This window comes from Eubalaena glacialis, chromosome X (genome assembly GCF_028564815.1).
Source record: "Eubalaena glacialis isolate mEubGla1 chromosome X, mEubGla1.1.hap2.+ XY, whole genome shotgun sequence".
NCBI classification, from domain to species: Eukaryota; Metazoa; Chordata; class Mammalia; order Artiodactyla; family Balaenidae; genus Eubalaena; species Eubalaena glacialis.
Genome location: NC_083736.1, coordinates 132407005 through 132479093, shown reverse-complemented (window position 1 = coordinate 132479093; position 72089 = coordinate 132407005). Strand labels below are relative to the sequence as shown.

Below are 72089 nucleotides of genomic sequence, written 5' to 3'. Positions count from 1 at the left end.
ATAGCTCAAGCTCCAAACCCCTCCCATATATACCTTCCTTTTCCCTCCTCAGAGTAACCACTCCCCCAAAGTTAGTGTGTATATTTCCCATGAATGTTCTTATCCTGGTCTCTATATGTATGTATTTATAGGTAATACATAATATTGTTCTGAGTGATTTTTAATTTGCATGGCTAGCATCAAACTGACCACTTCTAGGTTTCTATCCTAGGAAAACTTTCCTACATGTGCACAAGGAGACATGTACATTACAATATATTCATTGTAGTACTGTTTGCAATAGCAAAAAAGAAAGTGAATACAACCTAATCATCCATCAGTATGGGAAGGGATAAATAAAACTGTGCTTTATTCATACACTGGAATATTATACTGCAGTTAAAATAAATGGACTAGATCTATATGTATCAACACAAATAAATCTCAAAAACAGTGTTGAGTGAACAGAGCGAGCTGCAAAAAGATAATCGTACAGGATGATACCATCTACTTATCCATTTAACTCATATGTAACTCTAATTTTTCTGATGTCTGTTTCATCACATTTAAAACACAGATGACAAAATAGTATTTCACAGTTATTTCATTTAAATATCTTTTCCAGGGGCTTCCCTGGTGGTGCAGTGGTTAAGAATCCGCCTGCCAACACAGGGGACACAGGTTTGAGCCCTGGTCCAGGAAGATCCCACATGCCGTGGAGCAACTAAGCCCATGCGCCACAACTACTGAGCCTGCGCTCTAGAGCCCGCAAGCCACAACTACTGAGCCCATGAGCCACAAGTACTGAGCCCGTGCACCACAACTACTGAAGCCCGCAGACCTAGAGCCTGTGCTTCGCAACAAGAGAAGCCACCCCAATGAGAAGCCCGCGCACCACAACGAAGAGTAGCCCCTGCTCGCCGCAACTAGAGAAAGCCCACGCGCAGCAACGAAGACCCAACAGAGCCAAAAATAAATAAATAAATAAATAAATAAATAAATAAATAAATAAACCTATTACAAAAAAAAGAAAAAAAGAAAAGTAAATAAATAAATATCTTTTCCAGTTTGCAGAACACTTCCATATATACAGTCTCATTAATAAAGGCAAAAGGGAACGTAAAGTTATTAATGTCAAAAAGTGCTTCTTCAGCTTTTGGAATCCTGAGAATTTTTAGTAAGACTTGGTTAGCTTGAGCAAGCTACTTGGGTGGGTTGCACTCTTATCCATAGGACCATCCTGCCTAATATGTGAAACCCATTAATCACCATAAGCCTCTGACCTTGGTCAAGCCTCCTAATCAGCCACCCCTTGAAGCAAATAAGAAGAGTAGGAAGTCAGTCCTAGGAAGGGCTTCTCATGGTGCTGTCTCTGCAGCTATCTCACTCTATAAAATAACCTGAATGTTTCTACAAGACTCCTCAGAGGAAAGCACAACATAAGTTGCTTGTTTAAACTTCCAAAATTCCTCTAGAATATAAAGCGATTCAGCTTTCATCACGTAGTAGGCCCTTAGGAAGATAGTCCTAATATACAGTTCTTCCCAACTCTCTTTTCTCATCATGGAGAAGCCAAATAACTTGAAGGCAGGAATTATAACTCTATCTTTGCATCCTGCATGGCACGGTTTTTGTACTTGAAAGCTGCTCAACAAATGTGGAAGGCAGTACAGAGCAGGAGAATTCATGCAATCTGAAGTCACACTAAACAGGCCTGCTTCAAGCCACAGATTTACCACTTATTCGGTCATGGATCTGCCAACTGACCTTGGGTTCGGGTTACTTGATTATTTGTCAGATTCAGCAAATAATAATCCAGGATACCCAGTTAAATTTGGGGGACATACTTATATAAAAATTTATTCATTGTTTATCTGAAATTAACATTTAGCTGGGCATTCTGTATTTTATCTGGTGATCTTACTTGGAGCAAATTACTTGTCTGTGTTTCAGGCAGTTTTCCCTGGAGAAACGGCCCACAGGGAAGCAGCATTCCCTATTCAGAGTCATACCATGGATGAGGCCAGAGCCCTGGCTTCTCCAGGGGATGGGTTCAGAGCTACTTGACACTTAGTGCCCTAAAATCTACTTAGGACAGCCTTTCCCAGTGAAGAACAGTCCCTCCCACAGTACTAATGGTGTCTTATTTGAGAAACACTGTACCAGATGTCTGTGGGATAAGGGTAGCTGTGCTTATTTTAGTGTTGAGTTGGGTATTTTATACTGGATGGAAATTGTTCTCTTCCCCTTCACTTTGACCATGTATGGTCCTGTGCCACACACGAGACTGGAATGCTGAAATTATGAGATAACAAGTTAAAGAATGAGTAGAAATCACTCCAATTCTGTTGACATCACTCCAATGACAGGCAACAAATTCCCATCAGTCAGAACTCAAGGTTTTCTGAGAGAAACTACCTTTTTAACTAGGAATTTGTTTAGATAAAACAGTGGACAAATGCAGGTTATTTCTCTTCCTTCTTCTTCTTATTTTTTTCCAATTTATTTCCCTATCTAGACCCCGAGCATTATAGGAATACACAGAATGTACTATAGTCTCACCCCACAATAAGGGAAGATAAGGAGTATCTTGTGTTATATCTGCACTGAAGCAGTTGATTATTCAATAACCAGAATAATAACCAGACAGACTTTTGGTCTTGCATCCTTGTCTGGGCATCTCAGCTTATACCAAAAATGTCCCTTCCCCTCCTAAACGTGCTATTACTCTCAATATTGCCGTTCCTGAGTCTGGTCATACATTTGGCCAAAATAGAGGGACTAAAGGGATAATAAGAGTAAAATAGAAAAGAGGTCTCAGTTCCACAAGTAATTTTCTGAGGTTCTCTTCAATGTCATGTAAGGTAGTGGAAGCTTTAGCATCAGATAAATGGTTTGAATTTTGGCTCTACCACTTACTAGCTCTGTCACCTTGGAAAATTATTTAGCCTTTTTGTGCCTGTTTCCTCATCTGTAAAACAGGGTAGTAACACAGACCTCAAAGTGTTATCATAAGTATTAGAAAAATAAATATATGTAAAGCACTTAGCACAACGTTAGGCAGAGAACAAGTGCTCAGTAAACAGCTATTAGGGAGGAACACTCCCCAACTCATTCTACGAGGCCACCATCACCCTGATACCAAAACCAGGCAAAGATGTCACAAAGAAAGAAAACTACAGGCCAATATCACTGATGAACATAGATGCAAAAATCCTCAACAAAATACTAGCAAACAGAATCCAACAGCACATTAAAAGGATCATACACCATGATCAAGTGGGGTTTATTCCAGGAATGCAAGGATTCTTCAATATACGCAAATCAATCAACGTGATACATCATATTAACAAATTGAAGGAGAAAAACCATATGATCATCTCAATAGATGCAGAGAAAGCTTTCGACAAAATTCAACACCCATTTATGATAAAAGTCCTGCAGAAAGTAGGCATAGAGGGAACTTTCCTCAACATAATAAAGGCCGTATATGACAAACCCACAGCCAACATTGTCCTCAATGGTGAAAAACTGAAACCATTTCCACTAAGATCAGGAACAAGACAAGGTTGCCCACTCTCACCACTATTATTCAACATAGTTTTGGAAGTGTTAGCCACAGCAATCAGAGACGAAAAAGAAATAAAAGGAATCCAAATCGGAAAAGAAGAAGTAAAGCTGTCACTGTTTGCAGATGACATGATACTATACATAGAGAATCCAAAAGATGCTACCAGAAAACTACTAGAGCTAATCAATGAATTTGGTAAAGTAGCAGGATACAAAATTAATGCACAGAAATCTCTTGCATTCCTGTATACTAATGATGAAAAATCTGAAAGTGAAATTAAGAAAACACTCCCGTTTACCATTGCAACAAAAAGAATAAAATACCTAGGAATAAACCTACCTAAGGAGACAAAAGACCTGTATGCAGAAAATTATAGGACACTGATGAAAGAAATTAAAGATGATACAAATAGATGGAGAGATATACCATGTTCTTGGATTGGAAGAATCAACATTGTGAAAATGACTCTGCTACCCAAAGCAATCTACAGATTCAATGCAATCCCTATCAAACTACCACTGGCATTTTTCACAGAACTAGAACAAAAAATTTCACAATTTGTATGGAAACACAAAAGACCCCGAATAGCCAAAGCAATCTTGAGAACGAAAAATGGAGCTGGAGGAATCAGGCTCCCTGACTTCAGACTATATTACAAAGCTACAGTAATCAAGACAGTTTGGTACTGGCACAAAAACAGAAATATAGATCAATGGAACAGGATAGAAAGCCCAGAGATAAGCCCACGCACATATGGTCACCTTATCTTTGATAAAGGAGGCAAGCATATACAGTGGAGAAAAGACAGCCTCTTCAATAAGTGGTGCTGGGAAAATTGGACAGGTACATGTAAAAGTATGAAATTAGAACACTCCCTAACACCATACACAAAAATAAGCTCAAAATGGATTAAAGACCTAAGTGTAAGGCCAGACACTATCAAACTCTTAGAGGAAAACATAGGCAGAACACTGTATGACATAAGTCACAGCAAGATCCTTTTTGACCCAGGTCCTAGAGAAATGGAAATAAAAACACAAATAAACAAATGGGACCTAATGAAACTTAAAAGCTTTTGCACAGCAAAGGAAACCATAAACAAGACCAAAAGACAACCCTCAGAATGGGAGAAAATATTTGCAAATGAAGCAACGGACAAAGGATTAATCTCCAAGATTTACAAGCAGCTCATGCAGCTCAATAACAAAAAAACAAACAACCCAATCCAAAAATGGGCAGAAGACCTAAATAGACATTTCTCCAAAGAAGAGATACAGATTGCCAACAGACACATGAAAGAATGCTCAACATCATTAATCATCAGAGAAATGCAAATCAAAACTACAATGAGGTATCATCTCACACCGGTCAGAATGGCCATCATCAAAAAATCTAGAAACAATAAATGCTGGAGAGGGTGTGGAGAAAAGGGAACACTCTTGCACTGTTGGTGGGAATGTAAATTGATACAGCCACTATGGAGAACAGTATGGAGGTTCCTTAAAAAACTAAAAATAGAACTACCATATGACCCAGCAATCCCACTACTGGGCATATACCCTGAGAAAACCATAATTCAGAAAGAGTCATGTACCAAAATATTCATTGCAGCTCTGTTTACAATAGCCAGGACATGGAAGCAACCTAGGTGTCCATCATCGGATGAATGGATAAAGAAGATGTGGCACATATATACAATGGAATATTACTCAGCCATAAAAAGAAATGAAATGGAGGTGTTTGTAATGAGGTGGATGGAGTTAGAGTCTGTCATACAGAGTGAAGTAAGTCAGAAAGAGAAAAACAAATACAGTATGCTAACACATATATATGGAATCTAAGGGAAAAAAAAAAAAAAAAAAGAGGTCATGAAGAACCTAGTGGCAAGATGGGAATAAAGACACAGACCTACTAGAGAATGGACTTGAGGATATGGGGAGGGGGAGGGGTGAGATGTGACAGGGTGAGAGAGTGTCATGGACATATATACACTACCAAATGTAAAATAGATAACTAGTGGGAAGCAGCCGCATAGCACAGGGAGATCAGCTTGGTGCTTTGTGACCACCTAGAGGGGTGGGATAGGGAGGGTGGGAGGGAGGGAGATGCAAGAGGGAAGAGATATGGCAACATATGTATATGTGTAACTGATTCACTTTGTTGTAAAGCAGAAGCTAGCACACCATTGTAAAGCAATTATACTTCAATAAAGATGTTTAAAAAAAAAAAAAAAAAAAAAAAACAGCTATTATTACTGTGATGCTTTCAGAAAAGCATCACCTCTGACTCCAAGCAAACAAGCAAACACAAGCACAGGCAGGCTGGAGTTGGCCATGAATAACCCATGTCTAGACAACCAGGAGAATGGCCAGCCTATCTCCTAGCTCAGGAAAGCCTTCTAGGAAGCGTCCTCGCGTGCGTGCGCGTGTGCACGCACACACACACACACACACACTCGTGCACCAAGCAAAATGATGGGATAGCAGTTCACATAACTCAGAATCAGTCACACACATACTTAAAGAAAAGATTTTTCATAAGCAAATTATTATTTGTGAAACATGTGATTCACAAATTCTTAATTGAAGGCATTCGGCTCAGATGCTAGCGCCAATAACAAATGCCATTTTGGGAACAGAGCCAGCTACAGAATGTCTTCTATAAAAGGGAAAAATTAATCTCCATTTTAGCCTGTCTGGAAAGAGTATCTCACTCAGCGTTACAAGCAGATGGCAATATCTCCATGTTTTGTGAATCTCAGGGCTTTCCCTAGCCAGTTAAATCCAGCTGCTTAGCATTTTTGGTTCGTGATTTTACTTGACAGCATCCTTTGACACTCAATATCCATTCCTACCCTCTTCCATGTACCTGCCTGTATACCACAGGGATGGAAAAACTAAAAACTCTATTTCCCTGGCTCTCTTGCAGCTAGGATCCTGGATGTGAATTCCATTTTACCAATGAGATGCTCTTGCACAAGATTTGGAAGGCCGGAGTGAGGCAAGGTCCATCTTCCTGCTGCTATTGTCACTGTTGGTCAAGTGTCACTGGTCAGCCCTGAGCTCTGTGTGGAGGTAGTGGAGGCAGCAGCAGTGGTAACAGGGGCTGGAGCAGCAGCTTCCTAGCCTCTGGGTCCCTTCCTACCCTCTGGAGATCACAGAGCTGCCTCCTGATCTCCGATCTTCTAATCCTTCCAAGGATTTTATAACTGAACCCTGACACAATTCCCTTAGTGCTTTAAAAACCTTTCCATCAAAATACTTTAACAGGGGCTTCCCTGGTGGCACAGTGGTTAAGAGTCCACCTGCCAATGCAGGGAACATGGGTTCGAGCCCTGGTCCGGGAAGATCCCACATGCCACAGAGCAACTAAGCCCATGCGCCACAACTACTGAGCCTGTGCTCTAGAGCCCACAAGCCACAACTACAGATCCCACGTGCCACAACTACTGAGCCTGTGTGCCACAACTACTGAGCCCGTGTGCCACAACTACTGAGCCCACGTGCCACAACTACTAAGCCCACGTGCCTAGAGCCTGTGCTCCGCAACAAGAGAAGCCACCGCAATGAGAAGCCCGCACACCACAACAAAGAGTAGTCCCCGCTCGCCGCAACTAAAGAAAGCCCACGTGCAGCAACGAATACCCAACGCAGCCAAAAATAAATAAATAACTAAATAAAAACTTTAACAGTAGTGAGGCATGAACTCTACCTCCTCGGGGTCTGGGAAATAGCCCCAAATGAGCCCTTGCACGTATTAAATGTCTAAGGCTCATATTTTATTTCAGAAATTAATGCAAAATTCGAATTATGCTTCATAATTCATCTGTTTTAATAGGAAAAACATTACTTATCTTTGAATAAAACATATGCTAGAGGAAAATGTGCTATGTTTATTGTGTACCATAGATCAGTGGTTCTCAAACCAGGATTTGCACCAGAATATGCACAGAGCACCAGTAATTACAGGTTCTCAAGCCCAATGCCAGATCTTCAGAAAGAGAATCTGAAGATGCATGGTAGACCATGGAACCTGAACTTCTAAAAGCCTCCCCCCAGTTGATTCTGATATGCAGCCAGATTTGAAAATGATTTGTTTGGATCATCAGGAAAATATGTATCTGGACTATATTCCCTCAGTTTCCCCAAAGAGATTTTTTCAGTGATTAGAGTTATGATCTGACATTTTGGCTGCATTTTTAAGAGGACATGTGAAGAAAATATTCAGTCAGAAGTTTCTGTCTCTTTGGTAAACATATAATAAAAAACATTGTCCAATATGTCACTCAGTGTTGCTTATATAAGACACCATACAATAAATTTCTTTTAATATTCTTCCTTCAGTATAAACACAGACAATAGAGCCAACCTAGTTACCTTTTTTTGCTTGGGAACCAGAAACCTCAGAGCTAAACTCTGTGCTTTGTTTAGTAGAAACGCCATTCCATACTCCTGTTACAGTTACCTCATTCCTTCTAAATGGTTATCTCATTTCTTCTAAACAATTTGCCTTTTTTAGTTTATACATTTATTTTTATTGTTCCACTTCAGGTCTTTTAATATTGTAAACAGCTTCAAGTGTAGAAAGGATATAATTTATAGGTTAACTAATTGGTTTTCTTTGGCTTTGGTCTGTTCAAGATGAGTGACAATTGATTATACTGAGCAACAATTATATTCAGCATTATGAACGTCTCAGAGGATTGTGCCAACATACGCTCCCTCCACATCATTATTTATTTAGATTACTTTCTCATAAAAAATCCAGGCAATAGAAAAATATATAAAGTAGAAAATATAAGTCCCCTTGCACTGCAATACTACTCTCTCCCTCACAACATAAACCACTTTAAGCAAATTAGTGAATGATCTCCTAGATCTTATTTTCTGAACATATAAAAGCAAATATATATTTCAAACTGGGATCATACTTTACATATTGTTCTGCAACTTGCTCTGTTTCTCTTACAATTCAGTTTGGACACCTTCCCATGTCAATATCTATGAATCTATGTCATAATTTTGAACAGCTACATACAGTCCATCATATGGATGTGTCATGATTTATTTCACCTGTTCTTTACCTAAGACAAGCTCTTCTACCCAACAACATGGCACGACACAGTGTTTCCATTGGGAATACAAGAAGGGAGAAGTTAAAAGTTCCTTTCTAAAAACATGACCATTTTGCTATTTCGTCTCTCACTTGCAGTCGCATTGCTAACTACTGATAGCTCATAGTCCCTCAATAAGGAATTCTCCAAAACTAACGAAGTTGAGAGAGTGAAAAATGGTGAGAACTCAGTAAATGATACTTTAAGCCAACTACACACTGCCAATGCATCTTAAATGAGCATTTTATTTTCCCTTGGTAGATTCTAACACGTGACCCTTTTTAAAAAATCCATACCACCCAGATAGCCAGATCAAGGTGCTTAGCAGGGATTTTCTTTTATAATCAAGTCAATATACAAGCTCTTAAGACACCTATCTACCAGGTTGTTTTCGATTGCACAGAAAACAAAGCCTGCTCTTTGGTTAGTGAATCAAAAAGGGAAGAGTGTTGTACGGCTTGGCTCTCACATTGCAAGCTGCTGACACTGCAATTTGTAGAAACCTAGTCCTTATCCAAACCAGGAACTCTTGGAGGAAAACAAGAGGCACAGGTGACACTCACAGGAGACTAGAAGCTGTCTGTAATCACAAGAATCTAAAAAAATGAACCTAAAAAATGAACTCTTTTGATATATGTTTATAGAGAAAGTTTTATATGGCTAGCATCTCCATTGACCAATAAACTACCTTTCTCTGGGGAGTAAAAAATAAGCAGAGGCAAATGACTGATTCTGTTTGGTAAGGAATTGCTTTACGTGACCCCAAACATTTTGCAAAATACTTTTTATCTTGGCGAGTGGGTTGGGGACTGATAACTGACTACTCTGAGACATGGTGAAAGTTGTGGATATGCTCATCAGAAAAATCCTCATTTACACAACATTTTAGATACATTTCAGAAGTTTCGTGGATCAAATTTAACAAAATGGTATTTATTTCAACAAAAGCAATCCATAGACTGATACAGCCAAATGGCATTTTGTCGTGTTCACACTTTTGTATAACTTTTCATATAAATGTATTCACAGAGCAAAAGCAATCCTTTGTTGGATCCTCACATCCTGCTTTTCAGATCAGAAAATAAGGTCACCTTATAAAAGGCTGCAAAGAAGCACATTCTAAGAGCGTTCCTCTACTGCCATCTTGTGGGTTTTTGTTGAGTAACAGGAAAAGGCTACAAGGGTTTTTTTCCCCCGTTCTAATTTTCAACACCCATATACTCCTCACCTATGTTCGCCAACCGTTACAATCTTGCTACACCCACTCCATCTGTCTACACACCCACACATCCATTTTTCCAAATCATAGAAAAGTAGGCTACTTTCATCATGACACTTCACCATGAAATATTTCAGTATGCGTTTCCCAAGAGTAAGATCTCCCTATTTAACTACAACACCAGCACACCTAAAAAAAATTCACCATAAATTCAATATCAAGCATCCAGTAGATACTAAAATTTCTTCTATTGTCCCCAAAATGTCCTTTATGGATTCCACTTTTCCAATCCAGGATCCACTCAAGATTCACTCAGAGCATTTGGCTGTTGTGTCTCCTTAGTCTCCTGCAATCCAGAGCCATCCCCCTGACTCCCCCTGTTCTTCATGACATCAAATCCTTTGAAGAATCCAGGTCAATTGTCCTTCATCATGCTGCACATTGTAGAATTGTCTATTTCCTTGTAATGAGATTCAGGTCAAACATTTCCAGTAAGAATGTCACATAAATGACATTGTGTACCTACCACTGAGTCATACTAAAAGCATACAGTGTCACATCAAACCACTACTGGCACTGCCAAGCTTGACCACTTGGTTACAGTGGTGACCACTGGACTTTTCCCTTGTAAGAGCATATTTTTCCCTTTATTAAAAGTAATCTATGGAGTGATCATTTCAGACTTGTTCCCAATAACATTTTACCCAGTCATATTTGCATCAACTGATCATTCTTACCCAAACCATTTATTACTTTGGGGGTTATAAAACAGCACTTTTCTAATTATATTATTCTTTCTACATTTAGTAGCTGGCATTCTTCTGTAAAAATAAAAACAAAAAGAGTTTTCCTCTTTTTTTCTCCTCTCCTCTCCTTTCCTTTTCTTTTAAATATTACCATGGATTTATGAATTTTTCTTAACTCAATGTATTACAAACCATTACCATCGTTATTGTTTTTGATGTTCAAATTATTCCAGACTTAGCCATTGGGTGCCCCTTTGAGTTGGCTCCTGTGTCCTTATGACATGTTCCCATCATTCTTTGGTCATTTTCTTACTTTCTGGTACAGCAAGATACCCAGGCTTATCTTGTACTTGTACTTTACTTGAAATCAGCCATTTCTTCAAGGAAATCTGATTCATCTTAGTGAGAAATGATGTATAGAAACAAAGATCTGAGTGCTAGATGTGTTCACTGTTATTGGAGAGTTATTGCTCCTATATCGTTTTGAGCAATGTACAGAGATAAAGGGAAACACACATACACATTATAATCATGAGTTCAGAAGACTTCTTCTAACTACGATGGAGTAGCTTTGTAGCAGACCAATAATCTAACAAGAGAAACTAGTAAATTCATGTTCTCAAAAATACCTTTTGTGAAGGAATTAGAGGGCTACTGAGGCAGTCAGGACTTGAGAGACAAGATCCAGAAAGAAGGGATGCTCATTAAGGTGAGCCTTACTTTCTGCACACTACTTTTCCCTCAGGATATTTTTGGCATGGAGCATGAGACAGAGAAGCCAGCAGATTAGCTTTAGGTCACCTCATGGGGTGAGGAGACTAAAAATGAAGTTTGGAGCTGCCAAGGCAGCTGAATGTTGACAGACCAAGATCCCAGAGAACTAGGAGGACACAGAATAGAATCCAACACTTGGAACCAGTTTTCTTTTAGAAGCATTAACAGACCAAGTTGTGCAGAGAATGAGGCTAAGAATTCAGGTAGAAAGCATCAGCAAAGCAGAGCAAGTTTGTGACAGGCTCACAGTGCTGGGAAGAGCAAAACTGGAGTTTATGACCTACCAGGTAGGAGGAACCCTAGCAACCAATCTTGATTCTTAGTTGGAATTCCTAGAGGGCTACACCCTACAAGCGGGGGTTAACCAGAGCTAAACCTGGACATATAAAGATTGCAAACTAGCCTTGAGACAGAAGAGTCCCTAGTTGAATTAAGGTGATCTAATCCTCTGCTGCCTGCCAGAGGAAAAGAGTAGTCCTCTCTGGAGGAAGATAACATGATCAGGAGCCTCTACGATTTCTCATACATAATGTTGAGCATTCAATCAAAATTTACTGGCATACAAATACACAAGACAAGAGAAAAAGAGACAGGATAGAAACAGAAACACAGGTGATATTGGAGTTACCACACACAGACTTTGAAATAACTGATGAATAGGTTCAAGAAAATATATGGCAACAGAGAGATTTTCACCATATAAGTAAGTGGAAAATATAATAAAAAGTCAAAGGTAAAGTCTGGAACAGAAAATAAAATGGTTAAAATTAAGAACTCAGCATATGGGTTTAACAGCAGATTGGGCAAAACTGAAAACATGATTAGTGCACTAGAAGATACGTCGGTAGATAATAGCTAGAAAAAAGAATGGAGAGCAAAAAGGATGGGAATTCCTGAAAAAATGTAAGAGACATTTGAGATATGGTAGGAAAGTCTAATGCAAGTGTAGTTGGCAGACCCAGAAAGAAAAAAGTGAGAGAATGGGTCAGAATCAGCTCTAGAGGAAGTGGACAAATTTCTTGAGAAACACAACTCAATAAATCTGACAGAAGAAGAAAGAGTCCTATATCTATGAAAGACATAAAACCTGTTATTAAAAACCTCCCAACAAAGTAAGACTATAGGCCTAAATGGCTTCACTGATAAAGCCTTTCAAACACTTGAAGAAGAAATAACATTGATCTTACACAAATACTTCCAGAGATCAGAAAAAAAAGGGAATACTCGCCATCTTATTTTATGAAGCCATCATAACCACAACTTGAAAAAAACATTCTAAGAAATGAAAAGTACATAACATGGTAAAAGGGGCAGGAAGAAACTTTGGAAGGTGATGGATATGTCCATGGTATTGATGGTGGTGATGGTTTCTGGGTACATATTTATCCCCAAATCATCAAGTTTTATACATTAAATATGTACAGCTTTTCACATGTCAATCATAACTCAATAAAATGGTTTAAAAAAAGAAATAAAAATTGTGTGTGTAAATGAAAAGTGTGTGTGTAAATCTAATCCAGTGATATTTAACAATGATAATACATCTCAACCAAGTGGAGTTTATGGGAAAATCAATCAGTATAATTTACTATATTAGCAGGAAGAGAAGGTAGAAAATTATATGATCACTTCAATAGATGCAGGAGAGGCATTTGATAACACTGAACTCCTACTTGTGGTTTAAAAAAAAAAAAACTCTTAGCAAACTTGGAGGAAAAGGGAAATTCCTTAACCTGAATAAATAGTAACTACCCAAAAAAATCACATTGTTAAATTATTTTTAAAATTTCCCCTGAGATCAGGAAAAAGACAAGGATGTCTGCTGACAACACTTCCATTTAACACTGTACTAGAGGTCCTAGACAGTGTAATCAAGCAAGAAAAAGATATACAAGGCATAAGGATTAGAAATGAAGAAATAAAAACTATCATTTGCAGATGACATGATCACATACATAAGAAATCCAAAAGAATCTACAATGTGAATTAATAAGTGTATTTAACAATGTTGATATAAGATCAAAATATAAAAATCAATTTAATTTTTATAGATCAGGACAAGTAAAGTAGAAAATAGATATTTTAAAAATTTACATTACCAACTAAAAGCCATAAAATACCTAGAAATAAGTCTAACAAAAGATGTATAAGATCGTTACACTGAAAACTAGAAAACACTGTTGAAAGCAATTAAAGAAAACCTAAGTATGCAAACATAGGAAAATACTACGTTCATAGGTTAGAGTCTCAATATTGTTAATATGTCAATTGATTTATGGAGTCAATGAAATCCCAATAAAAACTGCAGCAGGTTTGTGATGAAAACTGACAAGCTGATATGGAAATTTGTATGGAAATGCAAAAGACCAAGAATAGCTAAAGCAACCTTAAAGAACAAAGCTGGAGGGCCTAAACAACCAGATATTGAGACCTACTATATAGCTATAAGACAGTGTCATATGAGGGGAAGGATAAACAGATCAATGGAGCAAAACAAAAAGTATAGGAACAAACCACAATTATATGATCACCTGATTTTTATATCCTAAGGATATATCCTTCTGAGATTGTTCAGAGTCAAATTTATTTGACTTAATTTTTTCCTCTGTGATTATTGTTATCATTCTAAATCATTTGTTTTTGTATGTATTCAACTTAAGGTTTTTCTTAAATCCCTTTTGACTTTACCTTTTGGATCTGTAAAATATTTACAGAGTTCAAAAGTCAAAACTATATTAAAAGAGTGGAAATAAAATAGCACACTCCTTAATAACCACAGGATCAAAGAAGAAATCACAAACAAAATTATAAAATACTTTGAGATGAATGAAAATGTAAATACAACTTAACAAAACTCACAGGATACAGCTAAAACCCAATGTTTAGATGGAAATGCATAGTTGTGAAGACCTATATTAAAAGAAAAAAGATTTCAAATCAATAACCTAATCTTCCACCTTAAGAAACAAGAGAAGGAAGTGCAAATTAAACCCAAAGCAGTCAAAAGGAAGGAAATACACATTAGAGCAGAAATGAATAAAATAGAAAGTTGAAAAATAGAGATCAACGACACCATAAAAGTTGGTTCTTGAAACAGATCAACAAAATTGACAAATTTTTAACTACATTGACCAAGCAAAAAAGAGAGAACTCAAATGATTAAGAAATGAAAGAGAGAACATTACTACCAATCTTACAGAAATAAAAAAGGATACAGAAATAAAAACAATACTATGAACAGTTATATGCCAATAACTTAGACAACTTAGATGAAAGGGTTGAATTCCAAGAGAGGAACAAATTAGTGAAACTCAAGAAGATATAACAAAATCTAAACAGACCTTTTAAAAGTAGAGATTCGATCAGTAGTTTTAAAACTATCCCCAAAGAAAAGCCCAGGTCCAGACGGCTTCACTGGGTTTTACAATCTCTTTCAAACGACATAAGAAGAGGGAACACTTTCCAACTCATTCTGAGGCCATTTTACTCTGGTACCAAAATCAGACATAGACATTACAGTAAAGAAAACTAAGCCAATATCCATTATGAATATAGACACAAAAATCTTCAACAAAATACCAAACCCAGCATCACCAAGTGGGACTTACCTCAAGAATGAAAGGTTGGTTCAGCATATGAAAATCAATCAATGTAATACACTATATCAGTAAAGTCAAGGAAAAAAACCACATGATCATCTCAATAAACACAGAAAAAGCATTTGACAAAATCTATCTAACACCCTGTCAACAACAACAAACTAGGATTGAAAGGAATCTTCCTCAACCTGACAAAGGGCATCTAGGAAAACTACAAAACTAATATCATACTTAAAGATGAAAGACTGGATACTTCTCCTAAAGATCAGGAACATATGTTTTCATATCTCTTGAGTATATACCTAGTATATATCTGGAATTGCTGGGTCATATGGTGCTACTATGTTTAACATGTTGAAGAACTATCAAACTAGCAATGTATGAAGGTTCCAACTTCTCCAAATCCTCACCAACATCTGTTATTTCCTTTCCTTTTGACTGTAGCCATACTAGTGGCTGTGAAGCTATATTACATTCTGGTTTTGAGTTGCATTATCCCTAATGGTTGTTGAGGTTGACCATCTTCTTATGTGTTTAGGTCAATTCTATATCCATTAAATACATTATGTCTTAATTCAACATAATCTGCATTAACTGTGCATTTGTCAATGAACTTCAAATGGGAAAAAAATGATCTCTTTTTTTTCCAATTATTAAATACATTACCTTAAAAAATACTTTTCTTGATCTCAGTAAACCCCCTCCACCTACCAACTACTGCTTGATTTCTTTGTTCTTCTCTGAAGCAAAATCTCTCAAAAGAGTTGCCTATATCTGCTGTCTCTAATTCCTCTACTTAGTCTTTTTTAAACTCATTCCAAGTAGGCTTTCACTCCTTCCACTCCATCACACCGCTCTCATCAAGGTCTACCATGACCTCCATATTGATAACCCTTCAAGTCTAAGCTCTCATCTTACTGACCTATCAGCAGAATTTGACCATGGATCACACCTTTCTCCTTTCCTCCCCTGACTTCCTGAACACCAAACACTTTGGGTTTCCCTCCTACCTCACTTGATACTCCCAGTCTTCTTTGTTGGTTCTCCTCTTTTTCCCTACATCAGTTTTGGCATAGCCCAGGGATTAGTCTTTGGTCCTCTTCTTTAACTATCTTATTCATTCTATCCATGGCTTTAAATACATGGCTTTAAATTCCCAAATTTTTATCTCCAGCTCTGAATTCCTGACTCAGATGTCCAGCAACCTATTCGACATCTCCACTTGAATATCTAATAATCATCTCAAACTCAACATGGCTAATTCCTGATCATCTGCTCTAACTTGCTCCTCCTACAGCCTTCCCTATATCAGTATTGATAGTAACTCCGTCCTTCCAGTTTTTCCTGGATTACTCTTTCTCTTACACCTCACATCCAATCTGTTGGGAAATCCTGTCAACACTTCCTTCAAAGTATCCCCAGAATCAGACCTTCTTAACACCACTTCTCACCTTGCTTCCACACTGATTTGAGCTACCTACATTGCTGCAACAGGTTCATAACTGGTGTCCCTGCTTCTCCTCTTGCCATTTTACAGTCTATTATCAACACAACAACCTAAGCGATTCTATTAAAACACAAGCTAGATCCCATCCCTCCTCTGCTCAAAACCTCACACCAGCTCCCATCTCATGCAGAATGAAAGCCCAAGTCCTCACCATGGCCTACTAGGCCCTATCCGTCTTCTGGCCCCGACCACCACTCTCATCTCCTCGCCTTATACCTCTCCCTTTGCTCTCTGAATCAGCCACACAGGCCTCTTTGCTGTTCTGCAAACATGCCAGGTGCATTCCTGCCCTGGGGTCTCTGCTCTAGCTGTCCCCTCTGCTGGAATGCACTTCCCTTAGATATCAGCTCAGCCAATTCCTTTACATCCTTCATATCTTTCCTCAAATCTTCCCTACTCAATGAATTCTACCCTGACTATTCAGTAGTGCAACCTGTGCCTCCCCTCGACGCCACTCTGAACTCCTCTCCTTCTTTTACTTTTTCTCTTTTACTCTTTTTCCACAGTATTTATGACATTTCAACATGCCACATAATTTATTTATTTATTATGCCTACTGTTTCTTCTGTCTTACCCCCCTCCTCACCAGAATGTAAGCTTCTTGATGGCAGGGCTCTTTATTGTGTCCCATAATGTATCCCAAGCACCCAGAACAGTGCCTGGAATATAGTAGGTGCTCAATAAATATATATTGAGTGAATGAACAAATCTGCTCTAGTTCTTCCAGAAAAAGTCACTGCCACTGCTGTTCTTGTCCTTGAGAAAATTCTATGCTCAGGATGCTGTCTTCCAGTGCTCTCAACCTGGAGCTTCCATTCAGTCCTCATTGCACTTAATGCTATGTACCAATGAGAAATAAAGATGCTCTTCTCTCCATAGGACTCCATCCTAGTCTATGGGGCCAGTCAGAGGAACACAGGCACTCTGTTCACTCATTCATCACCAAGATTCTTCCTCCAGGGGTCAGACATAAACCAAAATCCCCCAGGAGCTAGACACAAACCAAACTAGGCCCCATGCCCTAGGTAACAAACCTATGAAAACGGATGTCTAGATATGTCAGAATCTTAGTTTTTACTCAGATATAAACGTCTGCTACATATAAAATGAAGTGATTGGATGAGAATGTTTGGTCTTTTCTAGTTCTCAATGTTCTTATTGTATTTAAACTTAGCTTAAACAGTTAAGGTCAATTTTCTAATGTACTAATTATTTTAACGCTCATTTCAAATATGATCCTCTACTTTAAAAAACTGTGAGTCAAATTGCCTAAAAACTGTTCTGTGAGCTATTTTATCATGGACATGCATCCCATATCTGTCTATACTAGGTGAAGGACTTGACATTCTGACTGATTCAATTCATTAGGTGATTTTTTCACCCTCCAGCGAATCAACTGGTCATTTGACTGAACTGTCTAAATAAAACAGTTGTAGAAGAATGTTTTAGAAGGCCATTTCTCTAACTGAAGCAAGACGCTGTGGCCTATACAAAAGTGAAAATGAATAAGGCTCCTAAGGCTATATTTAGCTTTCTATCATCTAACGCATAATTTGGCAAGGCACACAGGTGTCAGTCAGCCCAAATCTCTTCTCCCAGCCTTGGTACTCAACTAAGACAAAGTAGACAGGATATCTGGGGGTCATGTTGGCTTTTCCTGGGAGAGGCTAGTCTACATGACCTATTTTTTGTTGTTGCTGTTTCTCTATTTTTTTATAATTCTGAATTTCTGGGGAGTTGCAAAGAGAACAAAGGGGGACCTACATATCCTTCACCCAGTTTTCCCCAATGGTTACGTCTCACATAGCTATAGTACAATACCTGAAACTAACATAATATGTAAATCAACTATACTTCAATAAAAACAAACCCAGGAAATTGACATTGGTACAATGTGTGTGTATAGTGCAATGTCATTTTATCACATGTGTGGGTTCATTGTTACCATCACTGCCATCTGGATGTGGAACTATTCCATCACCACAAAGATCTCCCTAGTGTTACTCCTTTACAGTTACACCCACCCTCCTCCTCTCTACATAACCTATTTTTAACTATTTTTTTTTTAACTATTTAAGGAATATACTTCCTCAGGCAGGATTTCCCTATTTTGATGCACGTTTATATCTAAAAATTCCAAGAACAGACCTCCATCATTTTCATGACCAAGAAATCCCTGACAACTCATCAAAGCTCTGTTTTGAGCCTGGGCTCACAGATATCAGTTTCCTTAATTAACATAAAAAATCTGAGATAGCACTCCCTCTTGCGAGAACACCAGAATCACAACTAGCTGCTGGACAATCATCGACAGGAAGACACTGGAACTCACCAAAGAAGATACCCCACATCCAAAGGCAAAGGAGAAGCCACAATGAGACGGTAGGAGGGGCGCAATCAGAGGAAAATCAAATCCCATAACTGGTGGGTGGGTGACTCACAGGCTGGCGAACACTTATACCACAGAAGTCCACCCACTGGAGTGAAGGTTCTGAGCACCATGTCAGGCTTCCCAACCTGGGGGTCCGGCAACGGGAGGAGGAATTCATAGAGAATCAGACTTTGAAGCCTAGTGGGAATTGATTGCAGGACTCCGACAGGACTGGGGGAAACAGAGACCCCACTCTTGGAGGGCGCACACAAAATAGTGTGCGCATCGGGACCCAGAGGAAGGAACAGTGACCCCGGGGGAGACTGAACCAGACCTACCTGCTAGTGTTGGAAGGTCTCCTGCAGAGGCAGGGGGTGGCTCTGTTTCACCGTGGGGACAAGGACACTGGCAGCAGAAGTTCTGGGAAGTACTCCTGGGCGTGAGCCCTCCCAGAGTCTGCCATTAGCCCCACCAAAGAGCCCAGGTAGGCTCCAGTGTTGGGTTGCCTCAGGCAAAACAACCAACAGGGAGGGAACCCAGCCCCACCCATCAACAGTCAAATGGATTAAAGTTTTACTGAGCTCTGACCACCACAGCAACAGTCAGCTCTACCCACCACCAGAGCCTCCCATCAAGTCTCTTAGGTAGCTTCAAACACCAGAGGGCAGCCAGCAGAAGAAAGAAAAACTACAATCCTGCAGCCTGTGGAACAAAAACCACATTCACAGAAACATAGGCAAGATGAAAAGGCAGAGGGCTATATACCAGATGAAGGAACAAGATAAAACCCCAGAAAAACAACTAAATGAAGTGGAGATAGGCAACCTTCCAGAAAAAGAATTCAGAATAATGATAGTGAAGATGATCCAGGACCTCAGAATAAGAATGGAGGCAAAGATCGAGAAGATGCAAGAAATGTTTAACAAAGACCTAGAAGAATTAAAGAACAAACAAACAGAGATGAACAATACAATAACTGAAATGAAGACTACACTAGAAGGAATCAATAGCAGAATAACTGAGGCAGAAGAACGGATAAGTGACCTGGAAGACAGAATGGTGGAATTCACTGCTGTGGAACAGACTGAAGAAAAAAGAATGAAAAGAAATGAAGACAGCCTAAGAGACCTCTGGGACAACATTAAACGCAACAACATTCGCATTATAGGGGTCCCAGAAGGAGGAGAGAGAGAGAAAGGACCAGAGAAAATACTTGAAGAGATTATAGTCGAAAACTTCCCTAACACGGGAAAGGAAATAACCACCCAAGTCCAGGAAGTGCAGAGAGTCCCATACAGGATAAACCCAAGGAGAAACACGCCGAGACACGTAGTAATCAAATTGGCAAAAATTAAAGACAAAGAAAAATTATTGAAAGCAGCAAGGGAAAAACGACAAATAACATACAAGGGAACTCCCATAAGGTTAACAGCTGATTTCTCAGCAGAAACTCTACAAGCCAGAAGGGGGTGGCATGATATACTTAAAGTGATGAAAGGGAAGAACCTACAACCAAGATTACTCTACCCGGCAAGGATCTCATTTAGATTTGATGGAGAAATCAAAAGCTTTACAGACAAGCAAAAGCTAAGAGAATTCAGCACCACCAAACCAGCTCTACAACAAATGCTAAAGGAACTTCTCTAAGTGGGGAACACAAGAGAAGAAAAGGACCTACAAAAACAAACCCAAAACAATTAAGAAAATGGTCATAGGAACATACATATTGATAATTACCTTAAACGTGAATGGATTAAATGCTCCAACCAAAAGACACAGGCTTGCTGAATGGATACAAAAACAAGACCCATATATATGCTGTCTACAAGAGACCCACTTCAGACCTAGGGACACATACAGACTGAAAGTGAGGGGATGGAAAAAGGTATTCCATGCAAATGGAAATCAAAAGAAAGCTGGAGTAGCTATACTCATATCAGATAAAATAGACTTTAAAATAAAGAATGTTACAAGAGACAAGGAAGGACACTACATAATGATCAAGGGATCAATCCAAGAAGAAGATATAACAATTATAAATATATATGCACCCAACATAGGAGCACCTCAATACATAAGGCAACTGCTAACAGCTATAAAAGAGGAAATCGACAGTAACACAGTAATAGTGGGGGACTTTAACACCTCACTTACACCAATGGACAGATCATCCAAAATGAAAATAAATAAGGAAACAGAAGCTTTAAATGACACAATAGACCAGATAGATTTGATTGATATTTATAGGACATTCCATCCAAAAACAGCAGATTACACTTTCTTCTCAAGTGCGCACGGAACATTCTCCAGGATAGATCACATCTTGGGTCACAAATCAAGCCTCAGTAAATTTAAGAAAATTGAAATCATATCAAGCATCTTTTCTGACCACAACGCTATGAGATTAGAAATGAACTACAGGGAAAAAAACGTGAAAAGCACAAACACATGGAGGCTAAACAATACGTTACTAAATAACCAAGAGATCACTGAAGAAATCAAAGAGGAAATCAAAAAATACCTAGAGACAAATGACAATGAAAACACGACGATCCAAAACCTATGGGATGCAGCAAAAGCAGTTCTAAGAGGGAAGTTTATAGCTATACAAGCCTACCTAAAGAAACAAGAAAAATCTCAAGTAAGCAATCTAACCTTACACCTAAAGGAACTAGAGAAAGAAGAACAAACAAAACCCAAAGTTAGCAGAAGGAAAGAAATCATAAAGATCAGAGCAGAAATAAATGAAATAGAAACAAAGAAAACAATAGCAAAGATCAATAAAACTAAAAGCTGGTTCTTTGAGAAGATAAACAAAATTGATAAGCCATTAGCCAGACTCATCAAGAAAAAGAAGGAGAGGACTCAAATCAATAAAATTAGAAATGAAAAAGGAGAAGTTACAACAGACACCGCGGAAATACAAAGCATCCTAAGAGACTACTACAAGCAACTCTATGCCAATAAAATGGACAACCTGGAAGAAGTGGACAAATTCTTAGAAAGGTATAACCTTCCAAGACTGAACCAGGAAGAAACAGAAAATATGAACAGACCAATCACAAGAAATGAAATTGAAACTGTGATTAAAAATCTTCCAACAAACAAAAGTCCAGGACCAGATGGCTTCACAGGTGAATTGTATCAAACATTTAGAGAAGAACTAACACCCATCCTTCTCAAACTCTTCCAAAAAGTTGCAGAGGAAGGAACACTCCCAAACTCATTCTATGAGGCCACCATCACCCTGATACCAAAACCAGACAAAGATACTACAAAAAAAGAAAATTACAGACCAATATCACTGATGAACATAGATGCAAAAATCCTCAACAAAATACTAGCAAACAGAATCCAACAACACATTAAACGGATCATACACCACGATCAAGTGGGATTTACCCCAGGGATGCAAGGATTCTTCAATATACGCAAATCAATCAATGTGATACACCATATTAACAAATTGAAGAATAAAAACCGTATGATCATCTCAATAGATGCAGAAAAAGCTTTTGACAAAATTCAATACCCATTTATGAGAAAAACTCTCCAGAAAGTGGGCATAGAGGGAATCTACCTCAACATAATAAAGGCCATATACGACAAACCCACAGCAAACATCATTCTCAATGGTGAAAAACATTTCCTCTAAGATCAGGAACAAGACAAGGATGTCCACTCTCACCACTATTATTCAACATAGTTTTGGAAGTCCTAGCCACAGCAATCAGAGAAGAAAAAGAAATAAAAGGAATACAAATTGGAAAAGAAGAAGTAAAACTGTCACTGTTTGCAGATGACATGATACTATACATAGAGAATCCTAAAAATGCCACCAGAAAACTACTAGAGCTAACCAATGAATTTGGTAAAGTTGCAGGATACAAAATTAATGCACAGAAATCTCTTGCATTCCTATACACTAATGATGAAAAATCTGAAAGAGAAATTATGGGAACACTCCCATTTACCATTGCAACAAAAAGAATAAAATACCTAGGAATAAACCTACCTAGGGAAACAAAAGACCTGTATGCAGAAAACTATAAGACACTGATGAAAGAAATTAAAGATGATACCAACAGATGGAGAGATATACCATGTTCTTGGATTGGAAGAATCAATATTGTGAAAATGACTATACTACCCAAAGCAATCTACAGATTCAATGCAATCCCTATCAAATTACCGATGGCATTTTTTATGGAACTAGAACAAATCATCTTAAAATTTGTATGGAGACACAAAAGACCCCGAATAGCCAAAGCAGTCTTGAGGGAAAAACACGGAGCTGGAGGAATCAGACTCCCTGACTTCAGACTATACTACAAAGCTACAGTAATCAAGACAATATGGTACTGGCACAAAAACAGAAACATAGATCAATGGAACAAGATAGAAAGCCCAGAGATAAACCCACGCACCTATGGTCAACTAATCTATGACAAAGGAGGCAAAGATATACAATAGAGAAAAGACAGTCTCTTCAATAAGTGGTGCTGGGAAAACTGGACAGCTACATGTAAAAGAATGAAATTAGAACACTCCCTAACACCATACACAAAAATAAACTCAAAGTGGATTCGAGACCTAAATGTAAGACCGGACACTATAAAACTCTTAGAGGAAAACATAGGAAGAACACTCTTTGACATAAATCACAGCAAGATCTTTTTTGATCCACCTCCTAGAGTAATGGAAATAAAAACAGAAATAAACAAATGGGACCTAATGAAACTTCAAAGCTTTTGCACAGCAAAGGGAACCACAAACAAGACGAAAAGACAACCCTCAGAATGGGAGAAAATATTTGCAAACGAATCAACGGACAAAGGATTAATCTCCAAAATATATAAACAGCTCATGCAGCTCAATACTAAAGAAACAAACACCCCAATCCAAAAATGGGCAGAAGACCTAAGTAGACATTTCTCCAAAGAAGACATACAGATGGTCAAGAAGCACATGAAAAGATGCTCAACATCACTAATTATTAGAGAAATGCAAATCAAAACTACAATGAGGTAGCACCTCACACCAGTTAGAATGGGCATCATCAGACAATCTACAAACAACAAATGCTGGAGAGGGTGTGGAGAAAAGGGAACCCTCTTGCATGTTGGTGGGAATGTAAGTTGATACAGCCACTATGGAGAACAGTATGGAGGTTCCTTAAAAAATTAAAAATAGATTTACCATGTGATCCAGCAATCCAACTACTGGGCGTATACCCAGAGAAATCGATAATTCAAAAAGACACATGCACCCCAATGTTCATTGCAGCACTATTTACAATAGCCAGGTCATGGAAGCAACCTAAATGCCCATCGACAGACGAATGGATAAAGAAGTTGTGGTACATATATACAATGGAATATTACTCAGCCATAAAAAGGAACGAAATTGAGTCATTTTTTGAGACGTGGATGGATGTAGAGACTGTCATACAGAGTGAAGTAAGTCAGAAAGAGAAAAACAAATACCGTATATTAACGCATGTATGTGGAACCTAGAAAAATGGTACAGATGAGCCGGTTTGCAGGGCAGAAGTTGAGTCACAGATGTAGAGAACAGACATATGGACACCAAGGGGGGAAAACTGCGGTGGGGTGGGGATGGTGGTGTGCTGAATTGGGCAATTGGGATTGACATGTATACACTGATGTGTATAAAACTGATGACTAATAAGAATCTGCAGTATAAAAAAACAAACAAAACTAATACTAAACTTTCATTGGGTTATTTGTATGGAAATATGTTAATATAAATGTTTCAGACATTACATGAAATTTCTAAAAATCTTATATGTTCTGGTATAATGTTATAAGTCATAATTCTAGTTATTACTTTAAAATGTATATCTCAGAAATAACTAAATTTCCTTGTCAATTGCAAAAAAAAATTTCATAGAAATAAACACACACACATGCACACACACACACACACACACACAACTGGGGAAATCTAAGATTGGTAATTTTATCAATGTGAATATCCTGGTTGTGATAACTGTACCATAGTTTTGATGTTACCACTGGGGGAAGCTGAGTAAAGAGGGGATATATCTGTATTATTTTTTCAAGTCCATATGAATCTACAATTATCTCAAAATAAAAATGTTAACAACAACAACAACAACAACAAAAATCTGAGATATATCAGAGCCTTTCTAGGGATATTTAACATTCAAATACATTTTAGTTAACTTATTCTATTCTTGCCCTGGTTAAAGCATGGATTTTTTAAAATCCCCTTGGTAAGTGATTGTTTAAAATGCCTGCTCCAGTGATCTAATTACATGCTCAATAAGACAATGTAATCTGGATCCAGGGCTCTGAGGAATAACATTTGATCACTTTCTCTCTCCAATGAGAGGAGTCACACTGTGAAAAAACAAAAAGAGCTACGGGTTACAAGTGTTTAAAATACAAACCGTCTCACTACAATGGAAGCATTCCCCGTGTTACCTCTCCCAATCTTCACCATTTTTCTTCTCCTACCCTACCATCCTTCCCCCTTTCCAGCTGCTCATCCTATAAGATTTCTTTTCCCTCCATCCAGAGTAATCTCCTCTGAGATTGAAGTCAATTCTATCTGCAGAAGTTCTGCTAGCTATCTCAAAAATTTTCAAAGATACGAATACATGACATATTTTTACAGTAAAAATAGTACCCAACTATAGAGTTGTGTAGTCTGCTTTTTTCACTCTGCACATGAACATTTTCTCATGTCATTAAACATTTCATTATTCTTAAAGGCTTAATAAGGAAAATTCTGGCAAAAGTACACATTGAGCTGATGTGGATCCATACCTTATGCTAAAGTTATCTAGAAATGCTGGATAAACTGTAATACCCAAACAAATTTAAATACATAGCCTAGCTATGTATTTAAATACATGAGGGAAATACATGAGGGGTCATGAGGGAAGAAAGAAATCAGAGCCAGAACTACGGTGCCTATCTCAGGTTTAGCATGGAAAGTCCTGCATCCAGGGAAATCCCTCAGTCCTGGGCAACCTGGACAGTGGCCATCCTTGCCCAGAGCAATAAGTAAGAGGAAGCTGACATACAATGGATCTGTAGGCATATCAGGCCTGATAAGGACTCTAGGGGCTAGATCCAGTACTCCTAAGACTCTCTTATTAGTCCCAATTATTTGTAGATTTTCTTGAATTGTCTATGTAAATGATAATATTTGTATGCAAATAACGGTGGTTGCCTTTTAGTCATTACAAGTAATTTGTTTCTATTATATGATTCTTTGGCTAGGCCCTCTAGTATTATGTTAAATAGCAGCTGTGATATCAGGCATCATTGCCCTGTTCTTGACCTCAAAGGGAATGCCTCTAAACTTTCTCCACTAAGTATGTTTATTTTAGTTTACTTTCATAAGGTTAGGGGAGTTCCCTTCTATTCCTAGTTTGCTAAGATTTTTTAAAATCATAAATGGGTGTTGATATTTATCAACTGCTTTCTTCTTTACCTTTTCAGAAAATCATAACATTTTTCTCCTTCAGCCCATTAATGTGATTCTATTCCTCTGCATTCCAGCACTGAAACATCCTTGCACTCCTGGAACAAAGCCTACTTAATACATTGTTGGATTCAGTACACACACACACACTTGTGGGATTTTTGTATCCATGTCCTGAAGTTAAACTGGCCTCTAATATTCTTACCTTGCACTATCTTCTTCTGGCTGTGTTATCTACAACACACTAGCTTCATAAAAGCGATAGACAGCTTTTTCTGTTATTCTTTTTTAAAAATAATTTATTTATTTATTTTTTGGCTGCGTTGTGTCTTCGTTGCTGTGCGCGGGCTTTCTTTAGTTGCGGCAAGCAGGGGCTACTCTTCGTTGCAGTGTGCAGGCTTCTCATTGTGGTGGCTTCTCTTGTTGCGGAGCACGGGTTCCAGGTGCGCGGGCTTCAGTAGTTGTGGCACACAGGCTTTGTTGCTCTGCAGCATGTGGGATCTTCCCGGACCAGGGCTTGAACCCATGTCCCCTGCATTGGCAGGCGGATGTTTAACCACTGTGCCACCAGGGGAGCCCCTGTTATTCTACTTTCTGAAACAATTTGTGTAAGATTAGAGGTATCTGTTCTTAAAATTTCAGTAATATTCACCTAAAAAATTGGGGTCTGACCTGGGGGGCAATGAAGGAAATGTAAAGAGTGCAACTAGAAGCCTTTAGCCTAACCACTCTGGCCTCTGCAGGCCCTGGGCATCTCCCACATTTCCCTTCATATACTGATTCTGCCCAAAGGCCTTTGAAAGGTTTTTAGTTGACACTGAGTTCCATTAACTTCCCTATCACTTTTTTGGCACTGACAGGGGTGAAGGTGGGGGAGGGATCCATATACTATAACTTGGTTTGCCATATGTCACAACTATTCCCCAAGGTGTACCTGGGTGTGCAACCTGTGCAGTCACACAAGGCCCAACTCCTAGAACAGCCCTGTGCTTGGCTTAATGCTCTGTCATCACCATCTTGAAATTCTTAGTAATTTTGAACATGGAGCCCTGCATTTGCATTTTGCACTAGGCCCCACACATGCTATAGCCAGTCCTGCTATTCCTGGATACCTTTTGAGTTTCACCTCTCCTACCCTGAAATTATAACCCATGTACAGCTACGTTTTCTTAGCAAGTCTCTGAGATCTGGGGCAGGCAGCAGCTAACTTGGATGGTCCACATATTACAGCTAATATGTAAGGCTCTAAATTCAGCCTGGCAATTCCACAGTAGGTATTATCAGTTTCCCAGTCCTCCTAAGGGAAAGTTGTGCATCATTTAGACCATAAATAGACAAGAAATAGTCACAAAATGCCATAATGAATAAAATGTGCCTTTATTACACTGAAGAGAAGCCCTTATTTTATGGAGAGCTTCCATTGTCTGTGACGGTGACATTCAAGAGAGATCTTGTCCTCATTTTCCAAGTGACTGAACTTTACATCTATACAGATTCTTCATTTTTTATTTTTTGGTTGTGCTGCACAGCATGCAGGATCTTAGTTCCCCGACCAGGGATCGAACCTGTGCCCCCTGCAGTGGAAGTGCAGAGTCAACCACTGGACCGCCAGGGAAGTCCCTCTAACCAGATTCTTTACCAACTTCTGGTTGGCCAGGGATTCAGGTTTAAGATCTTTGACCGTTTGGTGATTTTTGGTTTAAACTCAATGCCCATGGAGTTTGGGAGAATGTCTATCACCTCTGGTTTTAAAGCAGTCACGCTAATCAGTTTCAGTTCAGGCTCTGCATCAGAGGTACTTCTCACTTAACTAGCATCTTTTCATTTGGAACAGATATGGTAATGGTTGAGGGAAATGACTCTGTGACTGTTAAGGTTTGCATGTTAGTGACATGCTTATGATCCATCTCTTTGTAGGGTTTGATCATCTGTGTCAGACACGACTTAGTAGTGCATTAGGCACTGGGGTTGGAGACAGCACTATGAACCTTATTTCCTTCCCACTCTTGTGAGGGTCCCTTTGGCTTTTAATGTTTAATAATAACAACCCTCAACTGCTTCAACTCTTCATCTCTGCTTCAGCATTTATCTTTAATTGTTCGGCTGCCACTCTACGCTCACATTCTTTCCCCTCCCATTACCCGCTTAGTGGTACTCTCTGTCAGTGTACCCTGCAACTCAGCTTCTAATTTGTTAAACAGAGAACAGTTGCAGATGTTCCTCTCTACTGCTTTCGGAGTACTGTTTGTTTCAGACTATGCTTATCTTCTGCATAGACTGCAGCAGCTTTTGCTAAAATCTCAATCTTATATTCTAAAGTATTTGTTTCCTTATGGAGTTGTCTTATTACTTATTTCTACCCAGAGAATTTTTTTGGTTGTTCTTTTTCATTTAGTTTCCCCTGAAGGCAGTTCTTAAAATTTAGAGAAGCAGTATTAGATTCTTGGGGAATAGCCTTAAAAGCAACCACTTGTTTTACTGAACTCTGGTGATCATTCGTTGTACGGTTTGACTTTTTTTTTCTAAGATTTCGGTTCACCTTGGAAGTACCTGTTCATCATAGCAAAAATGAAGAACACCACAAAAACATGTTTCTAATCCGATCATCCAATAGGTATTTTATTTGTTGCACACTATGTGCCAGACACTGTCCTAGGCACTTGGGATGCATCACTGAACAAAACACATAAAAATCCCTGCCCTCCACAAAAACAGAAACATAGATCAATGGAACAGGATAGAAAGCCCAGAGATAAACCCATGCACATATGGTCACCTTATCTTTGATAAAGGAGGCAAGCATATACAGTGGAGAAAAGACAGCCTCTTCAATAAGTGGTGCTGGGAAAACTGGACAGGTACATGTAAAAGTATGAAATTAGAACACTCCCTAACACCATACACAGAAATAAACTCAAAATGGGTTAAAGACCTAAATGTAAGGCCAGACACTATCAAACTCTTAGAGGAAAACATAGGCAGAACACTCTATGACATAAATCACAGCAAGATCCTTTTTGATCCAGCTCCTAGAGAAATGGAAATAAAAACAAAAATAAACAAATGGGACCTAATGAAACTTAAAAGCTTTTGCACAGCAAAGGAACCCATAAACAAGACCAAAAGACAACCCTCAGAAGGGGAGAAAATATTTGCAAATGAAGCAACTGACAAAGGATTAATCTCCAAAATTTACAAGCAGCTCATGCAGCTCAATAACAAAAAAACAAACAACCCAATCCAAAAATGGGCAGAAGACCTAAATAGACATTTCTCCAAAGAAGATATACAGATTGCCAACAAACACATGAAAGAATGCTCAACATCATTCATCATTAGAGAAATGCAAATCAGAACTACAATGAGGTATCACCTCATACCATCAGAATGGCCATCATCAAAAAATCTACAAACAATAAATGCTGGAGAGGGTGTGGCGAAAAGGGAACCCTCTTGCACTGTTGGTGGGAATGTAAATTGATACAGCCACTATGGAGAACAGTATGGAGGTTCCTTAAAATACTAAAAATAGAACTACCGTACGACCCAGCAATCCCACTACTGGGCATATACCCTGAGAAAACCATAATTCAGAAAGAGTCATGTACCAAAATGTTCATTGCAGCTCTATTTACAATAGCCAGGACATGGAAGCAACCTAAGTGTCCATCATCGGATGAATGGATAAAGAAGATGTGGCACATATATACAATGGAATATTACTCAGCCATAAAAAGAAATGAAATTGAGTTATTTGTAGTGAGGTGGATGGAGTTAGAGTCTGTCATACAGAGTGAAGTAAGTCAGAAAGAGAAAAACAAATACAGTATGCTAACACATATATATGGAATCTAAGGGGGAAAAAAAAGGTCATGAAGAACCTAGTGGCAAGATGGGAATAAAGACAGAGACCTACTAGAGAATGGACTTGAGGATATGGGGAGGGGGAAGGGTAAGATGTGACAAAGTGAGAGAGTGGCATGGACATATATACACTACCAAACGTAAAATAGCTAGCTAGTGGGAAGCAGCCACATAGCACAGGGAGATCAGCTCTGTGCTTTGTGACCACCTAGAGGGGTGGGATAGGGAGGGTGGGAGGGAGGGAGATGCAAGAGGGAAGAGATATGGGAACATATGTATATGTATAACTGATTCACTTTGTTATAAAGCAGAAACTAACACACCACTGTAAAGCAGTTATACTCCAATAAAGATGTTAAAAAAAAAATCCCTGCCCTCAGAGAGTTTATATTCTGGCAGGAGAAGGCAAATAATAAACAATAAGCATAATAAATGACTAAATTATACAGCATATTCACAGGTGATAAATGCTATGGAAAAAACAGAGCAGGGCAAGGTGGAGATCAGGAGGGCAAGTTGAAACTTCCCTACCTCCCCAGCCTTTATACTCAATATTCCATCTACTCTCCTATCTTGAAAAAATTATTCTCCCCATTCTGTACTACCAATGAATCACTGTACCATTATTTCTCTGATTCCTTTCACAGTCAAATTTCTTCAACAAGTTGTCTACACTCTCTGCTTTCTCTTTCTCACTTCCCAGTTACTCTGCAACTCAAAGTTATCTAGTTTCTGCTCCTACTTCTTCACTGAAACTGCTATTGCCAAAGTCACCCTTCACTTCCATGTTACCAAATCCAGTGGAAATTAATCCAAATTTTGATACTTTTGAGCACTCCTTCCTCCTTGAAACGTGCCACCCTCTTGGATTTCATTATATTGCTCTCTCCTGCTTACCCTCCTACTTCTCAGTCTCCACTGACAGCTACACTACTTCTGACCATCCTTTAAATGCTTGTGATGCTTGTGTTCCTCTGGATTCTATTCCAGTCCCTTCTTTTTTTTCTTATTCTTTCTGGTTGGAATCAATCATTCACTGTGATTTCAATTACCATCTATATACTGATGACTCTAAACTCTTATATCCAACCAGACCTTTCTCCTGAGCTCCAGAACCATATATCTAACTGCCTACTAGTCATATCTACCTGGATGGCCCATAGGCACTTAAAACAGCCCATCCAAAAATGACTCATCTCCCCCTGCCAAACCTGCCCTTCTTCTCACTGTTCCAGCTCAGCACCATCTTTCCAGTTGACCCATCATTTAGAAACCTGAAATTAATACTCTCTTTTCAGCACCCTAATTTCTTCCTCCACACACACTGATCACCTAGTCCTATTGATGCTACATGCTAAACAGCTCTCAAATCTACTTCTATCCACAAGTGCCACTACTCTAGCCGAGGATACCATATTTTCTCATCTACATTAATACAACAGTCTCATAACTGGTTGCCTTGACCCCAGTGTTGCTCACTCCCAATTCTCCACACAATAGTCAGAGTGACCTCTAAGGATTAGATCTACCCATACCATTCCTTTGCTTGAAACCCCTCATTGGTTCCCGCCAACCACAGGATAAAACCCAACCCTTTAATGTGGGTTATAAATTCTTCTGATTTAACATCTAAGTCAAAGTTGCTGCCATCCTGAACTATCTGCAGTGCTCCAAATACTCCATGCATTTGGGCCTTCTTACCTGAAACACTCCTTCCACCACACAGTGATTCCATGGCGAATGCTTGTTCATCCCTCTTACCTTTCATTTTATGTCTCTTCCTGAAGTCTGGGCTAGTGTCCCTGCCATCTGCTCCCACAGAACTTGGTACTCCTCCCATCACAGCCCTGTCATTACTTCTTTACCCGATTTCTTCCCCAGCTGTATGGTGAGCTCCGTGACGGAAAGGCTAAGTCTATCTTGCTCATGATTATATCCCCAGTACATAGCCTAGCAGGGGTTAAATCAATGTTTGTTGAATGAATGAGCAATAAACCCAGGTAAACTTGAGCCCTACACATTTCAAAGAGGAAAGTAAATCATAAAAAAAGACATAAATTTTTTAAAAAATCAATTTTACGTACGTCACAGAACACAACTGTTTTCTTCAAAAAGTAAATATAAGATAATAACAGTGTTCAGCTCTGGGTAGCGGATTATGGTTGAGTTTTTTTCCTTTCTTCTACATAGCCTTTTTACCAAATTGTCTATAATGAGTGTGTCTTACTTTTATGGTGGAAAAAATAATGTTATAAATTATAAACTACAAAGAACCCTACCACAAAATATTTTTACCTCTTTTCCTCAAAACAAAGAGTGCCATATACAGTGAAATATGATCACTGGGTTTTTTATGCCACTTTGCTTGAAGGTGAATAACAACATGAAATCTCTGCTTTATTTAACACCAAGAGAAGTATATATATGTTGATAACATAACCCAAGTTGCAAAAATCACATCACTATCTAGGACCTGAAATGCAAGCAGTGCTTTTCATATGGTTTTTTAAATTCTGTGGAAGCTATTTTTTTTTAATCAGTCATCAATTTTATACACATCATTGTATACATGTCAATCCCAATCTCCCAATTCAGCACACAACCATCCCCACCCCACCGCAGTTTTCCCCCCTTGGTGTCCATACGTTTGTTCTCTACATCTGTGTCTCAACTTCTGCCCTGCAAACCGGTTCACCTGTACCATTTTTCTAGGTTCCACATACATGCGTTAATATACGGTATTTGTTTTTCTCTTTCTGACTTACTTCACTCTGTATGACAGTCTCTACATCCATCCACGTCTCAAAAAATGACTCAATTTCGTTCCTTTTTATGGCTGAGTAATATTCCATTGTATATATGTACCACAACTTCTTTATCCATTCGTCTGTCGATGGGCATTTAGGTTGCTTCCATGACCTGGCTATTGTAAATAGTGCTGCAATGAACATTGGGGTGCATGTGTCTTTTTGAATTATCGATTTCTCTGGGTATACGCCCAGTAGTTGGATTGCTGGATCACATGGTAAATCTATTTTTAATTTTTTAAGGAACCTCCATACTGTTCTCCATAGTGGCTGTATCAACTTACATTCCCACCAACATGCAAGAGGGTTCCCTTTTCTCCACACCCTCTCCAGCATTTGTTGTTTGTAGATTGTCTGATGATGCCCATTCTAACTGGTGTGAGGTGCTACCTCATTGTAGTTTTGATTTGCATTTCTCTAATAATTAGTGATGTTGAGCATCTTTTCATGTGCTTCTTGACCATCTGTATGTCTTCTTTGGAGAAATGTCTACTTAGGTCTTCTGCCCATTTTTGGATTGGGGTGTTTGTTTCTTTAGTATTGAGCTGCATGAGCTGTTTATATATTTTGGAGATTAATCCTTTGTCCGTTGATTCGTTTGCAAATATTTTCTCCCATTCTGAGGGTTGTCTTTTCGTCTTGTTTGTGGTTCCCTTTGCTGTGCAAAAGCTTTGAAGTTTCATTAGGTCCCATTTGTTTATTTCTGTTTTTATTTCCATTACTCTAGGAGGTGGATCAAAAAAGATCTTGCTGTGATTTATGTCAAAGAGTGTTCTTCCTATGTTTTCCTCTAAGAGTTTTATAGTGTCCGGTCTTACATTTAGGTCTCGAATCCACTTTGAGTTTATTTTTGTGTATGGTGTTAGGGAGTGTTCTAATTTCATTCTTTTACATGTAGCTGTCCAGTTTTCCCAGCACCACTTATTGAAGAGACTGTCTTTTCTCCATTGTATATCTTTGCCTCCTTTGTCATAGATTAGTTGACCATAGGTGCGTGGGTTTATCTCTGGGCTTTCTATCTTGTTCCATTGATCTATGTTTCTGTTTTTGTGCCAGTACCATATTGTCTTGATTACTGTAGCTTTGTAGTATAGTCTGAAGTCAGGGAGTCTGATTCCTCCAGCTCCGTGTTTTTCCCTCAAGACTGCTTTGGCTATTCGGGGTCTTTTGTGTCTCCATACAAATTTTAAGATGATTTGTTCTAGTTCCATAAAAAATGCCATCGGTAATTTGATAGGGATTGCACTGAATCTGTAGATTGCTTTGGGTAGTATAGTCATTTTCACAATATTGATTCTTCCAATCCAAGAACATGGTATATCTCTCCATCTGTTGGTATCATCTTTAATTTCTTTCATCAGTGTCTTATAGTTTTCTGCATACAGGTCTTTTGTTTCCCTAGGTAGGTTTATTCCTAGGTATTTTATTCTTTTTGTTGCAATGGTAAATGGGAGTGTTCCCATAATTTCTCTTTCAGATTTTTCATCATTAGTGTATAGGAATGCAAGAGATTTCTGTGCATTAATTTTGTATCCTGCAACTTTACCAAATTCATTGGTTAGCTCTAGTAGTTTTCTGGTGGCATTTTTAGGATTCTCTATGTATAGTATCATGTCATCTGCAAACAGTGACAGTTTTACTTCTTCTTTTCCAATTTGTATTCCTTTTATTTCTTTTTCTTCTCTGATTGCTGTGGCTAGGACTTCCAAAACTATGTTGAATAATAGTGGTGAGAGTGGACATCCTTGTCTTGTTCCTGATCTTAGAGGAAATGTTTTTCACCATTGAGAATGATGTTTGCTGTGGGTTTGTCGTATATGGCCTTTATTATGTTGAGGTAGATTCCCTCTATGCCCACTTTCTGGAGAGTTTTTCTCATAAATGGGTATTGAATTTTGTCAAAAGCTTTTTCTGCATCTATTGAGATGATCATACGGTTTTTATTCTTCAATTTGTTAATATGGTGTATCACATTGATTGATTTGCGTATATTGAAGAATCCTTGCATCCCTGGGGTAAATCCCACTTGATCGTGGTGTATGATCCGTTTAATGTGTTGTTGGATTCTGTTTGCTAGTATTTTGTTGAGGATTTTTGCATCTATGTTCATCAGTGATATTGGTCTGTAATTTTCTTTTTTTGTAGTATCTTTGTCTGGTTTTGGTATCAGGGTGATGGTGGCCTCATAGAATGAGTTTGGGAGTGTTCCTTCCTCTGCAACTTTTTGGAAGAGTTTGAGAAGGATGGGTGTTAGTTCTTCTCTAAATGTTTGATACAATTCACCTGTGAAGCCATCTGGTCCTGGACTTTTGTTTGTTGGAAGATTTTTAATCACAGTTTCAATTTCATTTCTTGTGATTGGTCTGTTCATATTTTCTGTTTCTTCCTGGTTCAGTCTTGGAAGGTTATACCTTTCTAAGAATTTGTCCACTTCTTCCAGGTTGTCCATTTTATTGGCATAGAGTTGCTTGTAGTAGTCTCTTAGGATGCTTTGTATTTCCGCGGTGTCTGTTGTAACTTCTCCTTTTTCATTTCTAATTTTATTGATTTGAGTCCTCTCCTTCTTTTTCTTGATGAGTCTGGCTAATGGCTTATCAATTTTGTTTATCTTCTCAAAGAACCAGCTTTTAGTTTTATTGATCTTTGCTATTGTTTTCTTTGTTTCTATTTCATTTATTTCTGCTCTGATCTTTATGATTTCTTTCCTTCTGCTAACTTTGGGTTTTGTTTGTTCTTCTTTCTCTAGTTCCTTTAGGTGTAAGGTTAGATTGCTTACTTGAGATTTTTCTTGTTTCTTTAGGTAGGCTTGTATAGCTATAAACTTCCCTCTTAGAACTGCTTTTGCTGCATCCCATAGGTTTTGGATCGTCGTGTTTTCATTGTCATTTGTCTCTAGGGATTTTTTGATTTCCTCTTTGATTTCTTCAGTGATCTCTTGGTTATTTAGTAACGTATTGTTTAGCCTCCATGTGTTTGTGCTTTTCACGTTTTTTTCCCTGTAGTTCATTTCTAATCTCATAGCGTTGTGGTCAGAAAAGATGCTTGATATGATTTCAATTTTCTTAAATTTACTGAGGCTTGATTTGTGACCCAAGATGTGATCTATCCTGGAGAATGTTCCGTGCGCACTTGAGAAGAAAGTGTAATCTGCTGTTTTTGGATGGAATGTCCTATAAATATCAATCAAATCTATCTGGTCTATTGTGTCATTTAAAGCTTCTGTTTCCTTATTTATTTTCATTTTGGATGATCTGTCCATTGGTGTAAGTGAGGTGTTAAAGTCCCCCACTATTACTGTGTTACTGTCGATTTCCTCTTTTATAGCTGTTAGCAGTTGCCTTATGTATTGAGGTGCTCCTATGTTGGGTGCATATATATTTATAATTGTTATATCTTCTTCTTGGATTGATCCCTTGATCATTATGTAGTGTCCTTCCTTGTCTCTTGTAACATTCTTTATTTTAAAGTCTATTTTATCTGATATGAGTATAGCTACTCCAGCTTTCTTTTGATTTCCATTTGCATGGAATACCTTTTTCCATCCCCTCACTTTCAGTCTGTATGTGTCCCTAGGTCTGAAGTGGGTCTCTTGTAGACAGCATATATATGGGTCTTGTTTTTGTATCCATTCAGCAAGCCTGTGTCTTTTGGTTGGAGCATTTAATCCATTCATGTTTAAGGTAATTATCAATATGTATGTTCCTATGACCATTTTCTTAATTGTTTTGGGTTTGTTTTTGTAGGTCCTTTTCTTCTCTTGTGTTCCCCACTTAGAGAAGTTCCTTTAGCATTTGTTGTAGAGCTGGTTTGGTGGTGCTGAATTCTCTTAGCTTTTGCTTGTCTGTAAAGCTTTTGATTTCTCCATCAAATCTAAATGAGATCCTTGCCGGGTAGAGTAATCTTGGTTGTAGGTTCTTCCCTTTCATCACTTTAAGTATATCATGCCACCCCCTTCTGGCTTGTAGAGTTTCTGCTGAGAAATCAGCTGTTAACCTTATGGGAGTTCCCTTGTATGTTATTTGTCGTTTTTCCCTTGCTGCTTTCAATAATTTTTCTTTGTCTTTAATTTTTGCCAATTTGATTACTACGTGTCTCGGCGTGTTTCTCCTTGGGTTTATCCTGTATGGGACTCTCTGCACTTCCTGGACTTGGGTGGCTATTTCCTTTCCCGTGTTAGGGAAGTTTTCGACTATAATCTCTTCAAGTATTTTCTCTGGTCCTTTCTCTCTCTCTCCTCCTTCTGGGACCCCTATAATGCGAATGTTGTTGCGTTTAATGTTGTCCCAGAGGTCTCTTAGGCTGTCTTCATTTCTTTTCATTCTTTTTTCTTTAGTCTGTTCCACAGCAGTGAATTCCACCATTCTGTCTTCCAGGTCACTTATCCGTTCTTCTGCCTCAGTTATTCTGCTATTGATTCCTTCTAGTGTAGTCTTCATTTCAGTTATTGTATTGTTCATCTCTGTTTGTTTGTTCTTTAATTCTTCTAGGTCTTTGTTAAACATTTCTTGCATCTTCTCGATCTTTGCCTCCATTCTTATTCTGAGGTCCTGGATCATCTTCACTATCATTATTCTGAATTCTTTTTCTGGAAGGTTGCCTATCTCCACTTCATTTAGTTGTTTTTCTGGGGTTTTATCTTGTTCCTTCATCTGGTATATAGCCCTCTGCCTTTTCATCTTGCCTATGTTTCTGTGAATGTGGTTTTTGTTCCACAGGCTGCAGGATTGTAGTTTTTCTTTCTTCTGCTGGCTGCCCTCTGGTGTTTGAGGCTACCTAAGAGACTTGATGGGAGGCTCTGGTGGTGGGTAGAGCTGACTGTTGCTGTGGTGGTCAGAGCTCAGTAAAACTTTAATCCATTTGACTGTTGATGGGTGGGGCTGGGTTCCCTCCCTGTTGGTTGTTTTGCCTGAGGCAACCCAACACTGGAGCCTACCTGGGCTCTTTGGTGGGGCTAATGACAGACTCTGGGAGGGCTCACGCCCAGGAGTACTTCCCAGAACTTCTGCTGCCAGTGTCCTTGTCCCCACGGTGAAACAGAGCCACCCCCTGCCTCTGCAGGAGACCCTCCAACACTAGCAGGTAGGTCTGGTTCAGTCTCCCCCAGGGTCACTGCTCCTTCCTCTGGGTCCCGATGCGCACACTATTTTGTGTGCGCCCTCCAAGAGTGGGGTCTCTGTTTCCCCCAGTCCTGTCGGAGTCCTGCAATCAATTCCCACTAGGCTTCAAAGTCTGATTCTCTATGAATTCCTCCTCCCGTTGCCGGACCCCCAGGTTGGGAAGCCTGACATGGTGCTCAGAACCTTCACTCCAGTGGGTGGACTTCTGTGGTATAAGTGTTCGCCAGCCTGTGAGTCACCCACCCACCAGTTATGGGATTTGATTTTCCTCTGATTGCGCCCCTCCTACCGTCTCATTGTGGCTTCTCCTTTGTCTTTGGATGTGGGGTATCTTCTTTGGTGAGTTCCAGTGTCTTCCTGTCGATGATTGTCCAGCAGCTAGTTGTGATTCTGGTGTTCTCGCAAGAGGGAGTGAGAGCACGTCCTTCTACTCTGCCATCTTGGTTAATCTCCCCTGGAAGCTATTTTTAATAAGAATTCGGATTCTGGTTTGATGCATAAAAACTGAATTAATCTTTATTTTATATTTAGAAATAAACACAACAAAAATAAGAACTAATTTTTATCCTTCTAAAACACTCCATCAGGTTTGGATGACTGGGACAGTCTCCTCTGCTCTGAAAGACGTGTCCTTCTCAATGGGAAAATAATGCTACAGGAGAAAAGTAAAGTAGAGTTAAACAACTTGAAAACTAGTATACACACATCACACTTTGTTACAGAAGGAACTGACTGTGACAAAGTTCTCAAATTCTATATATTGAATGCTATGATCAACTTAGTTATTTTCAGTTTGCCAATGTATCATCTTATTACAGTGAGGCATACAGACAAAATACACTATAGCAAATACCATTACAATGACAATTTCTGAATAACAAAGTTAACTTCCATGCCTCAGAGAATGACCCACAGAAATCAAGTTTTGTTAGTCTAGTTATAATGTCATATGTGTGCATACACGCATGTGTGTGCATATATTGGGTTGGCCAAAAGTTTCGTTTGTTTTTTTCCATAAGATGGCTCTAGTAGCACTTAGTTGTGTTTAACTTCATTCGAAACCATTTTGTTAGATTGTGACAGCTGTCATATCAGCATGCATTTTAAAAAAACTTATCAAAACTGATGAATTTTTGTGTAGCCATTTTAATACTGAAGATGGAAGAAAAAAGCAACATTTTCTGCATATTATGCTTTATTATTTCAAGAAAGGTAAAAAAGCAACTGAAACGCAAAAAAAAAAAAAAAAGATTTGTGCAGTGTATGGAGAAGGTACTGTGACTGATGGAAGGTGTCAAAAGTGGTCTGCGAAGTTTCGTGCTGGAGATTTCTCGCTGGACGATGCTCCATGGTAGGGTAGACCAGTTGAAGTTGATAGCGATCAAATCGAGACATTAATTGAGAACAATCAACATTATACCACGTGGGAGATAGCCGACATACTCAACATATCCAAATCAAGTGTTGAAAATCATTTGTACCAGCTTGGTTATGTGAATCCCTTTGATGTTTGGGTTCCACATAAGTTAAGTGGAAAAAACCCTTCTTGACCGTATTTCCACATGTGATTCTCTACTTAAACATAACAAAAACGTTCCAGTTTTTAAAACAAATTGTGACAGGTGATGAAATGTGGATACTGCACAATAATGTGGAACGGAAGAGATCGTGGGGCAAGTGAAATGAACAACCACCAACCACACCAAAGGCCAGTCTTCATCCAAAGAAGGTGATGTTGTGTATATGGTGGGATTGGAAGGGAGTCCTCTATTATGAGCTCCTTCCGGAAAACCAAACGATTAATTCCAACAAGTACTGCTCCCAATTAGACCAACTGAAAGCAGCACTCGACACAAAGGGTCTGGAATTAGTCAACAGAAAACGCATAATCTTCCATCAGGATAACGCCAAGACCGCATGTTTCTTTGATGACGAGGCAAAAACTGTTAGAGCTTGGCTGGGAAGTTCTGATTCATCCACCATATTCACCAGACATTGCACCTTTGGATTTCCATTCATTTCGGTCTTTACAAAATTCTCTTAATGGAAAAAATTTCAATTCTATGGAGGACTGTAAAAGGCACCTAGTGACCTATGAGCTTCAGGAGCTAATAGAGTGCTACAGTGACACTCCAACTGTCAGAATGAGAGTAGCCGAGTAGCAGAATTTTGAGTGTCAGGTTATACTTGGGCGGGGCGGGTTGGGGGGTACAACTGCCCAAGAAAAGAGGAGTCCTGAAAATACACTGGTGGGGGAGATACTCGTAGAGGGGTACACTGAGCTAATCCTCCCAGCTCTTTAGGAGTGCTGGAATGTGTTTTAAAAGGCGGAAGGAAAGAGTCCTAATTTTAGGAAGTAGTCCACAGATTCATGCTCTCATATTATAGATAAAGCTGCATAAGTTTACAAGTCCACATAGCTATACCTACCAAAAAAACAAGAAAAGCAGCTATTCTGAGACCTTTTCTGAAGATCACTCAGACGTTTTAGGTTAAAAAAGAAGCATGTTCAGGATGTTTTAAGCTGTGTAACACACCTGAAGTTGTCACCAGGGTAGGGACAGGGTGCTACTGTTATGTTAACTTTTCCGTAAACTTACTGGTTTATTATTTCTTAGTGGAAACTTTTTTTCCTTAAAATAAAAATAACTTTTCTTTGCTCAAAAAGATAAAAAGTTTGGGGAAGATGGAATTATGAAGTTGCCTGAAAAATGGCAGAAGGTAGTGGAACAAAAGGGTGAATACGTTGTTCAATAAAGTTCTTGGTGAAAATGAAAAATGTGTCTTTTACTTAAAAACCGAAGGCACTTTTTGGCCAACCCCCAATATATGTGCATGCGTGTACTGCATTAAAGTTATACAAAGTAATATATAGGTATGTGTAATAATATACATGTATTATTATTATATATACTTATGTATTACCTTATATAAATAATACATCAATTACATACACATGTATAATACCTTGTATAAGGATTTTCTTTTGTTTCCTCTGAGATAAGTCACTTTTCCTATTCATCTAGTCCAAATCTCCATTTTGTAGCTTCATGAACTGAGCCCAGGAAAGTTAAGGGACTTGCCCAAACTCCCACCGTAAATAACAGGAGAACTGGGACTAAAGCCAGAGTCTCCTGACGCTCAGTTTAATGGTCTGTTATTCCACTCCTCTCCTTCTCCATAACTGAGGCTAGAAATCAACACCTTAAATTTGAGTAATGTACTGCAATTTTCAAAGCATTTTCACATATGCTTAAGCTACACACACACACACACACACACACATACACACACACACACTCTCAGCTGATGGTATCAAGGCTAAGTTACTTGCCCATGGAAATGCCACTACTTAATGGCCTGAGTCTCCTGACTCCCAATCTAGTACCCTATTCCTTGAAGTAGACTTCTTTTCTCACAAACCATTTTATTCTTACTGGGCCCTTGGTAATTACTTTGGGAGGAGGAGACCCAGGCCAAGGCTAGGGGATCTGTAAGTCTGCGCAAGTGAAATGAGGCCCAGGTAGTCCCCTGGTGTGTGATTCTGGGATCCCCTCTCTGAACCTCTTCTAATACTGGATTGTGTACGTTTGGGGAGCAGGTAGCTGAAACTACACCTAGGATCCAGGATTTGATCTCAGATTTGTCAGACTCCTGAGGCTATGCTCCTTCCCCCGGATATGCCATGTGGTCAACACACATGGAGGACCATGGTCATTATTATTTAGCAAGGGTGTCTATCATGGAGCTTCAGAGTCAGGGCAGGCAGATTCCATTTCTTTGTTTCCCTGAAGGGCTGAACTATGTATACCAAATAATACGGCACCCAAACAACCTAGCACATTTCTTGTCCACCTTCCTCCCATCCAAATATCCCTAGTGATAATATTTGTTTCAGAAGCTGACACTCCTGTGGTCCAAACATTTGTGGGATAAAAAAAATAGGCATCAATTGAACCAAGATGATGATAACAAGGATCAAGTATTAAATACTTCAACTTTATATCCTATTGTCATTACCTTTGGTCTCCTGCTCCTTTTCATCACCTAATCCTTCCTCATCCGTTGCTTTCCCTAACGTTTCAGCATTCCTCTTTAGTTTCCTTCTTCGGTTCTTCAAACCCTTTAAAATTCTGTTGACTTTCCTTCGTAAAGGATTGGCCCATGTGCTGCAATATTAAAAGTTCAAAGTGAAACCTTACTTCTCAACAGTGACAGAACAATAACAATCGTGGGTTATAAGGAAAAGGCTATTTGCTCACATAACTCTTTACACATTCCCACCTAATTGTTTAATTCCAGATTTAATAACTCTGATAGAAAGTATTACACTTGGCTCACTCATATTTATCATTGTAACCATAATTATTATTCTATATAGCATTATTTTGATCATTGGATCCTCTGCAACAGGAATGCCGTCCTACTTCCCTCTGCTGACATCAATGTTACCCACCCTTCAAGATCCAGCTTATATATTATTTGTCTAGATAGCCTTCTCTTTCACTCTTAGCCTATAGGGATCCCTCTCTCTTATGAACTTCAAAACTAAATAGTAGTAGTTCACATTACATGATCATCTACAGTTTTACAATTTCGCACTCACACTCATTATTGCTATCATTGGGTATTCAATCCTGTTCTTCCTTGCATTTGTGTGGACAGTGGATGGAGGTGGGTACTTGAGAGCCTCTCACAGGCCAAGAACTTGGCCAGGTGCTTTACATATTTTATCTTATTTAATCCTCACGACAGCCCTATAAGGTGCAAATGATTAAACTGGGGCTTAAAGAGGTAAGATAACTCATCCAAGGTCATACATAGCTAGTAAATGGAGGTGTTACTAGTATTTGAACCTATGTCTGTCTGACTCAAGTACAGGCATTTTCTATTAGACAACACTGCAGCATTAGCAAATAATGACTAATAACGGCAGGTATGATAGAATTCCTGCATGCCAAGGCCTGTGTATAAGTACTTCATGTGCATGATCTTATTTAGTTAATGAGGCAGGTACTATTTCTATCATTTCCATTTTTCATACAGGGAAATTGAGGCACTGAGAAGGAAGGTAATTTGCCCAAGGTCACCAGACTACTCAGTACTGGAGGCAGGATTCAAATCCAGACCTGCTTAAATCTAAAGCACAATCTTTTACCCACTACGATATTGTAGTCTATTTTGTCTATTGTTGTCTTATTTTTCCCCTCAGAGCTTGGAAATAACTTCAGGCTAGAGCTTTACCTTGTAACTTCATATATCCCACAGAGCCTGGTAACCCAGTGAGGACTCAGGAAATGTTAGTTGATATTTATGTTTACAGAGCTTTCACTTTCTAAATACCTAAAAACAATCCAAGGAAAAGAAACAGGAATGCCCAAAGCAGAGGTAAGGATGGAAACCCAAAAGAGAAAGAAAAGAGAGAAATATTTGCATATAAGATTATGAAGAGGTAATGACAGATACATATTCCTAATCCTCAGCTCAATGCTAGATAGCGTACAGAAGAGGATACCTGGCCCTGACAGTGCTACTTAGCTATACAGAGCAGCTTCTGTGGGGTTCTGTGCATGTGGGGCCCAAAGATAGAAAATCCTGACTTTGACATGATGATTCTGAAGGTAATACTCACTTTTCTCCCCTAAAACTACATTACTGGGTTGTCACTGAGCTCCATTAGCTAAGGCAGATATAGAGCAAATAAACACCTTTTTCTCAATTGATCATAAAAAGTCTCCAGGCATAAATGAAACAGTGGGTGAAGGCCAAAAATACATTTATATGATTTACCTATGGTCTATTTACATTGCAGTGCTGTTAACTGCAGTCTCAAACAAAAAACAAAAAAAACCTGAAACAACTACATAGTTCTCAGTCCCCTGGGGCTACATGTGTTTCAGAATGCAGAATATTTTGGATTTTAGAAAGGTAATATGACATGATATACTGCATATTACATGACACTCTCATGGGGTCTGGGGCAGCATCTCATGATCAAACAGTAATATTTCTACAACAAAATATATGAATATTCACTCTAAGCATTAAATAATGACTAGAAAGTGTCTCAGGTCAGGTCAGATCAGGTTTTGCTGCCAAATGAGTTAGGAAAAAAGTTTTAGGTTTGCAGAACTTCTTGAATTTCAGAATTTTAGATAAGAAATTAGGGACTTATACTTTTTTCCAATGCTGTGACTTCAATATATCTTACTTCACATAATTAAAATGACTATGTTTTCTTTACCCACAGATTTTATTTTAAATTTAATGGTGTACATTTCCCCTTAATTAACAAAGAAAAGTGCAACACAGCCTTATTATTTTAAAACTCATTGCACTGGTTTAGGTTGCAGAGGACTTAATATTAGGTTCCACCTTCTAACATTACTGAGATCCAAAGTTACATTTTCTACCCAATATCTAATGAGAATGCTCAAGGGGGAAAGTAGGGGTGAGATTATTTGTTCAGTGTCCTAGAGGTGATTTTCTTCTTTTCATATAAAATGTCATATATTGTCACCAGCATACTCACACTTGAAATATACAGATCAACTTATCCAGTACTCATTCACTCACTGACACATCTGCTCATTTATGAAATTAACGCTATTCTAAATAGCGAGACATAAAGATGAGTAAGACATGGGACCTGCCCTCAAAGGAGCTTAAAACTTAGAAGGGAAGGCAGATATATAGGCTGATAATTATATCACATTGAGATAATCCAAGTAGAGGTAAGCAGAGGTTGGTAGAAGACAAACAGGAAGAAGCCTGACCCGATCTGGGCAGTAGGTTTGGGGTAAGCTTCCTAGAGGAGGTGACATCTAATATGAGGCCTGCATTCTGGGTGGAGTGAGCCAGATAAAGAAGAGTGGAGATGGGGAGATATATGAGAGCATTTCTATCAGTGGGTAGGTACACTGTGTGAAAAGCTCAGAGTGGCAAGGCAGCAAGTTGTTTGTAAGCATCAGGTAGAATAGTGTGGCTGGAAACACTAAGTAGGCCCACTGGGAATTTCTAGTGATACATATCTATACAGTTGTGAGACTTTTTTTTTCCTCTAGGAATTCCCAGAAGCCTAGATGTAGAAGCAGAGAAGTGGTGTGGATTCAATTTCAATGAAGCAAAGGAGCTGGAAAGACTGTATTAATGTAACAGGCAATAGGATCCAGGGTAGATAAAGAAATCAGATGATGTTAAAAAGGTAGAAGACCAGGGGAAAAGAGAGCGTTAAAGAGTCTGAAGGTCTCAATGAAAACAGGGGTAGCAAAAGTAAAGAAAGGAAAAACCTAGAAAACAAGGCACCCCCCTGCTCCATGGTCAAAGAGCAGGATTTTGAAGTTTAAGATTTCAGAGACTCACAGGTTCAATTTTTGATGAATGACAAGGTTCAGCATATGGGCACAAAAATGGGTGGCCAATGCAGAGTGCAGGCAAGAGTCCTCAGAATTGAGTACATCAGGGAAGTCTAAGGCTATGGGCTTAGATGGCTCATAACATGGACAGCGAGGCTATCCAGGAAGATGATCAGATGGAGAACACAACGCCTATCAAGTGCCTAAACCAAGTAGGAGCTCAATAAAGATACGCAGAAAGAATGAATGAATAAACGGTTGAACTGGACAATCTAGTGCAATTCCAAATGGGCTGTGTACCAGATTCATTTGGGGTGCTTTAAAAATATAAATTTCAGGACCAAACCTCAGACTTACAAAATCGGAATCTCTTGGGTAAAGCCCAGCAATCTGTATTATTAAATATTCCTAAGGTTACTTCCACAGAAGCCATCTACAGTCCACAGTTTGAGAAACACTGATCTAGTGGGTTGATTTTTCCATGTTTCTTAATAAACTATAATTCATTAATATAAATATAAATTATTTAAGATAGTTAAAGAACATAACACCACTTTTATAGCTAGGAAAGCTTATAAGCTTAACTTATCATTTGCAATATCACAAAATAGTCATAAAATCCACAGAAATGACTAACTAGATTATTCCAATAATTATTTACTGATTTGCTTACCACATGGTCTAGAGATCAGTGGTTCTCAAACTGGAGTGTACATGAGAATCACTTGTTGGGCTTGTTAAAACACAAATTGCTGGACTTTAAACCCAGAGTTTCTGATTCAGTAGGTCTGGGGCGGGGCCTGAGAACATGCGTTTCTTACATGTTCCAAAGGGATGATGATGATATCTGTGCAGAAACCCCATTTGGGTATCCCCAGTTCTAGACTCAAAGAAGTATGAAGCTTGGCCCCAGTGTCCTCACAGAGGTTACAATTTAGCGAGAGAAAGAAAACAAACAATAGGAAACAAAGGATAATTACATGTTAGATTATGTGGATAAGAATACCAGCACAGAAAGAGGTTTTAAGACAAGACAAAACACTGGAATCTGGAGCAGTTGCAGAACACTTCATGGAAGAGTTGGGGCAGCTGCAATTTGAAGGTAAGAAAGAATTCAAACAAGTGAAGAGGATGAAGAAGAACAATCCCAAGATCTAGGAAGAACATGGGCAAAAGAACAGAGGCAAGAATAAAGCCTGGGGTATGCCAAGAAAAGTAAAGAGAGTTCCCTGGCTGGAGCAAAAGATACATGGAGTATTATAAGAAATATTACTGGAGTTACAGAATGAGTCCAATATAGATGAAAGCCACAGCCCTTTGAGTGGACTTGAAGCAACAAGATGCTGCTGTTTTTATCTAATTTTATTCCTATTTCCTATAGTAAAAAGAGCAAGAAGTCGGAAGACAGATTGGAATCCTTGCTCTATCACTACGTAATCTTGAGCAAGAAGCCAAACCTCCCTGCACCTCTCTGTCTTGAAGGTCACACAAGACAATGTATGTGAAAACTTCACATAAACTGGAAAAGGCCAAACATGCTCATTGTTTTTATCTGTACCTTTTGAGCGTGACTTTCTATCTTGGATACTTGTATATACCCTTTATCAGACTATGTGTCCCTTGAAAGCACAGAGCATGATTTGATTCACCACTTTGCCCTTCACAGCACCTAACAGAAGGCCTGGAATCCAGATATTCTTGAATGCATTAGAAGTTCTTGAATGATATAATGAAATGAAATAATGCTATTTTAGGAAGGTAAGCCTGGCAGGATATAACAGGATGGATTAGAAGGAGAGTAGACTAGGGGTCCACGTATATGTCCAAATTAGCTTGGCAAGCATCCTTACTCACTCCCTCCTTCCTAACGGCACAGCCACACACTCCTATTGAAGTGCCAGGAAACTTCTCCAGGACCTAAAGCCTAGCCATCTTCCAAAAACCACCTGCAGCCCCATCCCAGTTATTGTGTCTCTTGTATAAATTCTTTGTATTGGACATATCATCTCGATGCTCTCCTCAGTTCCCAATTCTGCCTCTGCATTTGGATGCTAGCTAGTCTTGTGTTATGGACTGAATGTTTGTGTCCCTAAAATTCGTCTTGAAGCCCTAGCTCCCAGTATGGTTGCATTGAAGATGGTACCTCTAGGGAGTAATTAAGGTTAAATGAGGTCATAAGGGTGGGGCCTTGATCAGTAAAATTAATGTCATTATAAAAACTAATTTTAAAATTCTTTTTAGTAAAAACCAGGGAGCTTGCTCTTTCTCTCTCTACCCCCTCTCACAGGCATCATGGAAAGGCCATGTGAGCACACAGAGAGAAGGTGGCCATCTGCAAGCCAGGAGGAGAGCCCTTACCAGAAACCAAATCAGCTGGCATCTTGATCATAGACTTCTAGCCAGCAGAACTGTGAGAAAATAAATGTTTATTGTTTAAGCCAACTGGACTGTGGTATTTTGTTATGGCAGCCCTGGAAGACTAATATATTTTGCTCCCCTTTTGCTCCTCTCTTGAAACCACTTACTTAGGACAGCAGTTGACAACATAAAAGGCCTGGACTAAGCTGCGACTATGAAATATGAGAAGAGGTAAATCCCAGACTCATCCCAAAGGAAACCAAAAAAATGACAGGGAGCCTAAAAGTATAGAATTACATATTAAGGATAAAGGAAAGTAAATAGTCACAGATGATTCCAAGGTTTCTAGCCTGGGAGACTAAAGAAATCACTGACAGAAATGAACAGGTGTCAAGGGGAGATGATTTGGGAGAAAAAGAAGTTCAGTATTGCAATGCTGCAGTAAGTGCATTCTGCACTAACAGAACACCTAATTCATGAAGGCAGTTGGAAATATAAAACAGATAGAGGTGAGGATTTCAGGATGTATGTTTAAGAGTCATTTATCCAGAGAAGCCCAGAACATTATGTTCAGAAAGGACTTCAGAAATTTTCTAACTCAATTCTCTACTCTAACTTTATGAGAAAATCAATACCAAAAAATGTTAAGCTCACTATAAACTGGTAGTGAAGGCAGAAGTAGAACACAGATCTTTTAAAATATTCTTTCTACTACATACTTGTAATATTCTCTGATAGATGAGAATAAGGCTTTGGGAGACAACCACAGTTGGGAAAACAAAGAGAAGCAAATTGAGATGGATCAGAATGGTAAGGAGAACAATGAAATCCAAGGAAGGAAAGTTTCAAAAAGGGAGCAGTCAACAGTGTACTTGTGACAAAAAGGTCAAGTTGGATGGAAACTGAGAAAAGGCCACTGCATTTTGCAATGAGGTTATTAGTTACTTGGCAACAAACTCTTCTTTTTAATAGTACCTAATATCCCAGAATTCTCTAAAATGCTGCCCTTGGAGTCCCTGCAATAGGAATACCTCAGACATATAATCTGCATATAATGAGGTTCTCTTATTATTTCAATAACTAAATTACCTTGAACAGGGTCCAAGAAGAACTGGCTTTATGTGAATTTCAAATCTATAGTGGCTCATGTTAGAGAAGGGTTCCAGTTTGCTCACATTCTCATCTGATCATATTTTGTCAAAGTTCTTACAGCCCAGCCATACTTTTAAAATTTATAGACTTTATTTCCTTTCTTTGAATTCATATGTATATAATCCTAGGAACTTCAAACCTTTCAGCAGTTGGCTAATTACTGCATAATCCTTTTCAAAATAACATTACTAATTATATTGTACAGTATAATGAGACACACAAACATAGGGATTTGAAAATGTAAATGCCTATTTTTAAAATTCAATGGGTGATGATTTTTAGGCAATTTTTGACACATTTATTCCCAATTCTTTACCTCCCATTCTATGAGAGTAAGTGGTATTAAGATTATCTACATAATGAAAACCACATTATAATACAGAGAATCACTCAGCAGGATTTGTCTAAATGTAGAAATTTTCAGTAACAGCCATCTGGCAAGCAGCAACATTGAAAGTGTATGGGGGATGTGCTATTTACATCATCTGTGTATCAGATGATCTACAATCTTAAAAAAACATGGCTTTTTTATTAGTTGAAAGAAAACGTAGTCTTGTCATTTTCAGACTGAGTTCTGAATTTTTCTTAATTCGAATTTACAAATTCAATCTGACAGGAAGAAAAAGAACATTGAAAATACACTTCATCTGATTTTACTAGGCATGGTATTACAATGTTTGAATCTTCCACCTTACTAAAGCTATGTACACACTCAAGTATCATATCACTATATAATACACAGATGTTTAACTGGCATATACATACAGATTAAACTTTATACAAAAACAGATAAAGATTAGAAGCTGAATTTTGCACTTGAAACTACTGTTATTGGCACTGTATTACTGTAACAGGAAAACTTCAGTCACCCCCCTTCTCCTCTCTCGCCCTAGAGCCTCCTGCCCTGCTTCCTTTTGTCCCAGTCCACCTGTTTGTTCCTTCATCTCTATGTAAGTCTTAAGCCTACCAGTGACACTTAAACCTAATGAGGCTTCTGATCCCTATTAATGAGAATAAAAATAGATCTTACATAACCTTGAGGACATAATGAATTTCAAAATGCATCTTATATGCAAGTTTAATAAGGCTATTAGTAGCAAATTCTTAGAAAGCTTTTCACTAATGCTCTCTGCTCCCTTTTGTATATGTGAACCAGTTCAAGCTGGCTTGAGTTTTCTGTTTACCTGGTTCATACCACACTTGAATTCAAGTCAAGTAGAAGTAAACTACAGATTCAGTTACAGATTATTAAAGGGGCAAAGTTCAGCCACTCCTGCTTAGAAATGATAAGCATTTAAGGGATCTATAGTAAGGAGACTCCATCTGGATGTAATGAATTCTGTGGGAGGGCCCCATCCCCACCTAACCCAAATCTTGTCCTACCTTCAAAAACTCAGCTCAAATAGCACTTCCACCATGGAGCCCACTCTGTCCTCTCCCACTCAGCCTTATCCCCAATGCCTCAGAACTTTTATAAGTTACTGCCACCACTCATTTTAGTCCTTAATTATATTCCATCTTATATTGTTCTTAATATGTCATGCTTGGGATTTATTTTAAGGTAGATTCAAGCTCCTTAAAACTAGAGCTTATCTCTTAGACATTTCTGCATCCTCCACAATACCTAGCACAAGCAAACAGTGACTGAATATGGTCAACTGTAGAAAGCGTGAATCAGGCATTAAAGAATGAAATGCATTTGTCTCTGGAAAGTGATTATCCTCTTTAGGTAAACTGCTTTCATTCCTCCCCTCTACCCATATTATTTCTCATTTTACATCCCTCCAACTCTTGCCAGTTGTTAGCTCCTTAGGTTACCTGTAAATAAAAGGCACTGTCCAAACTATAGGAGTTGAGGAATGTCAAAACATCATTTGTTTGGCTTATGACTGAAGGCCAAAATAGAAGAGCTACAACAGCTTTTTCCTGAAGGAATGTATATTTAATGTATAGGAAACGATTCAGCAAGAGGAGCTTAAGAGTATCTTCCAGGGACTTCCCTGGTGGCGCAGTGGTTAAGAATCCGCCTGCCAATGCAGGGGACACGGGTTCGATCCCTGGTCCGGGAAGATCCCACATGCCGCGGGGCAACTAAGCCCGTGCACCACAACTACTGAGCCCACGGGCCGCAACTACTGAAGCCTGCACGCCTAGAGCCCGTGCTCCGCGCAACAAGAGAAACCACTGCAATGAGAAGCCTGCGCACCGCGACAAAGAGTAGCCCCCGCTCACTGCAACGAGAGAAAGCCCGTGCGCAGCAATGAAGACCCAACGCAGCGAAAAATAAATAATAAATAAATAAATAATTTTTTTTTTTTTAAAAAAAGAGTATCTTCCAATGCCTCAAAGGTTCTTCCAACAACGAGGCCCAGATCATGTTACTATAGATATGCATTTCGCTGTGGGCCCCTCTGATTCAGACAAACAACTGTGTTTGGCTTCTTTCTTTTCTTTTTCTAAACCACTACACATTGATTTTACTGCTGCATCTATTTCCCTTTTATGGGATCATTTATTTTACCTACTGTAATTTACTATTGTAATAGTTTATCTAGCTCTTTATTCTTTGAGATGGAGAACAGAAAGTGAGTTAAGGGGATAGCTCTAAAGAGATACCTTGCCCCCAAAAAGGAGGGTTTAGCAGGCTTTGGCCTCCATTTAAACTCCTTGTTTGGTATCAAGGATAGGATCTTTGTTCTAACACAATTATTCTCCTTGCTTCTCAAATCAGCTTACCAGGAAAAGCTGACAGTGCCCCATCCACCCTCAACCATCCACTGTTCCCGGAAATTCAGCTAAGCAGCAAGCTGAAACTGACACCTGCTGTGAGGTTGCAACAAACAGCTCAGGATGACTGAAGGTACATACCACTCTTACACAAAATAGTAAAGTATGTAAGTAAGTAAATAAATAAATAAACCATAGTAAACCAAAATTTATGGCATTCTATATATATACCATTCACATTGTTCAAGTCTCTCAAGCGGTTTGTATTATGTAAAAAGAAGAAAGTATGTTCTTATCAAAGGATAATCCTCTGGAACTCATTTTAGAGAAAACTCCAGTGTACCTTAGCATCCTCATAAAACTCCTTGGCAGAGGCATAATAGAGGGACCATAACGAAATTATTATACCAGGCCTATTATAACAGACACTCTAAATTGCATGGCATAATCCTAAGCTACCTATTTCTAGCAAATCATATTTCTTTTTTATTCATGGGTTATCTTTATATGAAATCAAGCTTTGGAGGGAAGACAGAAGGGTCAAAAATTCCACTCCTATTCCCATTCACCTGTGAAAAGAAAGAAAAGAAAGAAGCCTAGGAATAGAGATAACTCACTCATTATAGGAAACTAAGTGAAAACTGAGAAAAGAATTGACGGTCATGCAAACTGGAAAAGTTGAAAGGCTGTGACCCAACAGTGTCTTCAAAATGGTCTGAGAAAGTGATGAAAGCAATGAGAAAGTTTAAATCACTATATGACTGCCTTCCAGGCTAGCCAACTCCATCCACTGTATTTCTTTATTCATTCAACTATTCATTTATTCAACAAAAATATATTAAGCATCCACTATATGTGAGGCATTCTGCTATGAACTGAAACTACAATGATGAGTATGACAAATTCATCAGACTCAAGGAAAAGGTACAAAAAAGAAAAAAAAAGACTTAATGATCTTTATGGAAAACAAGGTAACATGTATAGTCTAAATCTTCCAGTGAAATCTAAATAATTTCTTGGTAACTCAAATATCACCTTATTAACTCAAATAAAAACATCAAAGATGCTTAATCTTCAACAGGCACCTTTTCTTTACCAAAAAGTTTAAGGAGGAACTTGCTCTCGGGGTTGTGCTAGTGCCGACCCTGCACTTGCACGAACCTGAGAGTGAGTGCCTCACTCACCCCGCCCTAGCCCTGGCCCTGCTCTCTACCTCCACGCCCACTCTGTCCCAGAAGGTGGGGAGCTATTTAGAAAAACTTACAAGCATCATGCCAACAGCCCACTGAGATTTTGTATAAGATGTTAATAAGAAATCTGATACAAATTGGCTTGAAGGAAGATCAAGGCTTTAAGACCCAACGGTAGATGACCATCTACTAGATGGAAACTAACACTTCTGGGAATCCTTCTGATTTGCAGTTAATAACCACGTCCACTCCACATACCCTCAGCTCACTGATTTATTTTCCCTTCCCATTGGGATTTTGTTTGATGAGGGAATGTACAGACTATGCAAGAGGATGTCTTAAATTTATGGAAAAATAAAATAACATGCATTGAAGAAATATTATGGTAACTCAACTTTTAGGTTTTTCCCAACCTACCTTCTTTTAAACAAAAGGGACCCAAACATAATCCCTGTGCTTTTGGAGCTATGAATAAATGTGTCTACACAGAAATATTCAAGTATACTCAGCAATCAGCAAATAAAAGTTTATGTTTGCCTACCTCCTCTGGCAAAACAAGCAGCAATAAATGGGCAGACATCCCAGGATGATCATGCTGATCACACCAAGCCCAAACATCCGGAACATCTGCGTAGGCTCTGGTGGTTTAATTATATCCTGTTATTTTTATGACTTAAGCAAGAGAAGCAAATCTGAGCTCTTTCATAGTCTTTATAAAAAACTATCAGTTAATAAAGTAAAATAAGGAGGTATTCTTATGTGACAGGTAAATATCACTGGCACTCTATAAGTAGCAGGAGTTCATGAAATGTTCTTGAAATACAACTAAAGGTTACACTTTAAGTACGTTCCCCCCAATGGAAGCCTTAACCAAATGATCCTACTGTTTTTGTTAACAGATTATTACGATTCAGACTATATATATTTCTTCCTATGACCCAAGCATGTTTTTTCCTTGGCCATATGTTATATATCCTAGAATACTCAGGAAGTGAATTCATCTATGAATACTTAACTTGACAAAGGAATGGTTTCTTAAATGTTTACTTCTAAACTATAAAACATTATATTAAATGAGAAATCAAGAATCTGCAGGTGAATAAGTATATTTTATTCTTATATTCATTTGGAAATGCATTCTAATATGATTGGGGAATTGTAAGTCACGGTTCAATTTTTCCCTCTACAAGAACCAAATGTCTCTTCACACATAATATAAAGACTAAACTGATGAATGAATTATAAACACCATGTGACAGTGTTAAAATTGTAATACTATGTTCATGATCAGGTTTCAGTTTCCATTATTAATACTAGATATTCAACAAAGACCTGTAAATTGAATAGGGACTATATTAACCTAAGACACTGTTTTGCATGCATCCTTTTTGTACCATTTGTTGGTAGTTAATCATATCAAATATGTCCATAAGGGGACCAACTGGTAATATGTCCCCACTATCCAAATAAAGGAGCAAAAACAGATGGTCTAGTGTTCAAAACATTGTAAAGAAAAAAAATCTTAAGAGAAGAACCTAATTCAAAAACAAAAGAACAAAGAGAGAAACTGACAAACAGACTTAACAGGAAACATTCAAGTTACTGTTACATACTGAGATGCTGAAGAGAAGATAAATGAGAAGAATTCTACTCAGGGAGAAAAGATGGGAAGAGAAAGTAAGCTAAGGCATGCCTGACTGGTATCTTCTCCCAGGCATTGAGGGTTACATCTCATAAAGCCTGGAATCTATGGGACAAGATAGTGACTAAAGCAAAAGAAAAGATGAAACTAATTTCAAACTGCCATAGTCACATCTAAGGACTAAGCAGAAACGGCTCATGAATAGAGGCCTGACCACCTCAGGACTTTCTACAGATGGTATTGCTCTAGGGCTGGGAGCCTCCTTTCGATGTTAAGCTGAGAGACCCAAATTTAAACTTATGCCATTGTGACCTGTTTATTCAATTTTTAAAAACAGGAATATAATAAATGTAAAAGGATTAACTTACTGTCTTTTAGCGGGGCAAAACAGTTGAAGTTACTGGTCCTAGATGACGAATAACAGCATTTGTATCCCAAACATTGACTTTTGCTAAGATCTTGCAGGTGATTGCAAGGCTTTACCACCTGATTCTCCTTTGGAATGCAGGCTTTTAGAAACAAAATGCAAGAAAGAGAATTCAGCATGGTTATTAAGTACTTTCCCTAATTAAATAATTACTGCAAGACAAAAGAAAAGAAAAACAAACACTTAAGCTTGTACATTTAAAGAAAAGATTGAATGACATATACAAATAGTAATAAATGCTGAAAAAATAAGAGTTAAACTAAAAGTTACCACAAAGTTACTTAACATCACACATTTTCAATTCTAGATAAACTGCAGAAAAATATAAATTGTTAACAGATCATTGGTAAGGTAGTTTTTGTTTTTTTCGGTTTTTTAAAATTTATTTATTTTATTTTATTTTTTTTTGGCTGTGTTGGGTCTTCGTTGCTGCACACGGGCCTTCTCTAGTTGTGGTGAGCGGGGGCTCCTCTTTCTTGCGGTGCGCGGGCTTCTCACTGCGGTGGCTTCTCTTGTTGTGGAGCACGGGCTCTAGGCACGCGGGCTTCAGTAGTTGTGGCTCGCGGGCTCTAGAGCGCAGGCGCAGTAGTTGTGGCGCACGGGCTTAGTTGCTCCGCGGCATGTGGGATCTTCCCGGACCAGGGCTCAAACCCATGTCCCCTGCATTGGCAGGCAGATTCTTAACCACTGCGCCACCAGGGAAGCCCGGTAAGGTACTTTTAAAATGACTATAAACATAAGCTGAGTAGTAGTGATACAAATATAACACAGAAAGGGCTAAATAACTAGAACAGGCCAAATGCCCTTAAAACTAACACCTTGTTAAAAGAATACCACAGATACCCTCTCACTCAATTTTACTAAGCTACAGAAATGCACTGAATCCATCAATGAGACTGAATGTAAGTAAAATTCACACAGTTTACTGCTAGAGAGTAAAATAAGTAATACTATTGGCATTGACCTACTTTCTGTGAACACTTAATCATATTGGCACTGCAGTATGTTTTAAGATTCTTCCTTTTGGCCTTAAGTTACAACTCTATAATTTTGAATAGGCAATGATTTATGGCATGAATACCAAGATTCATGCAACTGTAAGAAATTCATACATATCTGAATCTGTAAGATTCACAAGCTGAAACAGCTGATTTTTTAAACATCCTGCTTTATATGAAAAACAAGTGACAACTAAAAAAGCAGATATCAGATTTTTATTTGAAAAGAAAACCTCTACAGTATGGCTTAAGGCCAGCATAGATTCAGTTCAATCTCCAATACTATCAACAACTACAGACTTAGAAAAGTAATAAATGATGTTTTACGATCACTCTGAAGCACTTCAACATCAGCAAAGAATAATATAATGGTTATAAGTATATTATTACCTCTTGGTATATTTTATTATATTCCTCTACTTTAAAGATTGGCAATTCCTGAAGCTCAGATAAAAATAATAACAGCTACCATTCATTAGTCACCTATTTGGGCGAGGTATCTTGCTTTACGCACATTATTTCCAATCTTCACAACAAACTCTCAAAATTAGTTTTACAACCTCCATTTTTAAAATGAAGAAATAAAGGATCAAAGTAGCTTGCGCAAGGTCACAAATTTAATGCATTACCAGTTGGCCTGGATATTCATTTCCCAAACATTTTAGACATGTGAGAGCTTAGCCTACTTTGTTGTTATACTCTAAGCAATCTGTTCTTCAAGTCTGCCAGGCCCACAGTGACTCTCCTCCCCAGGATGGACTGCATCTAGAATACCACGTTCAGTCCTGGACATCACACACTCAGGGAAGGGTGACAATTGTCAGGCCCTGGTCAGAGATTGGATGGACTTCCTGTGTGCTGAGTTCCTCACTATAGATATTGTTCAAAGACCACTTTCCAGGAATGAAAATCGTACAAGAAGAGATTTTAAATCATAGAAGAGACTGGACTAGATGATCTCTAAGGTCCCTTCTAATGCTAGGCTTCTGTTATTTTATACCTAAATTGCATCTGATGGACTTTATGCCAGATACTAAAATTAGCTTTTAGACTCAAATTACTAATTTTGAAGAATAAAAAGGGTAGAACAATTTTTATCAGGTTTAAGTGTATGATTTTATCCAAAGGGAGAAGGATTGTGTGACCTCTCAAGCTTCCCTGCCAGTCTGTCTCAAGGTTATCATTTTAATCTGCAAGAGATGAATCTATTACTAACAACAGTCTAATGATGAGAAGACGGTCTTTTTCTTAGTGCTTAAGTGGGAAGAATATTCATTTTTAATTATATAGGGGAGGAAATAAATTGGTTAAAAGTACTTGACATTTTATGAACTTGTAGTTATTCTTTTTCAAGAATACAGTATATAATATTTTATAAATATTTAATCACTGTTAAAAGAGTTGAACCAACCTAGGTATGATATTTCTCTTAAAATGGAACAGTCTGATTTTTTTGGGCAAAAACGTCATCTCATAAATTGATTTTGACTCAACGTACTGCACCAGGTTGGAGGAGTATTTCAGAAATACAGATATCTTATTCAGACTATTTTTAAAGGTGGCTTCAGTGTTTGTATAATGTACTTATTATAGGTAGCTATGGGACAGTTTACATCTGCTATCTTCTCAAGCTCTAAAGCTTAAATCATCATTTGTTGTTTATGACGAACTCCAGTGCTCACTATTCTTTTAGCTTCACAACATACCACCGTATCAGACTTCTCTTTCTCCAATCGATTTGACCATGGCAGTATTTTTAAATAAATTATTTAAGGAGTTCGTTTATTTTGCTATTCTCATTGGTAGTAGATGTCATAATGCTTGTTTTGAACTGGAAACCTCTTAGAGAAACATGAAGAGATTTATGCAAAATCACAGAATTATTCAGTGGTAGGGTCGGAATTAAACAATGGATACAATTTTGTGCTTATATATGTACATCAAATTTTATTAGAATAAATTCTGCATGATTTTTAATAAAAGCTTCATCTTTATAATTCACATATGTCAATTTATTTGAACCTTCTCCTTGAAAGGGCACCACATGCTGTACAAAATGAAATGTGTTTATTTGTGGTTAATCTCAGGGGCCATCATGTGCTTGATAAACACATTATATACAGAATCACAAAAAGACAGAGATGATGTGACTTGAAACCTGAACTTTTTATCATTAAAACAGATGGGAAAACATCTGGTATATTCCATAACATTAGAGCTACACAGTACCCTGATTAATGCCACAGAAGACATTGATTTCACAATACTGGATCAGTGACTAAATTTCAAGCAATGCCATTAAGGTAAATTTTGAAAGGTTTAGAGAATTGTAAAGGAAAAGTATTCTGTAAAGAGTAACAAATATTTATGGAATGACTTAAAATACTGTCTCAGTTCATCTTCGCAATTCTTTCTGGTAAATATTTTCATTTTAAAGATGAAGACATTGAGGTTCAGAGGTTATCTTGCCTAAGGCAAAGGGCAGAGTCAGGATTAAAACTCAGGTTTGTCTCACTCCAATGCCAATAGACCACACTGCCTCCTAAACATTTAACTACTGTTTTCAAAACAAGGACATTGGGAGGAATAAAATAAAACAGGAACTTACTTGTTGGAAAGAAAAAACTTAACAGAGCTTCCCAGGCAGCAGTTTCTTCCAGAGGTTGTCCATTAGCATTTTCATTGCTCCACAGAATATATTCACTTGGAGACACAGAATTCGAGAACCCTTAAGAAAAGTGAAATTATTAATCCCAACATATAAAGTATTTATCACTTTCTTTGACCCTTTCAAAGTAATTACCTGTGCTTAAATTAAATATGGAAAGTCTAAGAGCTAACAGACATTGCCTTTAAAACCCATAACAGCTTAGGTACAATTAATAATCAGAATATGTTTTTGCTGTGAAACTGAAAAATTGAGTATTAAGTTTAAATAAATTAATTAAAAAATAAATAAATTTCAAAATGCTTAAGCCGTAGGCCGACACATCCCATTGTTGCACTGTAAACTAATTTACAATAGTGAACTTGCCTCTGACAGTCTTGACATTCGGAGGCCCAATCAATTAACAACTTGGAAACAGTATGTATTCCAACTAAATCAGGCCCCATCACAGAAACTCTTGGCAAATATGTTGGCTTCTTTATTTACGAATAAAAATCAAGGCCTTAGACACTGTAAACCTTCCTTATCCTTCCTCACTACTTCAACCAACTTGCTTTTAGTTTTATTTGCATGATTCCCTCCTATATAAGAAGAGAGGATATCCATCCTCATTCCCATGACATGGATTTGTCCATATCATTAAATATTTTCCAACACTATCTTTAATAACCTTACAGTATTACATTATACGGCTCTATTATAAATGAGTTAATAATTTTCCCCATACAAAGACATTTAAGTTTTTTACAATTTACTGATATTATGAAGAACACTGCCTAGAAGAACACTCATAGATACAGAGAACAGACTGGTGGCTACCAGAGGCGTGGGGTGGGAGAAACGGGTTAAGTGGATCAAAAGGTACAAACTTTCAGTTATCAATTAAATAAGTCCTGTGATAATGTAATGCATATTTAAAAGTTGCTAAGAAAGTAAATCTTTTAAAAATATATATATTTATTTATTTATTTATTTATTTATTTATCTGTATGTGGGATCTTCATTGCAGCATGCGGGATCTTTTAGTTGCAGCATGTGGGATCTAGTTCCCTGACCAGGGATCAAACCCGGGCCCCCTGCATTAACCACTGGGCCACCAGGGAAGTCCCAAGAGAGTAAATCTTAAAAAGTTCTCATAACCAGAAAAAAAAAATTTTGTAACTGTGTATGGTGACAGATGTTAACTAGACTTATTGTGGTGATTTCACAATATACACAAATATCAAGTCATTATGTTGTACACCTGAAACTAATATAATGTTAGATGTCAATTATACCTCAATAAAAAAAAGAAAAAGAAAAAATAAAGAACTCTGTAATGCAATGATTTATCACTGTAGCTATATATTTGCAGATATTCATGAAAAATTCCTTAGGATAAATTCTTAAGGAATGGCTATTGACCTTGGTCACACTACCCTCCAGTAAGGCTGCCCCAAGGTATACATCTACCAGCAGTGAAGGCAAGTGCCAATATTCTTGGACCCTCACCTTTTTTGTTGTTTGTCAGTTTGATGGCCAAACTAATGTTACCCCTTGTTTTAATTTGCACCTTTAGTCATCAGTGAACTGATCTCTTTCATATATTTGTTGTGTAATAGAGAACTTATTAACCCTTAATCTGCCACATATATTGTAAATATTTTTCAAGGTAGTCAGCTACGTTTGTATTTTTTATGGTGTTTTAAGAAATTCAAAAGTTTAAAATGTTTTATGTAATCAAATGTATCAATCTCTTCCTTTACTATTTCTGCCTTTCAGGTCATGTTTTAAATGGCATTGTTGATCTTTTAAAGAATGTCACCTGCCATTACAGTAAACAAAGGATGTAGCCGGCCACATCCACCAAGCCATAAGTCACTGAGCCGCCACAGACGGTGCACCCTGAGCGGATTCAGGATGGAGAAAAGCAGGATACTGGCCCTAGATAGTTAAGATGCATATCAAGGGAATGATTTCAATAAGCCCAGACTCTTGCATCTTCCCATACACAGAAAAGCACTAAATTCATTAACTTGAGTTGTCTGGTTTTTCTTTAATTAGCAGTAATCTTTTGATCTTTGACTATCTGGGTGTTTTTTTGTTTTTGTTTTGTTTTTGCCAAAACTCCTATATCCTGGCTCCTCCCTTACCTCTTTGGAACAGTCCCTCAGAGCTATCTGAGAGGCTGTTTCCTGGGCTTAAGTCCTCAGAAAGTCAGCCGAATAAAACATAATTCTCAAATTTTAGGTTGTGCATATTTTCAGTCGACAGCATTCTACACTCTAATATTTCCTTCTAACACTTTTATAGTTTCACTTTTTATATTTAAATCTTTAATCCACCTCGAAAATATTTTGGAGTATGTTATGAAGTAGGGACACATGTTTTCCAGTTTTCCTAATACCATTTATTAAATCCATCCTTTCCTACTTATGACATCACCATCATATTCTAAGTCCTTAGTCATAGATTTGTTTCTTGACTCTCTATTCTGTTCCACTAATCTATCTGTTCATGTACCAATACCACTGTTATAATTTACCTTGTATTATCATATGTTTTAATAACTGGATCTGGCAATCTTTTCATTAGTCCTCATTATCAAAATTTTATTCTCAACTCTGAAGAATTTTTTAGATGAAACTTAGAATCATTTTGTCAAATCAAAAAATCCTAATAATATTTTTATGGTAATTATGTTCCTTATTTAACAGTCATTCAAAAAACATTTATTGTCTGCCTCATGTACTAGGCATGAATTTACTTAAATGTAGACTCATTTGGAGAGAATTGATAACAGTACAAAATTATCTCACCCAAGAATCTCACTCATTCAAGTCTCTTTTTATCTCCCTGAGTATAGATTTATAGTTGCATTCATATAGGCCCTGTACCGTTCTTATTACACTTATTTCCATATGTCAAATATATTTTGTTATGTTATGAATATGCTGTCATAAGAATATTCACTTATCATTTTTAAATCTCCTTTATATCAATGATAATATTCTCTTTCTTATTTTAATGAGACCAACTTCCATACATAAACACTTGAATGTGTATTCTCAGCCTGTAGGGTACTTTATTATAATATGAACTTTATTATATGAATATGAACTTTATTATACATGTTAAATCAAGCTAACTTGTATTATTCAAATGGTCAATATCTTTATTTTTTCTGTCAAGGACTAAAATATATGTATCATAGTCTCCCACTACGATTGTAGATTTGTCCATTTCTACTTGAAGTTCTAAAACCATTTTTTAATATATTTCAACACTATGCATAAGTGTTCATTCATTACAGTTTTATCTTCATTGTGTAGTACATATCTTGACAATATTAAAAATAACCCATTTTTTCCTGTTTGTCTTCTCCTAACCCCTACTCGTTCAATAACTATGTATTTAATGCCTACTATAATTGAGGTTTTGGGGATACATCAGTGAACAAATCAGATAAGATCCCTACCCTCATAAAGCTTACAATATAGTGGAGAAAACAAACAAAAAAGTACACTAACAAATTAAAAAATTACAAATTGTAATGCATGCTATGAGGAAAGTGGATACCAATACAATATAAGGTAGGGGACCTACTTTAAATAGGGGCTGGCCTCTCTGAGATGATATTTCAGCTTAAAAAAAGAAAAAAGATTAGAAGAAACTGGCCATACAAAGGGCTTGGAAGAGTGCTTCCAGCACAGGGAACAAGAAGGGAGACTAATATTGCCAGCCATACTTTGCCAGATTAGAAGGCTCACTGCCCTACATTATACAGGAAAGGAGCTACAGTTGGAAGCAGCCTTGACAGGACCTGTGTTCTGTACTGCCATTTGCTCACTCAGTGCCCCCCTTGCACAATTGACTGTTCTTGTCAACATGCCATCTGAAGGAAGTATTGGCTGGCAGTAGCACACAGTGACCTGAGTCTCCATACTAGGTTATCTTCTGCAGGGGGTGTGCTCTCTGGAGTCCCTCTAGGATGGAGATTCATCTCCAACTCAAAGTACCCTAGCCTCTAGACCCTGCCAGACAGGCTTGGCTTTAGCTGAAGTGAAACACAGGTTGCTGCAACTTCTCTCATTAGTGTCTGGCCTGGCCTTCTTTCTATCTTTCAGAAATCCCTCCAAATTTCTAGCATATCAATAAAGATAGCACCTGGGACTTCCCTGGTGGTCCAGTGGTTAAGCCTCCGTGCTCCCAATGCAGGGGGGCCCAGGTTCGATCCCTGGTCAGGGAACTAGATCCCACATGTGGCAATTAAGAGCCCGCATGCCGCAACGAAGTTCCTGCGTGTCACAACTAAGACCCGGCTCAGCCAAAATAAATAAATAAATAAATAATTTTTAAAATTAACAAAAACAGGATCAAACTACACATTAACTAAAAAAATGTTTTTAAAAATAAAATAAAAATAGCACCCTTCTTGGTTCTCTGGGTTTTCAACTATTACAGATCTTTTGGTCACTTCGATGGGTACAAAAGGAGGAGGCAACTAAACATTTACTCAGAAAAGCACCATCAGCAGCAGCCTGAACCCAAAGCCTTCAGCATGTTTAACCTGCTCTCTACCACTGGTTTCTTCCCTACTCTGAAAGACAATTATTTATAAATTAACTTGAGCACTATTTCGCAAAGTGTGGCATAAGTACCATCAGCATTACATGCGCTGATTTTAGGTGGAACACAGTTGAATATTTATGGATATATTTAATTTTCGCTATTTAGGTATTTATTATGAAAAGTGTAGAAAAAATATACATGACTAGTATATCAAAACTACCATGACACCAAACATCATTTACCATATGGCAAACCTTTATAAAATCCCCTTTGACATTCCTGTTCTTTCATTACTGGAAGCAACTGTCCTTTCCTCTCTCCAAAATCTTCCATCAGCCAGTGCCCAGGTCTTTTCAGCGCTTCCTCTTCACCTTATTAAGCTCCAGCCTCTTTCCCCTCCCCCACTGTTATTCATATGCAGAATAATTCCATCCCCTATGCTTCTAATTTGCATCTGTACACTCATTAAGCTCAGCAAATAAAAGACTAGGAGGCAGCATCCCTAAATGGCAGCAAGAAATGGTAAAGAACCAATTATGTTTCCCTGTCACAAAGAATTTTTATTTTTTAATTTCCCTGTTACCAAAAAAAGACTGAAAACCTAACTACGTTTCAAAGGAAAAGAAAAAAGCAGACTCAAAGCTGTGGGCTTCATGGGCATGTGACCTATGCAATGTACAGAATGTGGCTCTTAAAACGGTTCCACACTTGGTTTAATGTTCTGCTACCATCTTGAAATTCATAATACATTTTGAACAAGGGACCCCCACATTTTCATTTTGCAAATCATGTTGCCAGTCCTGCTCTGCAGTGAGGTCTCTCAGATGAGGAACTGAATTAAAGGGCGAAGAGACAGAATGCGAACAGTAGCTAACGGTATCAGCTTGAAGAGGATTCTGCTAAGACTTAAGTTGAGGGTCTACCTATGCCGCAGTCTTTTCTGGGCCTTGTCCTCAAATAGACCTGAATTTGCATCTTGGCTCTGCCACATACTGGCTGGTGAACTTGGGCAAATCAGTAAACTTCTCTTTGCCTCAGTTTACTCATCTGCAAAATGGGAATGATATTTATTTTGAAGAATTGTGAGTATTAAATGAAGTCATACACGAAGTGCTTAGTACAATGTAAAACGAGTAAATATTTTATCATATATCTTTCATTTTTTAATTGTTTCTAATTTTAAATTTAATAACATTACTTTGTTTCACGATATTTATTTTTATAAATAATTCTCTTAATCGCAAATATGACCAGTTTCCCATTTATAACGGTGCTAAGTTTCCTTTTAAAATAAATATACTTATTTAAAAAGTGAGGCAATTTAAAGAAAAATATGAATAACTGGTAGCACTAAGATAACAAAGAATTGTGAAGGTGTTATACAAACGACTGAGGCAGGAGAAACACCTGTCTAGTGAAATCTCCTCAATTTTTAGACAAGATAACTGAAGCCTAAAGAGGCAAAATGCCTCATCAAAAGTCACACAGCAAGTCAGTGGCAGAATCATGACAACTCAGGTCTCTTAACTCCTAGATCAGGGCTCCTCCAACTACACCACATACACAAATGGTTAAAGCAAGACCAAACTTGGTGCCTAGTGTGGTACGAGGCAGTCAATCAGACCTATCTAGGTACACTGCCTCACTCACTCCCCAAAATAACAGATAAATGAAGTATTAATACAATAATATAGAAACCAGTCACGTGGTTTTTTCCTATGGAGCTAAAGCATTCTGAAAATATTACCTATTAGTCAATCTTTATTTCTCTCCCTCTTTTTTAATCTCCCCAAAAAGGATGTGCAATAAGGACTGACCCAACAAGTTACAGAGAATTGGTGGAGGAGGTGGGATCAAATTCCTAGTCCTGATCTACTAGTCTCTTCATCCTGTATGCCACTAGTCTATATGCCTTATGCATAAAAGTAACCTTAAAAACAAGGTCTAAAAGACTATACAACCTGGAGCTCTCCCAGAGTTAATTCAGATCCCTCAACCTCAATTCTCCTTGGTGGCATTAAATCTAAGAGAACTCAGAAGGGTCTATCTAGAAAGAAGGGAAATTTTAGCTCTGGGACCAGATGCCCTGCTTTCACTGCAATACTCCAGGGGCATGGCCAAATTATTTTACCCCTCAGTGTGTACTAGTTTGCTAGGGTCACTGTAAGAAAGCACCATAAACTGGGTGGCTTAAAACAACAGAAATTTATCGCCTCAACAATTCCAGAGGCCAGAAGCCCAAAATCAAGTCCAAAATCAAGATCAACCAATAGGGTTGGTTCCTTCTGAGAACTGTGAGGGAAAGCCTCTCTCCTTGGCTTGTAGATGGCTGTTTTCTCCCTGTGTCTATTCGTATAGTCTTTCTACTAACAATGTCTATCTCTGTGTCCAAATTTCCCCTTTTTATAAGGACACCATTCATACTGGACTAGGGCCCACCTCACTTTAACTTGATTACCTCTATAAAGACCTCATCTCCAAATAAGGTCACATTCTGAAGTGCTAGGGGTTAAACGTCCAACATTTTTTGTTGTGGGGGGGACACAATTCAACCCATAACACAATGAATTTAGTTACATTAATTAAGTTAAATCATTTTAAATACAAAATGATATTTAATCCATCCAGTCACATATTACCTCCTGAGAATCTGGGACATCTGACAACACTAAGAATGAATCATGGATTATTTTAGGAGAAAACATGTTAAACCTATATTGGAAAAAGTCCTCATGGAAATAAAGAAATCACACTGAATAACAGTATTCTCTTTTTATAACAGTTCTACTCAAAATAGGAGTAGAAAATGAAGAACTCACGGACTAAGAAAATAACATGTACAATTTATAGTTTTGTTTCTTAAATTACGTTTTCAGAGAATGAAAAAGCTCTGTTTGTAAGGTTCTCAGTTTTATTTGTAACTAACATTTATAAATACAGTAAAACTAATTCAGAAATACATTGTATTTTAGATGAATAGTAGGAAAAATAAATATGGATAATTCGAAGTAATATGATTTGTGGATGATCATTTAAAAGGCATCTTAAAATGTTTTTCAAAGAGTAGGAATATTTTTCTAACTTATTTAAAATAGTTGATAAAAGAATGCATAACATATACTTTATTTAACACTGAATTTCATTCCCAAGCAGCTGTGACACAGTATATAGTGGTCTCTGTTCATTTTACTTAACAATGCCTCTGCCCAATTTTTGCTTCCTTCTTTGACTGTGGGAGGACCTTGGCTGAGGAGATGGAAGACCTCTGGGGATGGCAGGGAGACAGAAGTCATTGAGATTAGAGGTGGGGATGATGGAAGGTCTTTGGGCTTGAAGCTGGAGCTTGAGGGAGGGAGGGAGGGAGGAATACTATGGGAAAGCCAAGTCCTTTATGCAGAGGAGGAGATAGAATACCACTGTGAGGGAACTAGGAGGGAGGGCAGGCCAAGGGAGGTAAGGCAGAGAAGGCCCTTTTTTGAGAAGGCTATCTTGGAGCTAAGGAGAGAAGGCTGCGGGGAAAGAAAAAGTATTTGAGTGGGGGGCAAGAAAGATCTGGAGGAGGAGGTGGGAAAGACTTTGAGTGAGGAAAGTGAGGCAGCAAGAGCATTGAGTAGAAGGAGGAAAAGAAGACTTTTGAGGAAGGAGAGAGTAGCTTTGGGTGGTGAGGGAAGAGAAACCTGTGAGTGGGGAGAATGGGGGGCCTTTGGAGGGCTGAAACAGGCATCTGAGAGGGGGGTGAGCAAAGGTCTCAAGGAGGGTAAATAAGAAGGGAAGGGAAGGATTTTGACTGAGGAAGAGAAGGGCTCTGTAAAGATAGGTTAGAGAGAGGACAATGTGACGTAAGAGAATGAAGGCATTTTAAAAGGGACGTGAGGGGGACTTCCCTGGTTGTGCAGTGGTTAAGACTCCACATTCCCAATGCAGGGGGCCCAGGTTCGATCCCTGGTCCTGGAACTAGATCCCACAAGCATGCCACAACTAAGAGTTCACATGCCACAACTAAGGAGCCAGCGAGCTGCAACTAAGGAGCCCGCCTGCCGCAACCAAGGAGCCTGCAAGCCACAACTAAGGAGCCCGCCTGCCTCAACTAAGACCCAACACAACCAAATAAATGAATAAATAAATAAATAAATAAAAGGAAGGTGAGGAAGTGAAGACCTTGAGTGAGGGGAGTAAAGGGCTTTGTGAAATAAGGAAGAAGGGCTTTTGAGTGACGGGAGAGAAGGCCTGTAAGGTGAGCAAAGAAAAGTCATTGTGGGGACGTGAAGAATGAAAGGACCTTGACTGAAAGTTAAGAACTTTTGGAGTGGTGATGAAGAAAGGAAAGCATTTCTGAGAGTAAGAGAGGAAAGGGATTTGTGAAGTGAGGTGACAGACGGAAGGTCTTTGTGAGCATAGGTAAAGGAGGAAAGTTCTTTGAGTAAGGAGGTGAGAGAGTTTAGTACTATGTGAGGAGAGGGAATTTCCTACTTTGTGAAAGGACTGGAAGGAAGGAGGTCCTTCAGGGGAACAAGTGAAGAAGGGAAGTCATTTGTGAGGGTAGAGGAGGCAGGGAAGGCAACCATGAAAGAAGGGAAGGCCTCTGTGAGAGGAATTGAGCAAGGAAAGTCCTTGAGAAGGGAGGTGATGGGGAAATGAATTTGAGAGGTGAGGTAAGGAGGGTTAGTAAGGTGAGGTTAGAGGTGGAAGAGCTTTAAGAGAGGAGGTGATGGAGGTCAGCACTTTGAGTGGTGCGGTAAGGGAGATTAGTACTATGTGATGGGAAACAATAAAAAGGCCTTAGGAGAAATGAGGGATGGAAGTCATTCATGAGGGAAAGAGGGCATTTGTGTAAGTTGGTGAGGGGATTTAGTAGTTTGTGAAAGGAGGCTAGGGAAGGAAGACCTTTCAGAGAAGACCTAGTATAAGTAAAGAGACTGAAACACTAATCAAAACCTCCCTAAAAAGAAAAGTCCAGGGGCTTCCCTGGTGGCGCAGTGGTTGAGAATCTGCCTGCCAATGCAGGGGACACGGGTTCGAGCCCTGGTCTGGGAGGATCCCACATGCCGCGGAGCAACTGGGCCCGTGAGCCACAACTACTGAGCCTGCGCGTCTGGAGCCTGTGCTCCGCAACAAGAGAGGCCGCGATAGTGAGAGGCCCGCGCACTGCGATGAAGAGTGGCCCCCGCTCGCCACAACTAGAGAAAGCCCTCGCACAGAAACGAAGACCCAACACAGCCAAAAATAAAATAAATAAAAAATAAATAAAAATAAATAAAATTAAAAAAAAAAGAGAAGTCCAGGAGCAGATGGCTTCATTGGTGATTTCTACCAAATATTTAAAGAAGAATGAATACCAATCCTTCTTAAACTCTTCCAAAAAATAGAAGAGGGAAGGAACACTTCTTAACTCATTCTACGATGTCAGCATTAATCTGATACCAAAGCCAGACAAAGATACCACAAGAAAACTACAAACCAATATCACATATGAATACAGATACAAAATACTGGCAAACCAAATGCAACAGCATATTAAAAAGAATATACAAAATGATCAAGTGGGGTTTATCCCAGGAATCCAAGGATGGTTCAACATAAGAAAATCAATGGAACACACCACATTAATAGAATGAAGGAAAAAAACTCACATGATCATCTCAATTGGTGCAGAGAAAGTATTTGGCAAAATCCAACACCTTTTATGATAAAATCACTCACTCAACTACGAATAGAAGGGATTTTCCTCAATAGATAAGAAGCATTTATGAGAAATCAACAGCTAACATCATAATCAACAGTGAAAGGCTGAAAGCTTTCCTTCTAAGATCAGGATCAAGATAAGGATGCCCACTTTTACCACTGCTATTCAACATTGTATTGGAAGTTCTAGCCAGAGCAATTAGAACATAAAATGAAATAAAAGGCATTCAAAATGTAAAGGAAAAATACAACGATCTATTCACAGATCAAATAATTATATATGCAGAATATTTTTTACAGTTCACAACAAAACCTACTAGAGCTAATAAATTCAGCAAGTTGTAGGGTACAAGATCAACACGCAAAAAGCAGTTGTGCTTCTATATACCAGCAATAAACATTCCAAAAAGGAAATTAAGAAAACAATGCCATTTACAATAGCATCCAAAAGAATAAAATTTCTAGTAATAACTTTAACCAAGGAGGTTAAAGACTTGTACAATGAATACTACAAAACATTGCTGAAATAAATTAAAGAAGATATAAATAAATGGGAAGACATGCCATGTTCATGGATTGAAAGACTTAACACTGTTAAGATGGCAATACTGCCCAACATGATCTACAGATTCAATACAATCTCTATAGGGACTTCCCTGGTGGTCCAGTGGCTAAGACTCCGCGCTCCCGATGCAGGGGGCCCGGGTTCAATCCCTGGTCAGGTAACTAGATCCCACATGCCACAACTAAGAGTTTGCATGCCGCAACTAAAAAAATTAAAAAGACCCCGCATGCTGCAACTGAAGATCCCGCACGTAGCAACGAAGACCTGGCACAAACAAACAAATAAATAAATAAATAGAAAAGTGCTTTAAAAAAAAATACAATCTCTATCGAAACTCCAGGGGCCTTTTTGCATAAATGGAAAAGCTAGTCCTCAAATTTATATGGAATTGCAAGAGGCCTTGAATATTCAAAACAATATGAGTAAGGAACAAAACTGGAGGAATCACATGTCCCAATTTCTCAACTTTCTACAAAGCTATAGTAATCAAAAGAGTATGGTACTGGCATAGGGATGGACACACAGACCAACAAAACAGAACTTAGAGTCCATGAATAAACCCATAGGTCTATGGTCAACTGATTTTCAACAAGGGTGTCAAGACTATTAAATGGGGAATGAATAGTCTCTTCAACAAATGGCACTGAAATAACTGGATATTCACATGCAAAAGAATGACATTAGACCCCTAACATATGCCATAAACAAAAATTAATACAAAATGGTTCAACAACCTAAATATAAGGACTAAAATCATAAAACCCTTAAAAGAAAACCTAGGCATAAATCTTCATGACTTTGGATTTGGCAATGGATTCTTAGATATGACATGAAAAGCACAAGTGTCAAAATTTAAAAAAAAAAAACAGATAAAATTGGACTTCCTCAAAATTGAAAACTTTTGTGCATCAAAAAGCTATCAAGAAAGTGAAAAGAAAACCTACAGAATGAGAAAATATTTACAAATCACATATCCAGAGTATATGAAGAACTCTTACAACTCAATAACAAAACCACAAACAATCCAGTTTAAAATGGTCAAATGATTTGAATAGATATTTCTGCAAAGAACATATACAAATATCCAGAAGCAAATGAAAAGATGCTCAACATCATTAGTCACTACAGAAATACTAATGAAAACCACAGTAAGATACCACTTCACTCACACTAGGATGGTGATAATCAAAAAGAGGGGGTGGTAACAAACACTGGTGAAATGGAGACCCTCATACACTGTCAGTGGGAATATAAAATGGCTCAACCACTCTGAAAAAGTTTGGAACTTCCTCAAACAGTTCAACATGGAATCCCCATACGTCCCGGCAATTCCACTCCTAGGTATATGCCCAAGAGAACTGAAAACATACTGACACAAAAACCTGTACATGAACATTCATAACAATATTATAGCCAACAGCAGGAAACAGCCCAAATGCCCATCAATCTGATCAATGGATAAACAAAATGCAGTATATTCATACCACAGAATAGTATTCGGCGGTAAAAACGAATGAAGTACCAATACATATACAACATGCCCAACTCTCGAAACCATTATGCCAAGTAGAATAAGCCAGACACAAGGAAGGACAAATATTCTATGTTCCCATTTATAGGAAATGTCCAGAACAAATCCAGAGAGACAGAAGTAGACTGGTGGGGGCCAGGGGCTGGGAAATGAGGAATAACTGCATTCTCAGTGGGTGTGGGTTTGAATTCGGGGTGATGAATGAGATAGAGGTGGTGGCTGCTCAACGTTTAAATATCTAAATGCCACCGCATTGTTCACGACCAAATAGTTAACTTTAGGTTCCGAGAATTTCACCTCCGTTTTTTAAAAAAAGGCGGGAGGTGAGGGGGTAGGGTTTTGTGAGGACAAGTGGGGAGGGAAGGGAGGGAAGGTGCTTCTGAAGGGAGATAAGGAGAGAAGTTGTTTGTCGTCGGACGGACGGACGGGAGGGCAGACGCAGTGGGAGAGACGGATGGCCTTCGCGCTACCGCGCAGAGCCCCGCCCTTCAGCGCCCTCCCCTCACCCTCCCGTCCCCCTGAGGGGCCCTCGCCCGGTGTACCCCGGGCGGCACTCACTGGCACTCAGGTAGTAGTAGCACAGCAGCAGCAGCAGGACCCAGACGCCGAACAAGAGCAGCCCGGAGTGTTTGCGGGCCCACACCTTCACCAGAGAGTGGCACGTCTCGGCCTGGATGCCGCGCAGAGACGCCTGCGGGCCGGGCTTAGGCTTCTCCGCTGTGATGGCCTGGCGCTCGGGGGTACTGCCGCTGGTGGACGACCCCATCGCCAGGTTCTTCTCTTGTTTCCCCGCCCGACAACTGCTCAGCTTGCAGCGCGACCCCCGCAACGCCCGGGTCTTCGACCGGGTCCTCCCCAGCATCAACTGCCCCTCGAAAAGCATGCCTCAGAGTCCCCGGTAAGCTGAGCTGCTGCCGCTCCGTCCGCCGCCCAGTACCCAGAAGCCCCTGGGGCGGTGACGCTTACGTGTTACCCCCGGCAGCACGTGCGGCCGTCGTGCCGGGCCCAGGCCCCGCCCCTTCGTAACGGCCGGCTCTAGTGGCTTGTGCCCATGCGCCGCGCAAGGCCTGCACCTTCTAGGGTTTGTCAAACGTTGT

General features: G+C 38.6%; 1 protein-coding gene across 1 annotated transcript; it reads right to left on the bottom strand.

The window, feature by feature from the left end:
- Positions 1-40322: 40322 nt before the first annotated feature.
- FMR1NB (FMR1 neighbor) lies at positions 40323-71875 on the bottom strand. The gene is given in 6 exon segments (XM_061178235.1): positions 40323-40360; positions 42167-42315; positions 53470-53566; positions 54939-55079; positions 58604-58734; positions 71499-71875. Coding segments are annotated over 6 exon segments (933 nt in total).
- Between the last annotated feature and the right edge of the window lie 214 nt (positions 71876-72089).